Genomic DNA, 71,652 nt, shown 5'->3' with positions numbered 1-71,652 from the left:
CAAGTTTGAAAGCACTTCAACTATCCAGAGCAGAGCATTGGCAGAATTTATAGCAGAATGGACGCCAACACCAGATGAAGAAATTCCAGAAACGAGCATCCCCGACAAGGAAGCAAGCAAAGAGTGGCTGATGTACTTTGATGGTGCCTTTTCGCTGCAAGGCGCCGGTGCTGGTGTGCTGCTTATCGCACCCACCGGAGAGCACCTCAAGTACGTAGTCCAGATGCACTTTCCCAAGGAGCAAGCAACAAACAATACTGCAGAGTATGAGTGATTGCTTGCCGGTCTCAGGATCGCGGCAGACCTTGGGATCAAGAAGCTCATTGTCAGGGGTGACTCACAGCTTGTCGTCCGCCAAGTAAACAAGAATTATCAGACTCCATTGATGGAAGCTTACGTTGACGAAGTGAGAAAGCTAGAAGAGCGCTTTGACGGCCTACAAATGGAGCATGTTCCAAGAGCTCACAACGCCATTGCTGATGGCCTGTCAAAGTGTGCCGCACTTAAGTTACCTGTGGAACCAGGGACCTTTGTGCTCAAGCTGACTCAGCCGTCCGTAACGCCATCAACTGGACAAAGCAAGAAGAGGAAGTTGATTTCAGGTGACTATTTGCCGGCAGAGCTTCCTGAAGCCGCCGCCAAGAAGGTCCCTAAGATCAACGCCGAAGGCGCTGAGGAGCAGTCTGCTCCGGCAAGCCCAAGGGTTTGTTCCGTTGAAGCAGAAGCTCCCGGGAAGTTCTGCTCCGGCAAGCTTGTCGGGGAACGTCAAGCTCCGGCAGAGGTGCAGCTCCTTGCCGTAGAAGCGGATGTTCCCGCAGCAGCTGAGAACAACACTAAGAGCGCTGAGGGGCATGATGCTCCGGCAAGCCCTAGGGTTTGTTCCGTTGAAGCAGAAGCTCCCGGCAAGTTTCGCCCCGGCAAGCTTGCCGGGGAACGTCAAGCTCCGGCAAAGCCGCAGGTTCTTGCCGTGGAAGCAGATGTTCCCGCAGCAGCAGAGTTGCCTTTAGTCCTTGTTGTCGAGCCACAAGCTCCAACATGGGCGCAACAGATTGTCCGTTTCCTTCAGACAGGAGAACTTCCCGAAGAGCAAGAAGAAGCGGAAAGAGTAGCCCGGCAGTCAAGTATGTACCAGTTTGTCGACAAGACACTGTACAGAAGAAGACTCAACGGTGTGAAATTGAAGTGTATTCACCGGGAAGACGGACAAAAGCTGTTGGCAGAGATACACGGAGGCATATGTGGTCACCACATTGGCGCAAGAGCACTTGTCGGCAAAGCATTCCGGCAAGGTTTCTTCTGGCCAACGGCCCTCCAGGATGCAACTGCACAAGTAACCAAGTGTGAAGCGTGCCAGTTCCATTCCAAGCAGATACACCAGCCAGCTCAAGCTCTCCAGACGATCCCTTTATCCTGGCCATTTTCGGTCTAGGGGCTCGACATCCTCGGCCCCTTTCCCCGAGCTGTCGGGGGCTTTGAGTACTTGTATGTCGCAATCGACAAGTTCACAAAGTGGCCGGAAGTGGAACCAGTGAGGAAGGTGACCGCACAGTCAGCCGTCAAGTTCTTCAGGTCGATTGTTTGCCGCTTCGGGATCCCCAACAGGATAATCACCGACAGCGGTACACAATCAAGAGCCGCACCTTCATGCAATACGTCCAAGATCTTGGCGCCAAGATCTGCTTCCCTTCTGTTGCTCACCGAGAAGCAACGGTCAAGCGGAGAGGGCAAATGCTGAAGTGCTGCGCGGGCTCAAGACCAGAACTTTCGACAGGCTGCACAAGTGCAGAAGGAACTGGATCGAGGAGCTACCAGTGGCTCTTTGGTCGATCAGAACGACGCCAAATCGAGCCACTGGACAGACACCCTTTGCTCTAGTCTATGAAGCAGAGGCAGTTACCCCCACGGAACTCGTATACGGGTCACCTCGAGTGCTCGCTTATGATGAGCTCGAGCAAGAGCGGCTGCGACAAGATGACGCGCTGCTCCTTGAGGAAGACCGTCTCCAGGCTGCTGTGCGAGCTGCTCGCTACCAGCAAGCTCTGCGCCGCTACCATAGCCGCAGAGTCAACGCCAGGAGTCTCGAGGAAGGCGACCTTGTTCTTCGGCGCGTTCAGTCCGCCAAGAATTCCAACAAGTTGATGCCGAAGTGGGAAGGCTCTTACCGGGTGAAGCGAGTCACAAGGCCTGGCGCTGTCCGCCTTGAGACCGAAGATGGCGTACCAGTGAGCAACTCCTGGAACATCGAGCATCTTCGTAAGTTTTACCCCTAAGGCGCGGTTGTCGGACCCTGTCCGGCAACCACCCTTTTGTACAAGTCTTGCCGCTGTTGCATGTAATCCTTTGTACAAAGCCAGGCGCAGACCCTGAGCACAAGTAAATGAAGCGCTGACACCCCGGGGTTATAGCATGCATGCTAGGTCGAGTCTCGTCCATGGTTAGGGTTGATAGTGCCTAACAGCAGCTAACCCCTAGCTTAGAGGTCGAGTGTCCGTCCCTTTGCATTCCTTTCGTTCGCAGGGCTCGCATATCCTGGCCAGTCCGCTTGAGGACGAAAAGGAGAAGAAGGGCGCGCCGGCACCTGGGCCCCGGCAAGCCAGTATTGCTGGGGGCTGCGAGTGCCAAGATTCGTCCACGGCAAGCCAGAGTTGCCGGGGGCTGCAATATCAGATAAGTCTTTCGTCCCTCATCATGCATCCTCTTATGGACTGGGGAATGCGAAACCGCGTTTCTTCCGAAAACTGTCGTGCTCCCTCAACTCTAGGCCCTGGGGCCAGTTCCCGGGGCCAAGTTTGGTCGTAGTCGCGGCTGCAAAGGGATGAAACGAGGAGGCCGCACCCACCTCGTTCCTGCCTCCGTCAAAGGCGTGAGAAAGGTCAAGCGACGTGGGAAGGCGGCAGGGCCTGTTGCCGGGAGATGAACTGTCTGTCCGAGGGATACCAAGGATTTGCTCCTTGGCGTGGGTTCAACCCGCGAGACAAATAACCCGGCAAACATCCCCTTTTCATTAAAAAACATCCCGCTCAGGTACAGTCCATAGAGGGTGAAAAACATGAAAGAGAGGATTACAAGTTTTAGATGCAGCTAAGGGCCGAAGGCTTACAAATTAAAAAGATAAGATGCCCGTAATCCCTTTCCTGTCCCTCTCTTCAGGAGGTAGGTCAAGGAGGCGAAAAGGGCAAAAGGGGCGCCTAGGCGAGCTACGGGTGCCAGAAGACACCAAGGGAACATCCCGGGGGCCGTCCGAAGGCTGGACGGTGATGGCGGCGCCGGAAGCAGGGCTCGAAGACGGGGCGGCAGGACGTCAGCACGCTGTCGAGGGCACCACGCCCTCGTACTCCGACCTGACGGCCTTGTCGCCAGCCCTCTTCCCCTTCCGCAGCCTCCCTACGCCAGCCGCCCAAGGAGACGGCCCCGGGGAGTTCAAGGAGCCGGCGACACGGATGATGGGGTCACCGGTGCCGCACGAGGCGGCGCCCGACACCTAGTCGGACCCGCCATCCCACCACCCGCTACCTTCATCATCGTTGTCGCTCTCCTCCTCATCACTCTCGCTCGAGGGGGAGCCTTCACTATCGGAGGAGCTGTCCACACAGCACTTCGCCCGAGTGCCGAAGCACCCGAAGACCTTGACGGAGAGGAGATCGCCCTCCATCAACTTAAAATGGAGGGTAAACCCCTCCATCAGGCTGTGGATACGGGCGAACGTCTTCCACCCTCGATCAAGATACATCACATTAGGGGCTGGGAATACAACGCGGACTCGCGTGCCGCTGATCCCACAACCCCTCATGTGCAGTCTCAGTGTCTCGGGCGGGTCCAACTCCATCACGCTCGCGAACGGAGCTGGAAGCCGGAGGCGACGACGAGGCGCCCGCCGCAGCCTGACGAAGAACTCGCAAGGGTCGTCCCCTATATGGACCGCCGTGGGGGGAGGAACCGCCGGCGGAGGCGAAGCTGGCGCGCCGCCCCGTCCGCCTCTTCCCCGAGCGCCTCGACCTCGTCCTCGACCTCGTCCACGACCTCGCCCCCTCCCTCTTCCCCTTATGGCTGGCTCTGCCACCACGGGCGCGGGAGAGGGAGAGGTGCGCTGTCTGGCGGTGACCCTCGCCGCCACCGATGAAGGGCCAGGGTTCCCTTTCTCCATGGCAAATGGGAGAAAGGGGAGCAGAAGCTGAAGAAAGGAGGAGATGGGAGAGTGCGGGTTTCTGGGCTCCCCTCCCGCTCTTTATAAAGGAGCGAGGTGGGGGTTCGGCCGCCCCGCTCAGCGAATCAAGGCACGGGAAGAGCAGGGAGTCGGGGCCGACCCGCTGTCTCTCCTCGCGACGGCCCAGATTCCCACGTCCACCATCCGCGACCCCAAGCGCATGGGAGCTGCGTGGCAGGGACGCAGAACCAAGGCGACGGATGAGGCGGCCTCGCCCCACCCCGTGATCGCGGGGAGTGGACGCCTCGAAAACCGCGCACCGGCCCCGTCCAGTAAATGCACCACGCCCCCACGCCTACCTCCGTTTAGGTAGGAGGGCGTGAACTGTCCCCTTCATCATGGCTTGACGCATGCTCGCGGGGCTTAGCCCCGCGCACACCGCCCACGTCACCCACAACGCCGCGTTTGACGCGTGCCGTTCTGGGTGTGCGCGGTGGAAGCGGAGAGACACGCGGCGTGACCTAGGCCGCGCGTGCCCGTGCACTGTTTTGGGCCTGGCCCAACAGCGCTCGGCACCGTGTCTGGCCCAGGCCCAGGGGCTCCTGTCGGTGTACTAGAGTAGGGGTACCCTAGTATCCCGAACTTGTGCACGGGCAGTCGCAGCATCCCGCGGCAAGGTTTGCCGGGTGACCGCCAAGGTCCTCCGCGGCTACTTTGAAGACCATTCAAGAACAAAGTACTCAAACCGAGGCCCCGGCAAGAGGAGCTTGCCGGGAAGGCCAACCAAGGCCCCGGCAAGAGAAGCTGGCCGGGAAGAAGGCAAGACCCCGGCAAGAGGAGCTTGCCGGGAAGGCCACTCAAGGCATCTCAAGGAACTTGCCGCGGCACGCCACGCGGTCCGGCAAGGCCCGGTGAGCGACAAGCTCCCGAACACGACAAGACGACGACCGCGACAAGGAGCTTGCCGCGGGAAACCCCCACTTCGTGCCCGCGCTCCAGCACACCTGCCAACGTGTCGCTCTAGGACTCTCCCAAGCACACGTGGCAGGAGTCGGTGCAACTAGGGGTGCGCGGTGGCAAGCAGGCGCTGACAAGATAACCGTCGTGGCAAGCAGGCGCTGACAAGATAACCATCGTGGAAACGGTGGCGTCCCTAGCGGTCCATTTCGGTACTTTCTAGGCGACACAGACGGGCAATTAATGCCCTTGTCCCCTGCCGCCAGGGTTAGGTATGATACACTGTAAAGGTAGTTGTACCAACCACCACTCTTCCGTTTTTGCCCTTTACCTCCGTTGCCACCTGTGGGTAACCCCTTGAGCATATAAAAGGAGGCCCGTGAGCAACGTAGAGGGGGGTTAGCCAGTTCGAACCCTCACGCTCGGTCTTGCCAGCCGCCGGTGTGCACTGTAGCACTCCGCGCTCCCGAGCTAGAAATCAATACCAAACCACAAAGCAGGAGTAGGGTTTTACGCATCCGTGCGGCCCGAACCTAGGTAAATCGCTCGCGTGCTCCGCCTCGATCTGCTCTTTGCGCAACCTCCGCCCCCGCCGAACCGAAAGGGACCCGGTCCGCCGGTCCCATAGGTGCCCGTGGATCAGCAACCCCGGCAGTCACGCACAAGCCACCTCTGTGCAAAGCACGTCGGGAGAACCGGTCTCGTGTAAGCGTACGCGTAATGTCGGCAGTATGACTTATATCGCCTAGAACTCACTTGTGTTCTACTCGTGCATATAACATCAACAAATAAAACCTAGGCTCGGATGCCACTGTTGGGTTTCGTAGTAATTTCAAAAAAATTCCTACGCACACGCAAGATCATGTGATGCACAGCAACGAGAGGGGAGAGTGTTGTCTACGTACCCAACGCAGACCGACTGCGGAAGCGCTGACACGACGTAGAGGAAGTAGTCGTACGTCTTCACGATCCAACCGATCAAGCACCGAAACTACGGCACCTCCGAGTTCGAGCACACGTTCAGCTCGATGACGATCCCCGGACTCCGATCCAGCAAAGTGTCGGGGAAGAGTTCCGTCAGTACGACGGCGTGGTGACGATCTTGATGCACTACAGCAGCAGGGCTTCGCCTAAACTCCGCTACAGTATTATCGAGGAATATGGTGGCTGGGGGCACCGCACACGGCTAAGGAATAGATCACGTGGATCAACTTGTGTGTTCTTGGGGTGCCTCTGCCTCAGTATATAAAGGACTAGAGGGGGGAGGCTGGCCAGCCAAGCTTGGCGTGCCGGGAGAGTCCTACTCCCTCTGGGAGTAGGATTCCCCCCCCCCCCAATCCTAGTTGGAATAGGATTCGCGGAGGGGGAAAAGAGAGAGAGGGGGCCGGCCACCTCTCCTAGTCCTAATAGGACTAGGGGAAGGGGGAGGTGCACAGCCCATGTAGGGCTGCCTCTTCTCTTTTCCACTAAGGCCCATCATGGCCCATTTAGCTCCCGGGGGGTTCCGGTAACCTTCCCAGTACTCCGGTAAAATCCCGATTTCACCCGGAACACTTCCGATATCCAAACATAGGCTTCCAATATATCAATCTTTACATCTCGACCATTTCGAGACTCCTCGTCATGTCCGTGATCACATCCGGGACTCCGAACAACCTTCGGTATCAAAATGCATAAACTCATAATATAACTATCATCGTAAACTTAAGCGTGCGGACCCTACGGGTTCGAGAACAATGTAGACATGACTGAGACACGTCTCCGGTCAATAACCAATAGCGGGACCTGGATGCCCATATTGGCTCCTACATATTCTACGAAAATCTTTATCGGTCAGACCGCATAACAACATACGTTGTTCCCTTTGTCATCGGTATGTTACTTGCCCGAGATTCGATCGTCGGTATCCAATACCTAGTTCAATCTCGTTACCGGCAAGTCTCTTTACTCGTTCCGTAATACATCATCTCACAACTAACATATTAGTTGTAATGCTTGCAAGGCTTATGTGATGTGCATTACCGAGAGGGCCAAGAGATACCTCTCCGACAATCGGAGTGACAAAACCTAATCTCGAAATACCCCAACCCAACATGTACCATTGGAGAAACCTGTAGTACTCCTTTATAATCACCCAGTTACGTTGTGACGTTTGGTAGTACCCAAAGTGTTCCTCCGGTAAACGGGAGTTGCATAATCTCATAGTTATAGGAACATGTATAAGTCATGAAGAAAGCAATAGCAACATAGTAAATGATCGGGTGCTAAGCTAATGGAATGGGTCATGTCAATCAGATCATTCACTTAATGATGTGATCCCGTTAATCAAATAACAACTCATTGTTCATGGTTAGGAAACATAACCATCTTTGATTAACGAGCTAGTCAAGTAGAGGCATGCTAGTGACACTTTGTTTGTCTATGTATTCACACATGTATTATGTTTCCGGTTAATACAATTCTAGCATGAATAATAAACATTTATCATGATATAAGGAAATAAATAATAACTTTATTATTGCCTCTAGGGCATATTTCCTTCAGATGAGCCTTCGGAGAGTTTGAGCTTGGATTTGAAATCCTCAAGAGCTTGCATGTCTACCACAGGTAGTTCCCTTGCAGATGCATTATAATTAGCTTGTCTTTTGTTTGAACCCCGAGCTCCCCCTAGCTGAGATCTCCCTTTATCCCACCAAGGTGGATAACCATGCAACTCAAAACACTCACCCTTGGTGTGTCCTTTTCTCTTGCAATGGTCACAAAGCAATTTGCTTTTATCCACCTTACCAAAAGAATTTGTAGCATGACAAGGTTGTATGGATAATGCAGCACGAGCATCTGCATGCTCCTGACCATCCTCCTTCGGTTGTGCCAAACGAGTCTCCTCCTCAATCATGCTAGAAATAATATCATCAAGACTAGGCCACTCAGGAATTGCAAATATCAATTGACGACAGAGGTTTAGTTCATGGTCTAGGCCATCAAGAAATAGCTTGCTCACAAATGACTCAAACCACAAGTGATGAATTGCCAAGTCATCCTTGTGAACAGGTTCAAAAGGGTGATGATAGTGTAAGTCTCTGTATAATTTTTTTACTTCACCTACATACTCTGTTATAGATATTGAGCGCTGCTTCAAATTAGTTAAATCATGCATGATATGGGTGGCTTGCATTTTATTTGTTTCCCTACAAATTGTTTCTTCAAAGATGACCAGACCTCACAAACAGTGCCCATGCCTTCCACTTGTTCTCTAATTTCGGTTCCATACTTCCCAACATCCATACTAGTACTTTATCATTGATTTGTTTCCTGCATGCACCACCTTTCTCCAAACTTTCTTGATTGCCAACAAGTAAATAATCATAGTCATTGGTGCTCAAAATCAATTTGGCATGGCGTGCCCAACTGATGTAGTCACCACGTCCTGATAGTCGGACTGAATTTGGCTCAAGTGTATTCTTAACTGGCTCAGGAGCAGCCTTTGATTTCTGCTGGTGCTCAAGCAGTTTGCTAAATATTTCATTAATCTTATTAACACTAGAATCCCCTAATTTTTCTTTACTTGGACCTCCCATGGTTTAGTGAGCAAGAATATATTCCAACACTAGTACTTGGTTCTTCTTCTCAAACACATGCAACACCTAGAGGAACCAACTAGTACAGGTCAACAATGTGCCAAAGAGAGGAACCAACCAGTTTTCCGTTTCGACAATTTTTTAAAATCACAAAATTCCAAAGGGAAAATGGAGTTTTTGGGCGTTTTAGACGTTTTTAGAGGTTTTTAGCGTTTAGTGCTAGGGGTTAGATTTCAGAGTTTAGGGTTAGGTTTTATGGTTTAAACCCTTAGTTTTTACTGTTTAGCATAGAGTTTCTGACGTTTTAAGTCCCGGGTTTAGGGTTTAGGACAATTTTTGAAATGACAAAATTGTAAAAGGAAAAAAAGATATGCTCTAATTTATGTTTTCTTGAATTTTGGTTAAATATTGTCAAACCGGTCAAACAACTGATTGAAGAAATATAGAGTGTTTCTAAATAATTACGCAATACTATTAGTGTTACTAAATAAGTATCTCAATTTTTTTGAATTTTGGCCAAATCTGGTCAAACTGTGGTCAAACTATGGTCAAACTACTTATTCAAGAAATATTAGTGTTACTACATAATTACTGTTTTTTAGAATAATAGTTTGAAACTCAAACGATGAAATGTGTGACTTCATGCTCAAGCTAAACTACTGAGGGTTAATAGGATTGACAGCTTACATTTGTCAGGAAAACAACAAGTGCAAACTTGGAATGTAGGGGGAATAGAACTCTCAAGTTAAGCGTGCTCAGGCTGGGGGAGTGAGAGGATGGGTGACCGGACGGGAAGTCAGGCGATTTGGAATGAGTGATCCACACTTGAGCAGTTAAGAAAGGTGATTAGAGACTAAATTATCAAATAATTCTGGAAAATTAAAAATCAAAAAAAAATCAAAATTATTTTTCCAAAATTTTCAACAAAAAAACCTTTATTACCGGTTGGTAAAACCAACCGGTACTAAAGGTCCCCCATACCAGGGCGCGAGCTCACGGCACGTGGTGGCACTTTAGCGCAGGTTCGTGTCGAACCGGTACTAAAGGGCGGGGGGCCTTTAGTGACCACCCTTTAGTGTCGGTTATGGAACCGGCACTAAAGGCCCTTACAAACCGGCGCTAAAGCTCCGTTTGCTACTAGTGAATGGGGATTGCCTAAACCCATAGCTTCAAAGGAATTCACTAGGTTCACCTAAAATATTTTCAGTAAATCCAAATTGCTTTCAAAAATGCTCATCATTTATGGAAAATGCTGTAAACAGTACCAGAGGTGATGCACATTTTTCCATGACACATTTGGGTTCTGAATTAAATCATACATTTTTCCATGACCCCCCTTTCCTTCTCTTCTCTCCCTCTCCTTCCTTTCCCCTTCCTCCTCCTAGTTGGACTAGGAAAGGGGGAGTCCTACTCCTACTAGGAGGAGGACTCCTCCCCTCCTTGGCACACCTCCAAGGGCCGGCCGGCCTCCCCCCTTGCTCCTTTATATACGAGGGCAGGGGCACCCTAGAACACACAAGTTGATCATTGATCCCTTAGCCGTGTGCGGTGCCCTCTCCACCATAATCCACCTCGGTCATATCGTGATAGTGCTTAGGCTAAGCCCTGCGCCGGTAGCTTCATCATCACCGTCATCACGCCGTCGTGCTTACGAAACTCTCCCTCGACACTTAGCTAGATCAGGAGTTCGTGGGACATCACCGAGCCGAACGTGTGCAGATCGCGGAGGTGCCATACTTTCGGTACTAGGATCGGTCGGATCGTGAAGACGTACGACTACATCAACCGCGTTGTCATAATGCTTCTGCTTATGGTCTACGTGGGTACGTGTACAACACTCTTCCCCTCTCATTGCTATGCATCACCATGATAGATCTTGCGTGTGCGTAGGATTGTTTTTTGAAATTACTACGTTCCCCAACATGTACAACCCTAGGCCCCTCTGGTGTCTATATAAACTGGAGGGTCTAGTCCGTAGAGGCTATCAGAATTCATATAGGCTAGATGTCGGTGTACTAGAGTAGGGGTACCCTTAGTATCCCGAACTTGTGCACGGGCAGTCGCAGTGTCCCGCGGCAAGGCTTGCCGGGTGACCGCCAAGGTCCTCCCTGGTTCCTTTGGAGCCGTTCAAGAACAAAGTATCCAAGTCAAGACCCCGGCAAGAGGAGCTTGCCGGGAAGGCCACCCAAGGCATCTCAAGGAACTTGCCGCGGGGCGCCACGCGTCCCGGCAAGGCCCGGTGAGCGACAAGCTCCCGGACGCGACAAGACAACGACCGCGGCAAGCCACCAATCCGTGCCCGCGCTCCAGCACATCCACCAACGTGTCGCTCTAGGACCCTTCCCAGCGTACGTGGTGGGAGGCTGTGCAGCCAGCGGTGACCGGTGGCAAGCGGCGCTGACAAGATTGCTGCCGTGGCGAGCGGTGGCGTCCCTGACGGTCCCTTTTACACTGTTTAGGCAACGCAGACAGGCATTTAAGGCCCTTGTCCCCTGCCGTCAGGGTTAGGTATGATACACTGTAGCAGGTAGCTGTACCAACCGCAGCACCTTTCCCTTTTTGCCCTTGTCTATGTTGCCACCTGTCGGTGACCCCTTGAGCATATAAAAGGAGGCCCATGCGCAACATAGAGGGGGGTTAGCTGGTTTGAACACTCACGCTCGGTCTCGTTAGCTGCTGGTGTGTACTGTAGCACTCAGCGCTCCCGAGCAAGAACTCAATACAAACTACAAAGCAGGAGTAGGATTTTATGCATCCGTGCGGCCCGAACTTGGGTAAACTGCTCGTGTGCTTCGCCTCGATCCGCTCTTTGCACGACCTCCGCCCCCGCCGAACCGAAAGGGACTCGGCCCGCTGGTCCCATAGGTGCCCGTGGATCAGTACCCAGGCATCTTTGGCGCGCCAGGTAGGGGGCGTCGAGGTTGTGTGAACCAGATCCGGTGTTCACGCGGGCTAGATCTTCATCATCTTCATCAACATGCCACCGAAGAAGAAGGCTTCGGAGGTGGCTGCTCCGTTCGCCCCACTACCACCGGAGCAAATGGCTGATGGGGCGGACGCCGGCAGAAGAACGAGCGTCGACGAGGGAGCTCACGGTGCTGCCAGGTCCAAGGACAAGGCTGCGCTGCCCATCGGCGGTGTAGCCGGCTCCCACAACGACCGGGCGCACTCCAAGGCCTCGGTGTCCGTACATGCACCGCGCCCATCTTAGGAGGCGCGAGACCGGCAGCGTCATGGCACTCACGGTACCATGCGTTTGCTGGACCAAGATCGAGCTGGTGGATCTCGGAGTGCTCAAGACCACCATGCACGCGACCATGCTGGCACGAGCGAGGCACAATCACCTGGACAGGATACTGCTCCTTCTAACGTAGTTAGAAGTCCGAGCATATCCCGCTCCTCGCACCGTTCGCCACCACCACCCGCCACTGCAGCAGAAGCTTTGGCGCGAGCTCAACTGCTCCTAGACTACCCTCCAACAGCAGACAAGATCGACGACTGGAGGGCCACCATCCAGAGTCTCATCGGCTTCGCCAACGACGACACTCAGCGGCAACCGAGCACGTCGCAGCCGCGGCAAGTCAGCCAGGCATGAGCCGGTGGCGACAAGACCGGTGGGGGAGCAACCTCTGTGCACTCTCCACCCCGAAGGCCAAGATCGCCGACTCGCCGGATCCACCTCGACAGCGACTCCACCGCGTCATCAGATCCGCGAGCTCGCCGCGATCAGCGCCAAGTTCTTCATGAACGACAGCAAGAAGACGCTCGTACTCGCATCGAGCGCCGAAGAGAAGCGCGACGTCAAGCAGACCAGCGCGCTGGGCCCTCTGTCGACATGCATGTGCCAGGGGAACCAGGCGACTTGCCGAACGCGGTAGGTTGCCCTGCGTTCACCCGTGAGCTGCCGCAAGTCCAGTGGCCCAGTATGAAGAATATCAAACCAGACGTACCGGAGAAGTACGATGGCAAGTCGCATCCGTCAGAGTTCCTCAGCATCTACACCATCGCGGTGCAGGCTGCCGGGGGGCGGGACGACAAGATCCTTGCCAGCTACTTCCCGCTGGTGCTCAAACCCAACGTCAGGTCCTGGCTCATGCACTTGCCGGACAACTCCATATCCTCCTGGGTAGATCTATGCTATCAGTTTGTCGGCGCCTTTACAGGCGGCCACAAACCTCATGGCCAAGAGAGCGACCTTCATCTGCTCGCCCAGAAGGAAGGAGAGCCCCTGCGCAAGTACATTCAGAGATTCAGCCGTGTACAGCACAACATCCCAGATGTCCACCCTGCCGCGGTCATCAGCGCGTTCCATCAGAACGTGCGTAACCGCAGGATGCGGGAGGAGATGGCGATGTGCAAGATCAGAGACGTCAGTGAGCTGTATGCCCTGGCCGACAAGTGTGCACGTGCTGAAGAAGGGAGGAAACTCCCCGGAGAGAATATAGGAGCAGGAGGATCTGACAGTGAGGATGCAGCCCCGGCAAAGAAAAACCGGCGGCGGAACAGGAAGAAGAAAGGTAAAGATGTGCTAGTCGTTGAGCAGTCCGGCAAAGAAGGTGCCGCCCAGAAAGCCAAAGTTGGTAGCTCCGGCAAGGAGATTGCCGCATGCACCAACTGCCAGGCTATGGCTGTCGCCGACAAGCAGGAAGGCACCGACAAGCAGTACTGCAAGATTCACCGCACCAAGGGCCATGACCTCCAGAGCTGCAAGAAGGTCGAGCAGCTTGTCCAGCAACAAAAGGCTGAGTACGAGCGACGAGACAAGGAGAGGTCCCAAGGAGGCGTTGGAGAATCTGGCAAGAAGCGCGCCGGCCGGGGAGGACACCGCGGCAAGGCCAAACAGCGGCAAGGAGACAGACCTCCCCGCGGCCGCGACAAGGATGAAGACGACGACGACGACGAAGACATGGATGATGTTGAGACCAGCGAACAGGAGTTCCAGAAAGCCACAGAGGTCCTGTGTGTTGACGGCGGTGCTTCTCTGCATACTTCGCACCGCCAACTCAAGCAGTGGGTGCGGGAAGTCAATGCAGCAGAACCACCTGTCGAGTCACGCAAGCTTCTGAAATGGTCCAGCACGCCTATCATCTTTGATATTGAGGACCACCCTGACCGCACAACTGCAGTTGGGTGCTTGCCGATGTTGGTTTCACCAACTATCCGCAACCTCAAGGTCACTAAGATGTTAGTTGACGGCGGGGCCGGCTTGAACCTGATCTCCTCCGCTGTACTCCAGAAGCTCCAGATCCCTGACAGCGAGCTTGAAGAGACCGGCACATTCCAAGGAATTAACCCGGGAAGGAGCAAGTCGAAGGGAAAGGTCACGTTGCCAGTAACATTTGGCAGCGAGCTCAACTTCAGGACTGAGAGGGTCACTTTTGACGTTGCCGATATTCCATTGCCTTACAATGGGATACTTGGCCGCCCAGCACTCGCCAAGTTCATGGCAGCCTCTCACTACGCGTACAACATGCTGAAGATGCCAGGCCCGATAAGCGTCATCTCTGTCCCTGGCGACAAGAAGGATGCTCTTATCTGCGCCGACAAGATCTACCGGGAAGCCGCAGCCGCAACAGACCGCAAGTAACTTGCCGCTGAAGCTCCCGGGGGGAAGAAGAAGACCAAGTCCGGCAAGAGTTCTGATGCCCACTCCGGCAAGCGCACCTCTTCGGAGTGCTGCGCTGCCGTCGAGGACGCACCATCGAGCTCCACCGGCAAGTGTAAGAAGACAATGGCAGCTCCGCCAGAGACGAAGAAGGTGTCCGCCAAGGAACCAACAGTGCCACTCTCGACCCTAAATAGGAAAGCGCACTCATTTCTTTCCTGCGGGCGAATGTCGACGTGTTTGCATGGCAACCGTCTGACATCCCCGGTGTTCCCAGGAAAGTAATTGAGCACCACCTCGCCGTTTGTCCACATGCGCAGCCCGTCAAGCATAAGGTCAGGAAGCAAGCAGTGGAGCGCCAAGAATTTATTGCAGAAGAGATCAAGAAGATGGAAGCAGCAGGCCTTGTCAGAGGAGTGCCCCATCCTACGTGGTTGGCCAATCCTGTTGTCATGCGCAAGGCGAATGGAAAATGGAGACTTTGTATCGATTTTACCGATGTTAACAAAGCTTGTCCCAAAGACCCATTTCCTTTGCCGCGCATTGACCAGATTGTTGACTCCACAGCCGGATGTGATTTGCTTTCATTTCTTGACGCATACTCAGGATACCATCAAATCTTCATGGCAGAAGAGGATGAGGAGAAGACCGCATTTATTACTCCATGTGGCACGTACTGTTTCATACGGATGCCTTTCAGATTAAAAAATGCTGGTTCAACATTTGCAAGAGTAGTCCATGTCGCTCTGGAGCCACAAATACACAGAAATGTGCAAGCCTACATGGATGATATAGTGGTCAAGAGCAAGGACAAGGCAACTCTGATTCAAAATTTAGACGAGACCTTTGCAAATCTACGCAAGATCAGCCTCAAGCTCAACCCAGAGAAGTGTGTGTTTGGAGTCCCCTCCAGCAAGCTTCTCGGGTTCTTCGTGTCTCAGCGGGGAATTGAAGCCAATCCCGACAAGATCAAGGCCATTGAGCAGATTGAAGCACCAAAGCGCGTCAAGGATGTACAAAGACTTGCCGGTTGCGTGGCTGCTCTCAGCAGGTTTATCTCTAGGTCTGCTGAGTGCGCCCTGCCATTTTTCAAATTATTGAAAAAGGAAGGTCCAATGAAATGGACTCCGGAAGCGGAGGCTGCGCTGCAAGACTTGAAGAGATACCTGTCCTCCCCTCCAATACTTGTCGCACCTAATCGACAAGAGAAGTTGCTGTTGTACATAGCGGCAACCAATCAAGTGGTTAGTGCTGCGTTAGTGCACAGAGGGAGGAAGATGACGAGTCAGCAACCACGGCAAGCGCATCCAGCGACAAGCAGGGGGCTACCCCGGCAAGCTCTGGTCCCGACAAAGATGGATCTGCGCAGATGCACGAGGAGACACAGAAGAAAATGGTGCAGCGCCCAGTTTACTTTGTCAGTTCCCTTCTACAGGGGGCTAGGTCAAGGTACTCTGGCGTGCAGAAATTGCTTTTCGGCCTTCTCATGGACTCGAGAAAGCTGCGCCATTACTTCCAAGCACATGAGATCACAGTTGTCACTCGCTTTCCGCTGAAGAGGATACTACAGAATCCAGAAGCGACAGGCAGGATTGTTGAGTGGGCACTGGAACTGTCAAGCTTTGGGCGGCCTAATCTACACGATCGCCCTCGATCCTCTTGATCCCGCTCACCTTGTCCACAATGGGTGCGACAAGGGCCTTGAGCGCCTCCAGATCAGCATCCGGCGGCAGGGTCTTGAGGACGTTGGTGAGGTTGAGGCCTGGATTGCGGAAGGCCACCTTCACCAACACTTTCTGAAGAGCTCCCGCGCAGATCTTGCGCGACTCGTCGGCCAGCTGCTTTGGGACCCTCTCCCGGAGTCGCTGGAGGGCCGTCGCCACGCCCTTGAAGAACAAGACGAGCTTGGCGCTGGGTTGGAGGTTCTCGTCGGAGGGATACCCGAGATCCTCCATCCCCAGCTACGCCAACTCCTTGTCAATGTCTGTCGCAGCATTCACAAGACTCTCCGTCCAGTGCTCCACAGTCTCCCAGAAAGCGTTTTGGGTGGCGGCGACACTTTCCAGCAGCGCCTTGTCGGCCTTGATCTCCTCCTTCAAGGCCGCCTCCTACTTCTTGGCGCCGTCCAGCGTCTTGGTCAAAGCAGTCAACTTCGACTCAAGATTTGCATTGGAGTCCTTGGTGGCGCTGAGCTCTTTGCCCTTCTCGGCAAGATTGACCTCCAGCTGCGCCACCTTCATCTCCAACTCCTTCTTGGCGGCCTCGGCGGCGGCGGCAGCGTCCTCTGCTTGCTTGAGGGCTCTGCCGAGTTTTTCCTCGCTAGCGGCAAGCTCCTCCTCATGGGCGTCAAGATTGACCTTCCGCTGCGCCAGCTCGCCCTCCTCCGTGGATAGCTTCACAGCGGCAAGCCGCTGCTGCTCTTCGACTTCGGCCTTCTCGAGGAGGAAGGCCTTCTGCGCTTCGTCGAGTTGCTCCCGCTCCTCTGCCAAGGACCGACGAGCTTCCTGGTGGAAGCCCCGGAGCTCCTCCGCGCGCTTCTTGATGTCTACTCCCGCCTTCGCGACAAGCGCCTCGCGGGAGTCCAGCTTGGCTTGCCGCGCGCGGTAGAGCGACAGCAACTTCCACAGCAGCCGCTCTTCCTCAGGCTCGTTGCTGCTGCTGCTCGGCGCGTCAACCAGCGTCAGCCCCACGGAGGCAAGCACTTCCTCGTCGAAGATCTCTCCCTCGACCAGCGCCCTGGAGCTTAACGCCCAGGGGAGGTTGATGAAGACGCCTTCGCCGGCCTTCAGGTAGACGCCTGGCTGGGGCTCTTCGGAGCCTGGCGCTGCGGCAGCGGCGGACGGGTCGGCGGTCGGTGTAGCGCCTGGCGCTCCTGCGGCCTCAGGGCCGTCAGTGCGATCGCCGGACCCCTTGCCAGTTGCTGCGGCGGCAGCCTTGGCGGCCTCTGCGCCGGCGGGATCGCCAGCACCGGCCGCTTCTTCGGCGGCAACCTCGGTCTCCATCGGCTCTGCAGCAGATGGGTCTGGCAGCCGGAAAAGGGAGAAGAGTCAAGCAAAAATCCAACAAACAGAAGATCAAAAGAAGAAGAACCCAAGGGAAGCCTTGCAGCGAAAGGATTACCTGTACCGGGTTCTGCAGTCGTGGTCTCCGCCGTCGGGGGGCCGCTGGTGCTATCCCTTGCCGGAGACTTCTCCCTTACCGGGAAGCCCTCCCTTGCCGGAGAGTTCTCCCTTGTCGGGGGATTCTCCCTTGGCTCCTGGTGGGGCTGCTCTGCTCCTACACAAATCAACAATCAAATATCAGCAAAAACAGAGTATTCATGTGCACCTCACAAGCGGGAAGCAAACCATATACTTACGCTGGGGGCTGCTCTGGAGAAAAGTTGCCGGGTCCGGCAAGGTTGTCTCGGGTGCACACCCCGCTGTCGCCGTGGGTTCATCCTCGATGATAATCACCGGGGCCTTGGCTCTCTTCGCTGCTCTCTGGGCCAGAGTCCTGAAAAGGAACAAGTTCAGAGTAAAGCAAGTGAGACACAAGACAAAACAGCAAGAATTGAAGAACAGCAAGTACAGCAAGAGAAGCTTACTCTTATTCTTCTTCCTCGTCGGAGCTGAACGCGGAGAAGTCAAAGTCCGGCGCGCGCCTGGTGTGAGGAGGCGGAGGAGAAGCTTCCCTTGGCCGCTTGGCAGGAGCAGTGGCGGTGGTCTGAGACGACCCCGCTCCAGCTGTCGTCGCGGCATGAGAAGCGGCAGGAGCAGAAGCGGTGGTCCGGGAGGGCCCCGCTCCAGTTGTCGTCTGTTGACCCGCTTGCCGCTCCGCTACGTCACCGGCCTTGCGGAGACGCCTTCTTGGTGGGGATGGAGGCTCTGCTTGCGGCGAGCTGTCTGAAGACGAAGTGGAAGACGAGTTGATCTCCAGCGAGCCGCTCGTATCCTTGGCGGGCTCGCTCGACTCAACGTTCTGCCCGGCAAGCTCTTTCTCACCGGCAGGCTCCTGTCGCTCGGCACGGCTTCCCGCCTCTGCTGCATCTGCCTCCTCCACGGTGAATCCAAACTCGCCCGCGGCCGCGGCTACCGCCGCCTCTTCCAGCCTGGTGGCGATCAGTGCCATCTCTGCATCGGTGGTGTCGCGGGTGAGGCCGTCCTTCTCGTCGGCGCGGATCGCCACTTCTACCAAGTCATCGAAGAATTGCTGCACAACGTCGTCTGCAGGCTCCTGCCAAGTTGGCACAATTCCATGCGAGTCCCACTCCGGCATCATTGCACGGATGCGGTCGAGCGAGAAATTGTTGCACAACGGAACGACGCCCCACGGCAACCTAAAAACTTTGGGATGTTGGGGGTCATACTTGAAGAGCTCCTGGAGCATCGCGTTTAGCTCCAGAACTGTGAAGTTGTAGTTGAGGCCCGGCCGCAGCCTCATGATGTCCGCCACATTCTTGAACTCCCAAGTGGGTCTCCCCCGTTCCTGCAGGGGGGCGATGCGGCGGCGAAGAAAGTCCGCGCCAACAGCGCCTATGGTGAGCCCGGCAAGCCTGAGGCGCAGGATCCTGGTGACGGCAATCTTCAGCCTGTCGTCTTCCGGGGCCACGTCACTCCAATCGCTGCCGCGAGCTACTGGGGTTTGGCGCCGGGTGGTGAATGGCTGCGGATTCTCCTCCTCAATCCAGCACCAATCTGCTCTCCACTCCTCCCACTTGCCGCGGAACTCTCCCTGCAGATAGGTTTCTTTCTTGCCGGCCCTTGAGATCCAAGCGATTCCGCCGAATAGAGGCTCTCCTCTGTCTACTCTGGGTATGAAGAAGTGGCGAAAGAGGACTATGTTGGGATGGACTCCGACAAAGTTTTCGCAGAGATGTGCGAAAACTGCCATGGTCAGAACGGCATTGGGGGTGAAGTCAAGGAGGTGGAATCCATAGGTATTCATGATGTCGCAGAAAAATTCAGAAAAAGGCGGGCAGAGCCCGCAGTAGAAGAACAGAGGGAAGAAGGGGTATCCATTTGGGGCCTTCTTCCAAGCGGCGGCGGGGAGTACCTTCATGCGCGGATGTGCTCGCGTCTCCGCCGACCAGAAGAGGTAATAGTTCTCCCTCAGCTCCTTCGCAACAAGCTTGGGGGGAAGACCGCCCGCTCCTTCCGCAGCGCCGCAAGCCGCTGCGCCTCGGTCGACTTCACGACCTTCCCCTTGTCGGCTTTTGGAGCCATGATGGAAGTGGTGGAGGAGATTGATGGCGTTGGTGGCGCTGGTGGCAATGGGGGCGGAGCGCTGCTCTCTTTCGGCTTTGGGGAGGCGAGGGAGCGGCGGAGATTTCTGAGATTGGAAGCAGCAACGGGCGAATGTGCGAACTGCCCCTGTTTCCCCTGCTTATAAAGAGGGAGGGGGCGGACATTCCGCATTTCCGAATAAAATAACCACCCACGATCTCTCCCACGATGCCGCATTCAATGCGTGCCGTTCGGGGAGGGCGCGGTGGATACGGAGAAAGATACGGCGTAACCTAGGCCGCGCGTGCCCGTGCCCTGTTTTGGGCCTGGCCCAACAGCGCTCGGCACCGTGTATGGCCCAGGCCCGGGGGCTCCTGTCGGTGTACTAGAGTAGGGGTACCCTTACTATCCCGAACTTGTGCACGAGCAGTCGTAGCGTCCCGCGGCAAGGCTTGCCGGGTGACCGCCAAGGTCCTCCGTGGTTCCTTTGGAGCCGTTCAAGAACAAAGTATCCAAGTCAAGACCCCGGCAAGAGGAGCTTGCCGGGAAGGCCACCCAAGGCATCTCAAGGAACTTGCCGCGGCGCGCCACGCGTCCCGGCAAGGCCCAGTGAGCGACAAGCTCCCGGACGCGACAAGACAACGACCGCGGCAAGGCGCTTGCCGCGGCAAGCCACCACTCCGTGCCCGCGCTCCAGCACATCCACCAACGTGTCGCTCTGGGACCCTTCCCAGCGTACGTGGCGGGAGGCTGTGCAGCCAGCAGTGAGCGGTGGCAAGCGGCGCTGACAAGATTGCCGCCGTGGCGAGCGGTGGCGTCCCTGACGGTCCCTTTTACACTGTTTAGGCGACGCAGACAGGCATTTAAGGCCCTTGTCCCCTGCCGTCAGGGTTAGGTATGACACTGTAGCAGGTAGCTTTACCAACCGCACCACCTTTCCCTTTTTGCCCTTGTCTACGTTGCCACCTGTCGGTGACCCCTTGAGCATATAAAAGGAGGCCCATGCGCAACAGAGAGGGGGGTTAGCTGGTTCGAACACTCACGCTCGGTCTCGTTAGCTGCTGGTGTGTACTGTAGAACTCAGCGCTCCCGAGCAAGAACTCAATACAAACTACAAAGCAGGAGTAGGGTTTTACGCATCCGTGCGGCCCGAACCTGGGTAAACTGCTCGTGTGCTTCGCCTTGATCCGCTCTTTGTACGACCTCCGCCCCCGCCGAACCGAAAGGGACTTGGCCCGCCGGTCCCATAGGTGCCCGTGGATCAGTACCCCGGCACTAGACATCTAGGGTTTAGCCATTACGATCTCGAGGTAGATCGACTCTTGTAACCCCTATACTCATTAAATACAATCAAGCAGGACATAGGGTTTTACCTCCATTAAGAGGGCCCGAACCTGGGTAAACGTTGTGTCTCCTGTATCCCTTGTTACCTTCGATCCTCAGACGCACAGTTCGGGACCCCCTACACGAGATTAGCCGGTTTTGACACCGACACTCCTGTCATGTGGTTAGTAGCTCCAGTATCAATTATCCATTATTTTGACTAGGCTTGGTGTGATTCCATACCTTGGGTGATGGCATTAAAGATAGAATGAACTTTGGAGGAACCTTGGGATGAAGATGAGCCTTCAGAGAGTTTGAGCTTGGATTTGAAATCCTCAACAGCTTGCATGTCTACCACAGGTAGTTCCCCTGCAGATGCATTGTAATTAGCTTGTCTTTTGTTTGAACCCCGAGCTCCCCCTAGCTGAGAACTCCCTTTATCCCACCAAGGTGGATAACCATGCAACTCAAAACACTCACCCTTGGTGTGTCCTTTTCTCTTGCAATGGTCACAAAGCAATTTGCTTTTATCCTCCTTACCAAAAGAATTTGTAGCATGACAAGGTTGTATGGATAATGCAGCATGAGCATCTGCATGCTCCTGACCATCCTCCTTCGGTTGTGCCAAACGAGTCTCCTTGTCGGAATAAATGGCCATGGGTAGCCTAGCCGGCTTCCCCTGGCAATTCTGCAAAAATTACGAGCCCGCCCGGCTCTCAAGAATCCAAGACACGGGGCCACCTTCCCCCCGCCGGCTACGATCTAGGCCGGCTTTGGGAAGGCGGTCCGACTTCAACCTTCGTGAGGGGGCCGACTCCAAGAAGCCGGCTACGAGAAAGCCGACTCCTTCAAGCCGGCTCCCCATAAAGCAGTCAAGACCGTACCCACAAAGTTTGCACCCACCTAACAGTGGTGCGACGGGGCGTGGCTACAGGAGAGCCTGCCACCCCCGAATCCCAGAGCACGCTTGGCACAGTGCGCCGTACGAGGTAGGCACGACCCGTCCGGCGCTGCACTGTAGCCACGTTGACCCTGGCGTCACCCACGACGGGCCGCCAGCGCGGCCCACAGGCGGTGGGCCCCTTCGCGCGGAGGGACGGCCGAAGGCGGCCACGCTTCCGACCAGCCGGCCCGAGACGGAGCCAGCTCCCCGCGGCCGGCTTGCCGCCTCCCTCGAAGAAGACGCCCCATTAAGGAGACAGGACGCGGTAAGGCTACAGCGATCGCCCGGCAGGCGGCGGTACTGTAGCCGTGCTTACCACGATGAAGCTCACGTCAGCAAGATTAAGCCACAGTGACCAAGGAGTTGGCAGCCAGCGGGACCCACCAGCCGGCGGGCCCCAGCAGTCGGCGCAGAAGCCGGCGAGTGCAGTCACAGACGGCCGGGCCCCGCGCCCAGCCGGATTACCATTGTACCCCCAGGGGGTAGGCCTATATAAACCCCCCGAGGCACCCATGCAAAGGGTTCGACCCCCTGCTAGTTCGAGAGACCATACAAGGAGAAGAAGCAGGCTAGCCGTGCCCTTTCTTCCTCCTCCTCCCCCAAAACAGCTCAAGGAGCGTTGTGTAGCTACTCGATTCATCTAGTGAGCATGCGGAGACCCCGCAGAGCAGCAGTAGGGGTGTTATCTCCTCAGAGAGCCCCGAAGCTGGGTAAGATCCGCCGGCGTGCATGTCTACGCCTCATCCCACTTCCAGGCACCGGCGATGTCTTACTGGTTCCCACACAGATAAGCCACCCGTTGGCATATGTCGCGCCCACCACCCGACATTTGGCGCCCACCGTGGGGCCAGGCGCACCGTCGTCCGGAGACCTGTTCTGGACGGGAACCCTCTTCCTCCCCAGCGAGCGTAGCCAGCCCGGCACGCCCGATGGCGCTTGCCACGACGCGCTGCAAGGCGTCACCAGCATCTGCGCGGCAAGCAGCCTCGCCGATCTCCCCGACGAGCTCGCCTCCAATGCGGGCACTGACCACCTCGCCAACCTCCTCGGCCAGCTCCATGTCTCCAGCGAGCCCGCTGCGGACCTGGAGTCGGTTGGCTCCACCGACCCGATGCCTGTCGACTCCGACACGGCCTCCTACGATGCCTTCCCCACCAACGTCGTGATCTACGACGACCCGCTTCCTCGAGCCGACGGCCACGATGCTGTCGCCGCCGAAGTGATGGTTGTCGGCCACAGCGGCCCGGCCAACGAGAGCGCCCGCGACGCCTCGCGCGCGGCGGCCCACGACCTGTCCGCTCCTCTCCCGGCCGACGCCGACGACGAAGCCCTGGAAGCACGCCGCCTCGCCCTCCTCGCAGAGGGCCGGAGGCTGGCCTCCGTAAGACGCCTCACTGAAGCCTACCAGCGCGAGGCTGACCGCGCCGCCTTCGGCACGCCGGCCCCGAGCGGGCCAAGCCGGGCCGGCCTTGTCAAGCAATGCGGCGCCTTCATCGCCGACGCGCTGGGAGTCGACCGCCCGGTCTATGCCACTCCGCTCGAGAACTTGCGTGCCGCCCAGGCGGCCGTAGACGAGCTGGACGGCCTGGAGCCCGAAGACCTTCCCCACATGACCCGGCGCATCCAGCAGTTGATCGACGCCGCCACGCAGCGGCACGAAGCCAACGCTCGCACGGAAAGCCTTCCCCCGTGCCGAGAGCACGGCGCGACGTCCCGGACGCCGACTACGAGCGATACCCGCGCGCGACGCGAGAAGGAGCCGGCTGCCAGCCGCCGCCGGACCCGGATCTCCATCGAGCGGGACGCGGACGGTTATCCCCGAGCCATGGAGTGGCGGGGCGACCCGCCTCCGCCTCCGCCCCGTGGAGAGAGATATCCCGCCTCACCGCCAGTGGCGCACCCGACTCTCAGCGGCCGACTGGGCCGCCGCGAAGGAATCGGCGAGAACGACGCCCGCCATCGGCTCGACCGCCTGGCACGATCCCTGGCATTGGAAGAAGAAGACGATGTCGGCCCGCCTTGCTTTGGCCCCCGCATCCGCGACGAGTCCTTTCCCAAAGGGTTCTCGCTCCCAAGAGACACGCCCAAGTACAACGGCTCCGTGAAGCCGGAAGATTGGTTGATCGACTACTCCACCGCAGTTAGCATAGCCAACGGCAACCGGCGAGTCGCCGTGAAGTACGTGCCCCTCATGCTGCAAGGCATGGCGCGGACTTGGCTCAACAGCCTCAAGCCACGTAGCATCAACAGTTGGCTAGACTTCACAGAAGCCTTCATCCGCAACTTCACCAGCACCTACAAGCGGGCTCCCAAGCCCAGACAGCTCTCCTTGTGCGTGCAAGGCCCCGCCGAGTCCACTCGCGATTACCTCATGCGTTGGGCCGAGCTCCGCAACTCCTGTGAAGGGGTGCACGAGGTAGAAGCCATAGAGTACTTCACAGCCGGATACCGAGAAGGCACCCTCCTCAAGCACAAGCTCCTCTGCGACGAGCCGGCTACTCTCGACGAGCTTCTGGACATAGCGGACAAGTACGCCACCGCCGAATCCTCAATGAAGACCGAGCTTCGGATAGACGCGTCCGGGAAGGTGCTCAACCCGGCGCCCAAGACGCCGGCTGGAGAGCCCGGCCGACACCCCAACTCGAACGACCACAAGCGCAAGGGCCCGGCGCCGCCTCCCGCTAGCCGGCAGGTGGCCACGGTCGAAGATGCGCCGCCTGAAGAACGACCGGCGCCCAAGAAGCCCAAGGGCGGCAGGCCGGCTTGGCAGCCCGCCTTCTCCTACGAGCAAACCCTCGACGCCCCTTGCAAGTTCCACAGCGGCGCGAAGCCGTCCAACCACACGACCCGGAAGTGCAACTGGCTCACCCGAATCTCTAAGGGTGAGGGGCTCCTGCCGCCTCCGCCTGCCGGCCCGCCGCCTCCGGCCGCTCGGCCCGCAGTCGGAGCCGTGCACGACGAGTTCCCTAATGAGCAAGCAACCTACGTCATCTTCACCAGCCAGCCCGAAGACCGGCGCAGCAAACGCCGAGAGCACCAGGAAGTCAGTGTGGTCGCTGCCAACCCCGCTGAACACATGCATTGGTCAGAAAAGCCCATCAGCTGGAGCCGGGCCGACCACCCAGAGGTGATGCCGTCTCTCGGCTCTTATGCTTTGGTCCTGGAAGCCACCCTTGCAACGGACAGATGCGCCGCCCGCTTCTCTCGTGTATTGATAGACGGCGGGAGCAGCATCAACATCTTGTATCGTGACACCCTGGAGAAGTTGAACGTCAAGACAAAACAGCTCATGCCCACTCGGACAGTGTTCCACGGGATCGTACCCGGCCTGTCCTGCGCCCCCATTGGCAAAATCAAGATTGATGTACTTTTTGGGGACAAGGAGCATTTCCGCCGGGAAGCGATCTGGTTTGAGGTGGTGGACCTGGAGAGCCCTTACCATGCATTGCTGGGCCGACCTGCCTTGGCCAAATTCATGGTGGTTCCCCACTATGCATACCTCAAGATGAAGATACCAAGCACCAAAGGCGTCATCACCGTAGCCGGCGACTATAAGAAGTCCTCCGAGTGCGCCGCGGCCAGCAGTCGGCTGGCCGAGTCCCTTGTGATCGCTGAAGAGAAGAAGATGCTGGACCGAGTCGTGGCCATGGCCGGCAAGCAGTCGGCCGTGTCTCCCGACCCCAAGCAGCATGACACTCAAGGGTCTTTTCAGCCGGCCAAGGAGACGAAGAAGATACCTCTCGACCCCGAGTGTCCGGAGAGGTCTGCCGTCATCGGGGCAAACCTAAACAGCAAATAGGAAGGCGAGCTCGCCGATTTCCTCCGTGAGAATCGGGACATCTTCGCATGGTCCCCCAAGTACATGCCGGGTGTTCCGAGGAAATTCGCCGAGCACAAGTTACATGTTCGAGAAGACGCAAAGCCAGTCAGACAGCCCCTCCGCCGACTGTCGGAGGAGAAACGCAGGATTGTAGGGGAGGAAATAGCCCGGCTCCTGGCGGCCGGCTTCATCATGGAAGTTTTCTTTCCAGAGTGGCTCGCCAACCCGGTCCTTGTGCTGAAGAAGAATAACAAGTGGCGCATGTGTATAGACTACACAAGTCTCAACAAAGCCTGCCCCAAAGATCCTTTCGCCCTGCCAAGGATAGACCAAGTGATAGACTCCACAGCCGGATGCGAGCTGTTGAGTTTTTTGGATGCTTACTCTGGATATCACCAGATAAAGCTAGACCCAGATGACCGCCTGAAGACCGCCTTCATCACGCCGTTCGGAGCCTTCTGCTACCTGACTATGACATTCGGCTTGAGAAATGCCAGTGCCACCTTTCAGCGTTGCATGCAGAAGTGCCTCCTCAAGCAGCTCGGCAGGAATGCCCACGTTTACGTGGACGACGTCGTGGTGAAGACGGAGAAGCGTGGCGCCTTGCTGGAAGACATCAAGGAAACATTTGAGAACCTGCACCGGTTCCAAATCAAGCTCAACCCCGAGAAATGCGTGTTCGGGGTGCCAGCCGGCCAGCTCCTAGGCTTCCTGGTCTCCGAACACGGCATCGAATGCAACCCAGCGAAGATCAAGGCCATCGAGAGAATGGCGATCCCCACCAAGCTTCGAGACATTCAGAAGTTCACCGGGTGCTTAGCCTCCTTGAACCGCTTCATGAGCCGGCTCGGAGAAAAGGCCCTCCCCCTCTACCGCCTCATGAAGAAGAGCACTCACTTCGAGTGGAACGACCAGGCCGACCAAGCTTTCCACGAGTTGAAGAAGATGCTGGCCACGCCGCCTGTCCTCGCAGCGCCGACTGAGAAAGAGCCCATGCTCCTTTACATCGCTGCAACCAGCCGGGTGGTCAGCACCGTCATCGTAGTCCAGCGCCCGGAAGAAGGCCGAGCCCAGCCGGTCCAGAGGCCGGTGTATTATTTGAGCGAGGTGCTGTCCGCCTCAAAGCAGAACTACCCGCACTACCAAAAGATGTGTTACGGCGTGTACTTCACCACCAAGAAGCTGAAGCCCTACTTTCAAGAGCATCCCGTCACGGTCGTATGCACTGCCCCGCTAGCCGAGATCATAGGCAGCCGGGATGCATCCGGCCGGGTCGCGAAATGGGCAATCGAGCTGGCCCCTTACACAATCTTCTACCAGCCCCGCACCGCCATCAAGTCCCAAGCGCTAGCCGACTTCCTCGTCGACTGGGCCGAGACCCAGTACCTGCCGCCGGCTCCGGACTCCACCCATTGGCGCATGCACTTCGACGGGTCCAAGATGCGTACCGTCTTGGGAGCCGGCTCGACGTCTCCGCCGTCGTCGTCTTCGTCCTCTTCGCCCTCGTCGCTGGAGGCGATCTCCTCCGCCGAGTCCTCGCCCACCGCCGGGTTCAGCACGAACCACTCCTCCGGCTGCGCGACACCATCATCATCGATTTCGGGTGCGAAAACGCTGATGTCGGTGCACTCGGCGATCGTTGAAGCTCCCTGGGCGATAGCCGGCCTCACCTCCTCCAGCTCCGCGTCGGCCTCCATCCGCCAAGTACGCAGCTGGTCCAAGCTCAGTCCTGGGTACCAAGCCCGTACGAATTCCAACGCCCGCCAGGCTCCGAGGCGGGCCGCTGACGCCTTCCAAGCCTCGAAGCGTCCGACTGCGACTTCCAGCCAGTCGGCAGTTCGGCTCGGGGTGCGGGGGATCGTCTCGCCAGGCCAGAGGGCGGCCAGCACTTGCGCCTCGGCACGTTGGAGCCGGCGGAGCATCCGGTGGGCCGGCTGCAGCCGCGCCTGGACAGCCAGAAGCTGCTCCTCAAGGGTCCGGTTTGCGTCCGGCGCAATGTCGGCCCCCGCTTGACGGCGCGCTTCGCGATGAGCCTCGATGGTTTGGGCAGCGAAGACGGAGTAGCCCGGGAAGTAATCTGCAAGAAACAACAAGCAGCAGTCCAAGATAAGTCAAAAAAAAACCCAGACGGCAAGGGACGGGGGAAGGCCGTGGAAAGCAGCTTACCGTTGATCAAGTCTTCAATCCGGCCGTAGCCTTCCTCCAGGCCTCGCCGGGTCTCGGACCAGGTCGCCGCCGCTATCTCATACTCCGCCAGCACGGCGGCTTCGCTCTCCTTCGCCGCCTCAAGGGCCGTTTTGTGGCTCTCCTCTTGGTCGGCCAGCTTCTTGGCCAGGCGATCCCATTCCTGGGCCAAGGCAGTGCACTCGGCCTCTTTGGCGAAAAGGGCGGCCTTCGCTTCGCCAAGCTCCTTCCTCAAGTCGGCGTTGGCCCCTGAAGACAAAGAAGAAGAAAAATCAATAAGAAAGGAGTCATCAAGAAAGATTCGACCCGACTACGCGGTAGTCGGCCCGAATCTCGGGGACTACACCCAGTGGGTGCGCTGGCGCGCCCCCACAGGAGACAAACAAACCAAGTACTTACTTCGGCTGTCGGCCAGGTCGTTGGTCCGCCGGCTCAGCTCTCGAGCCTGGGAGTCGAAGGCGGCAACACGAAGGTTGTGGTATTCCTGAAAGATTAGAAAGAAACCAAAGTAAGGTGGCCGTCGAGACTAGGGTTTCGCCATTACGATCTCGAGGTAGATCGACTCTTGTAACCCCTATACTCATTAAATACAATCAAGCAGGACGTAGGGTTTTACCTCCATTAAGAGGGCCCGAACCTGGGTAAACGTTGTGTCTCTTGTATCCCTTGTTACCTTTGATCCTCAGACGCACAGTTCGGGACCCCCTACACGAGATCGGCCGGTTTTGACACCGACACTCCTGTCATGTGGTTAGTAGCTCCAGTATCAATTATCCATGATTTTGACTAGGCTTGGTGTGATTCCATACCTTGGGTGATGGCATTAAAGATAGAATCAACTTTGGAGGAACATTGGGATGAAGATGAGCCTTCGGAGAGTTTGAGCTTGGATTTGAAATCCTCAAGAGCTTGCATGTCTACCACATGTAGTTGCCCTGCAGATGCATTATAATTAGCTTGTCTTTTGTTTGAACCCCGAGCTCCCCCTAGCTGAGATCTCCCTTTATCCCACCAAGGTGGATAACCATGCAACTCAAAACACTCACCCTTGGTGTGTCCTTTTCTCTTGCAATGGTCACAAAGCAATTTGCTTTTATCCACCTTACCAAAAGAATTTGTAGCATGACAAGGTTGTATGGATAATGCAGCACGAGCATCTGCATGCTCCTGACCATCCTCCTTCGGTTGTGCCAAACGAGTCTCCTCCTCAATCATGCTAGAAATAATATCATCAAGACTAGGCCACTCAGGCATTGCAAATATCAATTGATGACAGAGGTTTAGTTCATGGTCTAGGCCATCAAGAAATAGCTTGCTCACAAATGACTCAAACCACACATGATGAATTGCCAAGTCATCCTTGTGAATAGGTTCAAAAGGGTGATCATAATGTAAGTCTCTGTATAATTTTTTTACTTCACCTGCATACTCTGTTATAGATCTTGAGCGCTGCTTCAAATTAGTTAACTCATGCATGATATGGGTGGCTCGCATTTTATTTGTTTCCCTACAAATTGTTTCTTCAAAGATGACCAGACCTCACAAACAGTGCCCATGCCTTCCACTTGTTCTCTAATTTTGGTTCCATACATCCCAGCATCCATACTAGTACTTTATCATTGATTTGTTTCCTGCATGCACCGCCTTTCTCCAAACTTTCTGCATTGCCAACAAGTAAATAATCATAGTCATTGGTGCTCAAAATCAATTTGGCATGGCGTGCCCAACTGATGTAGTCACCAGGTCCTGATAGTCGGACTGAATTTGGCTCAAGTGTATTTTTATCTGGCTCAGGAGCAGCCTTTGATTGCTGCTGGTGCTCAAGCAGTTTGCTAAATATTTCATACATCTTATTAACACTAGAATCCCCTGTTTTTTCTTTACATGGATCTCCCATGGTTCAGTGAGCAAGAATATATTCCAACACTAGTACTTGGTTCTTCTTCTCAAACACATGCAACACACAGAGGAACCAACTAGTACAGGTCAACAATGTGCCAAAGAGAGGAACCAACTAGTTTTCCGTTTCGACAATTTTTTTAAATCACAAAATTCCAAAGGGAAAATGGAGTTTTTGGGTGTTTTAGACGTTTTTTAGACGTTTTTAGTGTTTAGTGCTAGGGTTTAGATTTCAGAGTTTAGGGTTAGGTTTTATGGTTTAAACCCTTAGTTTTTACTGTTTAGCATAGAGTTTCCGGCGTTTTAAGTCCCGGGTTTAGGGTTTAGGACAATTTTTGAAATGAAAAAATTGTAAAAGGAAAAAAAGATATGCTCTAATTTATGTTTTTTTGAATTTTGGTTAAATCTTGTCAAACCGGTCAAACAACTGATTCAAGAAATATAGAGTGTTACTAAATAATTACGCAATACTATTAGTGTTACTAAATAAGTATCTCAGTTTTTTTGAATTTTGGCCAAATCTGGTCAAACTGTGGTCAAACTATGGTCAAACTACTTATTCAAGAAATATTAGTGTTACTACATAATTACTGTTTTTTAGAATAATAGTTTCAAACTCAAACGATGAAATGTGTGACTTCATGCTCAAGCTAAACTACTGAGGGTTAATAGGATTGACAGCTTACATTTGTCAGGAAAACAACAAGTGCAGACTTGGAATGTAGGTGGAATAGAACTCCGAAGTTAAGCGTGCTCAGGAAGGGGGAGTGAGAGGATGGGTGACCGGCCGGGAAAAGTCAAGCGATTTGGAATGAGTGATCCACACTTGAGAAGTTAAGAGAGGTGATTAGAGACTAAATTATCAAATAATTCAGGAAAATTAAAAATAAAAAAAAAATTAAAAAAAACCTTTAGTACCGGTTGGTAACACCAACCGGTACTAAAGCTCCCCCATACCAGGGCGCGAGCTCACGCCACGTGGTGGCACTTTAGCGCCGGTTCATGCCGAACCGGTACTAAAGGGGGGGGCCTTTAGTGACCACCCTTTAGTGCCGGTTATGGAACCGGCACTAAAGGCCCTTACGAACCGGCGCTAAAGCTCCGTTTTCTACTAGTGAATGGGGATTGCCTAAGCCCAGAGCATCAAAGGAATTCACTAGGTTCACCTAAAATATTTTCAGTAAATCCAAATTGCTTTCAAAAAGGCTCATCATTTATGGAAAATGCTGTAAACAGTACCAGAGGTGATGCACATTTTTCCATGACACATTTGGGTTCTGAATTAAATCATACATTTTTCCATGACCCCCCTTTCCTTCTCTTCTCTCCCTCTCCTTCCTTCCCCCTTCCTCCTCCTAGTTGGACTAGGAAAGGGGGAGTCCTACTCCTACTAGGAGGAGGACTCCTCCCCTCCTTGGCACGCCTCCAAGGGCCGGCCGGCCTCCCCCCTTGCTCCTTTATATATGAGGGCAGGGGCACCCTAGAACACACAAGTTGATCATTGATCCCTTAGCCGTGTGCGGTGCCCTCTCCACCATAATCCACCTCGGTCATATCGTCATAGTGCTTAGGCGAAGCCTGCGTCGGTAGCTTCATCATCACCGTCATCACGCCGTCGTGCTTACGAAACTCTCCCTCGACACTTAGCTAGATCAGGAGTTCGTGGGACATCACCGAGCCGAACGTGTGCAGATCGCGGAGGTGCCGTACTTCCAGTACTAGGATCGGTCGGATCGTGAAGACGTACGACTACATCAACCGCGTTGTCATAATGCTTCTGCTTATGGTCTACGTGGGTACGTGTACAACACTCTTCCCCTCTCATTGCTATGCATCACCATGATAGATCTTGCGTGTGCGTAGGATTGTTTTTTGAAATTACTACGTTCCCCAACATGTACAACACTAGGCCCCTCTGGTGTCTATATAAACAGGAGGGTCTAGTCCGTAGAGGCTATCAGAATTCATATAGGCTAGACATCTAGGGTTTAGCCATTATGATCTCGAGGTAGATCGACTCTTGTAACCCCTATACTCATTAAATACAATCAAGCGGGACGTAGGGTTTTACCTCCATTAAGAGGGCCCGAACCTGGGTAAACGTTGTGTCTCCTGTATCCCTTGTTACCTTCGATCCTCAGACGCACAGTTCGGGACCCCCTACACGAGATCGGCCGGTTTTGACACCGACACTCCTGTCATGTGGTTAGTAGCTCCAGTATCAATTATCCATGATTTTGACTAGGCTTGGGGTGATTCCATACCTTGGGTGATGGCATTAAAGATAGAATCAACTTTGGAGGAACCTTAGGATGAAGATGAGCCTTCGGAGAGTTTGAGCTTGGATTTGAAATCCTCAAGAGCTTGCATGTCTACCACAGGTAGTTCCCCTCCGGATGCATTGTAATTAGCTTGTCTTTTGTTTGAACCCCGAGCTCCCCCTAGCTGAGATCTCCCTTTATCCCACCAAGGTGGATAACCATGCAACTCAAAACACTCACCCTTGGTGTGTCCTTTTCTCTTGCGATGGTCACAAAGCAATTTTCTTTTATCCACCTTACCAAAAGAATTTGTAGCATGACAAGGTTGTATGGTAATGCAGCACGAGCATCTGCATGCTCCTGACCATCCTCCTTCGGTTGTGCCCAACGAGTCTCCTCCTCAATCATGCAAGAAATAATATCATCAAGACTAGGCCACTCAGGCATTGCAAATATCAATTGACGATAGAGGTTTAGTTCATGGTCTAGGCCATCAAGAAATAGCTTGCTCACAAATGACTCATACCACACATGATGAATTGCCAAGTCATCCTTGTGAACAGGTTCAAAAGGGTGATGATAATGTAAGTCTCTGTATAATTTTTTACTTCACCTGCATACTCTGTTATAGGTCTTGAGCGTTGCTTCAAATTAGTTAACTCATGCATGATATGGGTGGCTTGCATTTTATTTGTTTCCCTACAAATTGTTTCTTCAAAGATGACCAGACCTCACAAACAGTGCACATGCCTTCCACTTGTTCTCTAATTTTGGTTCCATACTTCCCAACATCCATACCGGTACTTTATCATTGATTTGTTTCCTGCATGCACCGCCTTTCTCCAAACTTTCTTGATTGCCAACAAGTAAATAATCATAGTCATTAGTGCTCAAAATCAATTTGGCATGGCGTGCCCAACTGATGTAGTCACCAGGTCCTGATAGTTGGACTGAATTTGGCTCAAGTGTATTCTTAACTGGCTTAGGAGCAGCCTTTGATTGCTGCTGGTGCTCAAGCAGTTTGCTAAATATTTCATACATCTTATTAACACTAGAATCCCCTGTTTTTTCTTTACTTGGATATCCCATGGTTCAGTGAGCAAGAATATATTCCAACACTAGTACTTGGTTCTTATTCTCAAACACATGCAACACACAGAGGAACCAACTAGTACAGGTCAACAATGTGCCAAAGAGAGGAACCAACCAGTTTTCCGTTTCGACAATTTTCTAAAATCACAAAATTCCAAAGGGAAAATGGAGTTTTTGGGCGTTTTAGACGTTTTTTAGACGTTTTTAGTGTTTAGTGCTAGGGTTTAGATTTCAGAGTTTAGGGTTAGGTTTTATGGTTTAAACCCTTAGTTTTTACTGTTTAGCATAGAGTTTCCGACGTTTTAAGTCCCGGGTTTAGGGTTTAGGACTATTTTTGAAATGACAAAATTGTAAAAGGAAAAAAGATATGCTCTAATTTATGTTTTTTTGAATTTTGGTTAAATCTTGTCAAACCGGTCAAACAACTGATTCAAGAAATACAGAGTGTTACTAAATAATTACGCAATACTACTAGTGTTACTAAATAAGTATCTCAGTTTTTTTGAATTTTGGCCAAATCTGGTCAAACTTTGGTCAAACTATGGTCAAACTACTTATTCAAGAAATATTAGTGTTACTACATAATTACTGTTTTTTAGAATAATAGTTTCAAACTCAAACAATGAAATGCCTGACTTCATGCTCAAGCTAAACTACTGAGGGTTAATAGGATTGACAGCTTACATTTGTCAGGAAAACAACAAGTGCAGACTTGGAATGTAGGGGGAATAGAACTCCGAAGTTAAGCGTGCTCAGGCTGGGGGAGTGAGAGGATGGGTGACCGGCCGGGAAGTCAGGCGATTTGGAATGAGTGATCCACACTTGAGAAGTTAAGAGAGGTGATTAGAGACTAAATTATCAAATAATTCAGGAAAATTAAAAATCAAAAAAATAATCAAAAAAAATTCCAAAATTTTCAAAAAAAAATTCAAAAAAAACCTTTAGTACCGGTTGGTAACACCAACCGGTACTAAAGGTCCCCCATACCAGGGCGCGAGCTCACGCCACGTGGTGGCACTTTAGCGCCGGTTCGTGCCGAACCGGTACTAAAGGGGGGGCCTTTAGTGACCACCCTTTAGTGCCGGTTATGGAACCGGCACTAAAGGCCCTTACGAACCGGCGCTAAAGCTCCGTTTTCTACTAGTGAATGGGGATTGCCTAAACCCATAGCATCAAAGGAATTCACTAGGTTCACCTAAAATATTTTCAGTAAATCCAAATTGATTTCAAAAATGCTCATCATTTATTGAAAATGCTGTAAACAGTACCAGAGGTGATGCACATTTTTCCATGACACATTTGGGTTTTGAATTAAATCATACATTTTTCCATGACCCCCCTTTCCTTCTCTTCTCTCCCTCTCCTTCCTTCCCCCTTCCTCCTCCTAGTTGGACTAGGAAAGGGGGAGTCCTACTCCTACTAGGAGGACGACTCCTCCCCTCCTTGGCACGCCTCCAAGGGCCGGCCGGCCTCCCCCCTTGCTCCTTTATATACGAGGGCAGGGGCACCCTAGAACACACAAGTTATCATTGATCCCATAGCCGTGTGCGGTGCCCTCTCCACCATAATCCACCTCGGTCATATCGACATAGTGCTTAGGCGAAGCCCTGCGCCGGTAGCTTCATCATCACCATCATCACGCCGTCGTGCTTACGAAACTCTCCCTCGACACTTAGCTAGATCAGGAGTTCGTGGGACATCACCGAGCCGAACGTGTGCAGATCACGGAGGTGCCGTACTTCCGGTACTAGGATTGGTCGGATCGTGAAGACGTACGACTACATCAACCCCGTTGTCATAATGCTTCTGCTTATGGTCTACGTGGGTACGTGTACAACACTCTTCCCCTCTCATTGCTATGCATCACCATGATAGATCTTGCGTGTGCGTAGGATTGTTTTTTGAAATTACTACGTTCCCCAACATGTACAACCCTAGGCCCCTCTGGTGTCTATATAAATTGGAGGGTCTAGTCCGTAGAGGCTATCAGAATTCATATAGGCTAGACATCTAGGGTTTAGCCATTATGATCTCGAGGTAGATCGACTCTTGTAACCCCTATACTCATTAAATAAAATCAAGCAGGACGTAGGGTTTTACCTCCATTAAGAGGGCCCGAACCTGGGTAAACGTTGTGTCTCCTGTATCCCTTGTTACCTTCGATCCTCAGACGCACAGTTCGGGACCCCCTACACGAGATCGGCCGGTTTTGACACCGACACTCCTGTCATGTGGTTAGTAGCTCCAGTATCAATTATCCATGATTTTGACTAGGCTTGGTGTGATTCCATACCTTGGGTGATGCATTAAAGATAGAATCAACTTTGGAGGAACCTTGGGAACAAGATGAGCCTTCGGAGAGTTTGAGCTTGGATTTGAAATCCTCAAGAGCTTGCATGTCTACCACAGGTAGTTCCCCTGCAGATGCATTGTAATTAGCTTGTCTTTTGTTTGAACCCCGAGCTCCCCCTAGCTGAGATCTCCCTTTATCCCACCAAGGTGGATAACCATGCAACTCAAAACACTCACCCTTGGTGTGTCCTTTTCTCTTGCAATGGTCACAAAGCAATTTGCTTTTATCCACCTTACCAAAGAATTTGTAGCATGACAAGGTTGTATGGATAATGCAGCACAAGCATCTGCATGCTCCTGACCATCCTCCTTCGGTTGTGCCAAACGAGTCTCTTCCTCAATCATGCTAGAAATAATATCATCAAGACTAGGCCACTCAGGCATTGCAAATATCAATTGATGACAGAGGTTTAGTTCATGGTCTAGGCCATCAAGAAATAGCTTGCTCACAAATGACTCAAACCACACATGATGAATTTCCAAGTCATCCTTGTGAACAGGTTCAAAAGGGTGATGATAATGTAAGTCTCTGTATAATTTTTTTACTTCACCTGCATACTCTGTTATAGATCTTGAGCGCTGCTTCAAATTAGTTAACTCATGCATGATATGGGTGGCTTGCATTTTATTTGTTTCCCTACAAATTGTTTCTTCAAAGATGACCAGACCTCACAAACAGTGCCCATGCCTTCCACTTGTTCTCTAATTTTGGTTCCATACTTCCCAACATCCATACTAGTACTTTATCATTGATTTGTTTCCTGCATGCACCGCCTTTCTCCAAACATTCTTCATTGCCAACAAGTAAATAATCATAGTCATTGGTGCTCAAAATCAATTTGGCATGGCGTGCCCAACTGATGTAGTCACCAGGTCCTGATAGTCAGACTGAATTTGGCTCAAGTGTATTCTTAACTGGCTCGGGAGCAGCCTTTGATTGCTGCTGGTGCTCAAGCAGTTTGCTAAATATTTCATACATCTTATTAACACTAGAATCCCCTGTTTTTTCTTTACTTGGATCTCCCATGGTTCAGTGAGCAAGAATATATTCCAACACTAGTACTTGGTTCTTATTCTCAAACACATGCAACACACAGAGGAACCAACTAGTACAGGTCAACAATGTGCCAAAGAGAGGAACCAACCAGTTTTCCGTTTTGACAATTTTCTAAAATCACAAAATTCCAAAGGGAAAATGGAGTTTTTGGGCGTTTTAGACATTTTTTAGACGTTTTTAGCGTTTAGTGCTAGGGTTTAGATTTCAGAGTTTAGGGTTAGGTTTTATGGTTTAAACCCTTAGTTTTTACTGTTTAGCATAGAGTTTCTGACGTTTTAAGTCCCGGGTTTAGGGTTTAGGACAATTTTTGAAATGAAAAAATTGTAAAAGGAAAAAAAGATATGCTCTAATTTATGTTTTTTTGAATTTTGGTTAAATCTTGTCAAACCGGTCAAACAACTGATTCAATAAATATAGAGTGTTACTAAATAATTACGCAATACTATTAGTGTTACTAAATAAGTATCTCAGTTTTTTTGAATTTTGGCCAAATCTGGTCAAACTGTGGTCAAACTATGGTCAAACTTCTTATTCAAGAAATATTAGTGTTACTACATAATTACTGTTTTTTAGAATAATAGTTTCAAACTCAAACGATGAAATGTGTGACTTCATGCTCAAGCTAAACTACTGAGGGTTAATAGGATTGACAGCTTACATTTGTCAGGAAAACAACAAGTGCAGACTTGGAATGTAGGGGGAATAGAACTACGAAGTTAAGCGTGCTCAGGCTGGGGGAGTGAGAGGATGGGTGACCGGCTGGGAAGTCAGGCGATTTGGAATGAGTGATCCACACTTGAGCAGTTAAGAGAGGTGATTAGAGACTAAATTATCAAATAATTCAGGAAAATTAAAAATCGAAAAAAAAATTCAAAAAAATTCCAAAATTTTCAAAAAAAAGAACCTTTAGTACCGGTTGGTAACACCAACCGGTACTAAAGGTCCCCCATACTAGGGCGCGAGCTCATGCCACGTGGTGGCACTTTAGCGCCGGTTCGTGCCGAACCGGTACTAAAGGGGGGGGCCTTTAGTAACCACCCTTTAGTGCCGGTTATGGAACCGGCACTAAAGGCCCTTACGAACCGGTGCTAAAGCTCCGTTTTCTACTAGTGAATGGGGATTGCCTAAACCCATAGCATCAAAGGAATTCACTAGGTTCACCTAAAATATTTTCAGTAAATCCAAATTGCTTTCAAAAATGCTCATCATTTATGGAAAATGCTGTAAACAGTACCAGAGGTGATGCACATTTTTCCATGACACATTTGGGTTCTGAACTAAATCATACATTTTTCCATGACCCCCCTTTCCTTCTCTTCTCTCCCTCTCCTTCCTTCCCCCTTCCTCCTCCTAGTTGGACTAGGAAAGGGGGACTCCTACTCCTACTAGGAGGAGGACTCGTCCCCTCCTTGGCACGCCTCCAAGGGCCGGCCGGCCTCCCCCCTTGCTCCTTTATATACGAGGGCAGGGGCAGCCTAGAACACACAAGTTGATCATTGATCCCTTAGCCATGTGCAGTGCCCTCTCCACCATAATCCACCTCGGTCATATTGTCATAGTGCTTAGGCGAAGCCCTGCACTGGTAGCTTCATCATCACCATCATCACGCCATCGTGCTTACAAAACTCTCCCTCGACACTTAGCTAGATCAGGAGTTCATGGGACATCACCGAGCCGAACGTGTGCAGATCGCGGAGGTGCCGTACTTCCGGTACTAGGATCGGTCGGATCGTCAAGACGTACGACTACATCAACCGCGTTGTCATAATGCTTCTGCTTATGGTCTACGTGGGTACGTGTACAACACTCTTCCCCTCTCATTGCTATGCATCACCATGATAGATCTTGCGTGTGCGTAGGATTGTTTTTTGAAATTACTACGTTCCCCAACATGTACAACCCTAGGCCCCTCTGGTGTCTATATAAACTGGAGGGTCTAGTCCGTAGAGGCTATCAGAATTCATATAGGCTAGACATCTAGGGTTTAGCCATTATGATCTCGAGGTAGATCGACTCTTGTAACCGCTATACTCATTAAATACAATCTAGCAGGACGTAGGGTTTTACCTCCATTAAGAGGGCCCGAACCTGGGTAAACGTTGTGTCTCCTGTATCCCTTGTTACCTTCGATCCTCAGACGCACAGTTCGGGACCCCCTACACGAGATCGGCCGGTTTTGACACCGACACTCCTGTCATGTGGTTAGTAGCTCCAGTGTCAATTATCCATGATTTTGACTAGGCTTGGTGTGATTCCATACCTTGGGTGATGGCATTAAAGATAGAATCAACTTTGGAGGAACCTTGGGATGAAGATGAGCCTTCGGAGAGTTTGAGCTTGGATTTGAAATCCTAAAGAGCTTGCATGTCTACCAGAGGTAGTTCCCCTGCAGATGCATTGTAATTAGCTTATCTTTTGTTTGAACCCCGAGCTCCCCCTAGCTGATATCTCCCTTTATCCCACCAAGGTGGATAACCATGCAACTCAAAACACTCACCCTTGGTGTGTCCTTTTCTCTTGCAATGGTCACAAAGCAATTTGCTTTTATCCACCTTACCAAAAGAATTTGTAGCATGACAAGGTTGTATGGATAATGCAGCACGAGCATCTGCATGCTCCTGACCATCCTCCTTCGGTTGTGCCAAACGAGTCTCCTCCTCAATCATGCTAGAAATAATATCATCAAGACTAGGCCACTCGGGCATTGCAAATATCAATTGACGACAGAGGTTTAGTTCATGGTCTAAGCCATCAAGAAATAGCTTGCTCACAAATGACTCAAACCACACATGATGAATTGCCAAGTCATCCTTGTGAACAGGTTCAAAAGGGTGATGATAATGTAAGTCTCTGAATAATTTTATTACTTCACCTGCATACTCTGTTATAGATCTTGAGCGCTGCTTCAAATTGGTTAACTCATGCATGATATGGGTGGCTTGCATTTTATTTGTTTCCCTACAAATTGTTTCTTCAAAGATGACCAGACCTCACAAACAGTGTCCATGCCTTCCACTTGTTCTCTAATTTTGGTTCCATACTTCCCAACATCCATACTAGTACTTTATCATTGATTTGTTTCCTGCATGCACCGCCTTTCTCCAAACTTTCTTCATTGCCAACAAGTAAATAATCATAGTCATTGGTGCTCAAAATCAATTTGGCATGGCGTGCCCAACTGATGTAGTCACCAGGTCCTGATAGTCGGACTGAATTTGGCTCAAGTGTATTCTTAACTGGCTCAGGAGCAGCCTTTGATTGCTGCTGGTGCTCAAGCAGTTTGCTAAATATTTCATACATCTTATTAACACTAGAATCCCCTGTTTTTTCTTTACTTGGATCTCCCATGGTTCAGTGAGCAAGAATATATTCCAACACTAGTACTTGGTTCTTCTTCTCAAACACATGCAACACACAGAGGAACCAACTAGTACAGGTCAACAATGTGCCAAAGAGAGGAACCAACCAGTTTTCTGTTTCGACAATTTTTTAAAATCACAAAATTCCAAAGGGAAAATGGAGTTTTTGGGCGTTTTAGACGTTTTTTAGACGTTTTTAGAGTTTAGTGCTAGGGTTTAGATTTTAGAGTTTAGGGTTAGGTTTTATGGTTTAAACCCTTAGTTTTTACTGTTTAGCATAGAGTTTCCGACGTTTTAAGTCCCGGGTTTAGGGTTTAGGACAATTTTTGAAATGACAAAATTGTAAAAGGAAAAAAAGATATGCTCTAATTTATGTTTTTTTGAATTTTGGTTAAATCTTGTCAAACCGGTCAAACAACTGATTCAAGAAATATAGTGTTACTAAATAATTACGCAATACTATTAGTGTTACTAAATAAGTATCTCAGTTTTTTTTGAATTTTGGCCAAATCTGGTCAAACTGTGGTCAAACTATGGTCAAACTACTTATTCAAGAAATATTAGTGTTACTACATAATTACTATTTATTAGAATAATAGTTTCAAACTCAAACGATGAAATGTGTGACTTCATGCTCAATCTAAACTACTAAGGGTTAATAGGATTGACAGCTTACATTTGTTAGGAAAACAACAAGTGCAGACTTGGAATGTAGGGGGAATAGAACTCCGAAGTTAAGTGTGCTTAGGCTGGGGGAGTGAGAGGATGGGTGACCGGCCGGGAAGTCAGGCGATTTGGAATGAGTGATCCACACTTGAGCAGTTAAGAGAGGTGATTAGAGACTAAATTATCAACTAATTCGGGAAAATTAAAAATCAAAAAAAAATTCCAAAATTTTCAAAAAAAAAGAACCTTTAGTACCGGTACTAAAGGTCCCCCATACCAGGGCGCGAGCTCACGCAACGTGGTGGCACTTTAGCGCCGGTTCGTGCCGAACCGGTACTAAAGGGGGGGCCTTTAGTGACCATCCTTTAGTGCCGGTTATGGAACCGGCACTAAAGGCCCTTACGAACCGGCGCTAAAGCTCTGTTTTCTACTAGTGAATGGGGATTGCCTAAACCCATAGCATCAAAGGAATTCACTAGGTTCACCTAAAATATTTTCAGTAAATCCAAATTGCTTTCAAAAATGCTCATCATTTATGGAAAATGCTGTAAACAGTACCAGAGGTGATGCACATTTTTCCATGACACATTTGGGTTCTGAATTAAATCATACATTTTCCCATGAGCCCCCTTTCCTTCTCTTCTCTCCCTCTCCTTCCTTCCCCCTTCCTCCTCCTAGTTGGACTAGGAAAGGGGGACTCCTACTCCTACTAGGAGGAGGACGCCTCCCCTCCTTGGCACGCCTCCAAGGGCCGGCCGGCCTCCTCCCTTGCTCCTTTATATACGAGGGCAGGGGCACCCTAGAACACACAAGTTGATCATTGATCCCTTAGCCATGTGCGGTGCCCTCTCCACCATAATCCACCTCGGTCATATCATCATAGTGCTTAGGCGAAGCCCTGCGCCGGTAGCTTCATCATCACCGTCATCACGCCGTCGTGCTTATGAAACTCTCCCTCGACACTTAGCTAGATCAGGAGTTCGTGGGACATCACCGAGCCGAACGTGTGCAGATCGCGGAGGTGCCGTACTTCCAGTACTAGGATCGGTCGGATCGTGAAGACGTACGACTACATCAACCGCATTTTCATAATGCTTCTGCTTATGGTCTACGTGGGTACGTGTACAACACTCTTCCCCTCTCATTGCTATGCATCACCATGATAGATCTGAAATGTGCGTAGGATTGTTTTTTGAAATTACTACGTTCTCCAACATGTACAACCCTAGGCCCCTCTGGTGTCTATATAAACTGGAGGGTCTAGTCCATAGAGGCTATCAGAATTCATATAGGCTAGACATCTAGGGTTTAGCCATTACGATCTCGAGGTAGATCGACTCTTGTAACCCCTATACGCATTAAATACAATCGAGCAGGACGTGGGGTCTTACCTCCATTAAGAGGGCCCGAACCTGGGTAAACGTTGTGTCTCATGTATCCCTTGTTACCGTCGATCCTCAGACGCACAGTTCGGGACCCCCTACACGAGATCGGCCGGTTTTGACACCGACACTCCTGTCATGTGGTTAGTAGCTCCGGTATCAATTATCCATGATTTTGACTAGGCTTGGTGTGATTCCATACCTTGGGTGATGGCATTAAAGATAGAATCAACTTTGGAGGAACCTTGGGATGAAGATGAGCCTTCGTAGAGTTTGAGCTTGGATTTGAAATCCTCAAGAGCTTGCATGTCTACCACAGGTAGTTCCCCTGCAGATGCATTGTTATTAGCTTGTCTTTTGTTTGAACCCCGAGCTCCCCCTAGCTGAGATCTCCCTTTATCCCACCAAGGTGGATAACCATGCAACTCAAAACACTCACCCTTGGTGTGTCCTTTTCTTTTACAATGGTCACAAAGCAATTTGCTTTTATCCACCTTACCAAAAGAATTTGTAGCATGACAAGGTTGTATGGATAATGCAGCACGAGCATCTGCATGCTCCTGACCATCCTCCTTCGGTTGTGCCAAACGAGTCTCCTCCTCAATCATGCTAGAAATAATATCATCAAGACTAGGCCACTCAGGCATTGCAAATATCAATTGACGACAGAGGTTTAGTTCATGGTCTAGGCCATCAAGAAATAGCTTGCTCACAAATGACTCAAACCACACATGATGAATTGCCAAGTCATCCTTGTGAACAGGTTCAAAAGGGTGATGATAATGTAAGTCTCTGAATAATTTTATTACTTCACCTGCATACTCTGTTATAGATCTTGAGCGCTGCTTCAAATTGGTTAACTCATGCATGATATGGGTGGCTTGCATTTTATTTGTTTCCCTACAAATTGTTTCTTCAAAGATGACCAGACCTCACAAACAGTGCCCATGCCTTCCACTTGTTCTCTAATTTTGGTTCCATACTTCCCAACATCCATACTAGTACTTTATCATTGATTTGTTTCCTGCATGCACCGCCTTTCTCCAAACTTTCTTCATTGCCAACAAGTAAATAATCATAGTCATTGGTGCTCAAAATCAATTTGGCATGGCGTGCCCAACTGATGTAGTCACCAGGTCCTGATAGTCGGACTGAATTTGGCTCAAGTGTATTCTTAACTGGCTCAGGAGCAGCCTTTGATTGCTGCTGGTGCTCAAGCAGTTTCCTAAATATTTCATACATCTTATTAACACTAGAATCCTCTGTTTTCTCTTTACTTGGATCTCCCATGGTTCAGTGAGCAAGAATATATTCCAACAGTAGTACTTGGTTCTTCTTTCTCAAACACATGCAACACACAGATGAACCAACTAGTACAGGTCAACAATGTGCCAAAGAGAGGAACCAACCAATATTCCGTTTCGACAATTTTTTAAAACCACAAAATTCCAAAGGGAAAATGGAGTTTTTGGGCGTTTTAGACGTTTTTAGCGTTTAGTCCTAGGGTTTAGATTTCAGAGTTTAGGGTTAGGTTTTATGGTTTAAACCCTTAGTTTTTACTGTTTAGCATAGAGTTTCCGACGTTTTAATTCCCGGGTTTAGGGTTTAGGACAATTTTTGAAATGACAAAATTGTAAAAGGAAAAAAAGATATACTCTAACTTATGTTTTTTTGAATTTTGGTTAAATCTTGTCAAACCGGTCAAACAACTGATTCAAGAAATACAGAGTGTTACTAAATAATTACGCAATACTATTAGTGTTACCAGGTCAACAATGTGCCAAAGAGTACGGCAATTACTTCAGATTGCAACACCAACAAATAGTATTATTTAATCTGGCCAGCTGACCACCAAAGCAGCTCCAGGAAACACCGATTCTTCTTCTGAAGCAATAAAACACACAGATGCTCAGGGGGTCCGAGAGTCAAGTTGGGGACGAACTAGACCTGCTCACAGCGCCGGATGGCAGGAGAGAAAAAAGTAGCTTGTAGCGGGCGAGGGAGTCCAGACGCCCAAGCTCTATTCAACTCAACTGGTAGCTGCAGGAGCCTCCCCGATTGTACTTGATTCAGACAGAATTGAGGTCACTTCCTAACACCTACAACAAAGACAGCAGCAGAAGCACCTCCAACAATAGGATAGGAGCGACACAATAATCAATAACAACCCATGCATCATTCAAAAAGGGTCTACCAAGGATGATCGACATACTGTCGTCCTCGGGTATATCAAGAATAACAATGTCCGTTAAGATAGTAACATTTGCAACTATGACAGGCACATCCTCACAAATATCGATGGGTATAGCAGTCAATTTATCAGCTATTTGAAAAGAGATTTTAGTTGGTGTCAACTTATTCAAATCAAGTCTTCGATACAAAGAGAAAGGCATAACACTAACACCGGCTCCCAAATCAGATAAAGCACTTTTAACATAGTTTATTTTAATGGAGCATGGTATAGTTGGTATTCCTGGGTCTCCTAGTTTCTTGGGTATTCCACTCTTAAATGTGTAATTTGCAAGCATGGTAGAAATTTCAGCTTCTGGTATCTTTCTTTTATTTGTAACAATATCTTTCATATACTTATCATAAGGAGACATTTTCAGAATATCAGTCAAACGAAGACGCAAAAAGACAGGTCTAAGCATTTGAACAAAGCGCTCAAATTCTTCATCATCCTTATTCTTTGAAGATTTAGGAGGAAAGGGCATGGGTTTCTGAACCCATGGTTCTCTTTCTTTACCATGTTTCCTAGCGATAAACTCTATTTTATCATATCTTTTATTCTTAGGTTGTGGGTTATCAAGATCAATAGCAGATTCTATCTCCACATCATCATCATTATTAGGTTGAGCATCAACATGAACATCATCATTATCATTGTTACTAGGTTCATGTTCGTCACCGGATTGTGTTTCAACATGAGAGATAGAAATATCATTTGGATTATCAGGTGTGTCTACAGTAGGTTCACTAGAAGCATGCAAAGTCCTATCATCTTTCCTTTTCTTTTTTAGAAGGACTAGGTGCATCAGTATTAATTCTCTGAGAGTCTTGTTTAATTCTTTTAGGATGGCCTTCAGGATACAAAGGTTCTTGAGTCATTTTACCACCCCTAGTCATAACTCTAACAGCATGATCATTCATCTTATTGTTCATCTCATTAAGTCAATCATTTTGTTCCTTGAGAACTTGTTCTACTTGAGTTTTTATCATAGAAGCATGTTTACTAACACACTTGAGATCATTAATAGTTCTGAACATATGGTCACTCAAGCGTTCAATCATATAAGCATTTCGTTTCAATTGTCTACTAACATATGCATTGAAGTTTCCTTGTTTAACAATAAAGTTATCAAATTCATTCAAGCATTGACTAGCAGACTTAGTATAAGGAATATCACCTTCATCAAATCTAAGAGAGAATTTACCTCTACTACCCGTGTCGGGATATCGAGACCATGTATTTCTTCAATAGGTGGTAAATTCTTGACATCTTCAGCTTTAATACCTTTTTCTTTCATAGATTTCTTTGCCTCTTGCATATCTTCAGGAGTGAGAAATAGAATACCTCTCTTCTTCGGAGTAGGTTTAGGCGGTCGTTCAGGAAGAGTCCAATCATTATCATTCCTCAATATATTATTCAATAGTTCTTCTGCTTGTTCAATAGTTTGTTCCCTGAAAACACAACCAACACAACTATCTAGGTGGTCCCTAGAAGCATCAATTAGTCCATTATAAAAGATATCAAGTATTTCATTTTCTTGAGAGGATGGTCAGTCAAAGCATTAAGTAGTTAGAGAAGCCTCCCCCAGGCTTGTGGGTGACTCTCTTCTTCAATTTGCACAAAGTTAAATATTTCCTGTAAAGCAGCTTATTTCTTATGAGCAGGAAAATATTTATCAGAGAAGTAATATATCATATCCTGGGGACCACGCACACAACCAAGATAAAGAGAATTAAACCATATCTTAGCATCACCCTTTAATGAGAAAAGAAACAACTTAAGAATATAGTAGTAGCAAATTTTTTCCTCATGAGAAAATAAGGTTGCTATATCATCCAGTTTAGTAAGATGTGCCACAACAATTTCAGATCCATAGCCATGAAAAGGATCAGATTCAACCAAAGTAATTAACTCAGGATCAACAGAGAATTCATAATCCTTATCGGTTACAAAGATAAGTGAAGTAGCAAACTTTGGATCATATTTCATTCTAGCATTCAAAGATTTTTCTTTCAACTTGACAAAGAATTTCTTAAGATCATCTCTATCCTTACAAGCAAGAAAGTCTCTAGCTACCTCTCCATCCATAACATAACCCTCAGGTATATCAGGCAATTCATATCTAGGAAAGCTAGATCTAATATGTGTTTCATAGTTTTCAGTTTCAAAGACTTCATCAGTTTCAGTATTCTCAATATCTTTAGCTCTAGCAAGTTGTTCATCAAGAAATTCACCTAATGGCACATCATCATCAAGCATAGTACTAGCATCATCATAAGTGTTGGGGAACGTAGCAATAATTCAAAAAAATTCCTACGTGTCACCAAGATCAATCTAGGAGATACTAGCAACGAGAGAGACAGAGTGCATCTTCATACCTTTGAAGATCGCTAAGCGGAAGCGTTACAAAACGCAGTTGGTGGAGTCATACAGGCAGCGATTTAGACCACGGTCGATTCCGATCTAAGCGCCGAACAACGGCGCCTCCGCATTCAAGACACGTGCAGCCCGGTGACATCTCCCGTGCCTTGATCTAGCAAGGAGGAGGGAGAGGTTGGGGAAGAAAACTCCAGCAGCAGCACGACGGCGTGGTGGTGGTGGAGCAGCGTGGTTCTCCAGGAGGGCTTCGCCAAGCACTACGAAAGACAAGGAGGTGGGGAGGTAGGGCTGCGCTGAGAGAGAGAGAGACCTTCGTCTATGGCAGCCCCAAAAACCCCACTATATATAGGAGGAGGGGAGGGGGCTGCGCCCCCTCTAGGGTTCCCACCCTAGGGGGGCAGCAGCCCTAGATGGGATTGAGGGGGCAGCCTAGGGGGAGAGAGGGGGGAGGTACGCGCCCTAGGGTGGGCCTTAGGCCCATCTGCGCATAGGGTTTCCCCCTCTTCCCTTGTGATGCGCCTTGGGCCTTGGTGGGAGGTGCACCAGCCCACTCAGGGGCTGGTCCCTTCCCACTCTTGGCCCATGCAAGCCTCCGGGGCTGGTGGCCCCTCCCGGTGGACCCCCAAAACCCTTCCAGTGGTCCCGGTACATTACCGGCGATGCCCGGAACACTTACGGTGTCCAAATCCTCACTTCCTATATATAATCCTTTACCTCCGGAACTCCTCGTGATGTCTGGGATCTCATCCCGGACTCCAAACAACATTTGGTAACCACGTACATACTTTCCCTATAACCCTAGCGTCATCGAACCTTAAGTGTAGACCCTACATGTTCGGGAACCATGCAGACATGACCGAGACATCTCTGCGGCCAATAATCAACAGCGGGATCTTGATACCCATGTTGGCTCCCACATGTTCCACGATGATCTCATCGGATGAACCACGATGTCAGGGATTCAATCAACCCCGTACACAATTCCCTTTGTCCATCGGTATGTTACTTGCCCGAGATTCGATCGTCGGTATCTCTATACCTCGTTCAATCTCATTAGTGGCAAGTCTCTTTACTCATTCCGTAACGCATGATCCCGTGGCTAACTCCTTAGTCACATTGAGCTCGTTATGATGATGCATTACCGAGTGGGCCCAGAGATACCTCTCCGTCATACGGAGTGACAAATCCCAGTCTCGATTCGTGCCAACCCAACTGATACTTTCGGAGATACATGTAGTGCACCTTTATAGCCACCCAGTTACGTTGTGACGTTTGGTACACCTAAAGCATTCCTACGGTATCCGGGAGTTGCACAATCTCATGGTCTAAGGAAATGATACTTGACATTAGAAGAGCTTTAGCAAATGAACTACACGATCTTGTGCTACACTTAGGATTGGGTCTTGTCCATCACATCATTCTCCTAATGATGTGATCCCGTTATCAATGACATCCAATGTCCATGGTCAGGAAACCATGACCATCTATTGATCAACGAGCTAGTCAACTAGAGGCCTACTAGGGACATATTACGATGTATGTATTCACACATGTATTACGGTTTCCGGTTAATACAATTATAGCATGAACAATAGACAATTATCATGAACACGGAAATATAATAACAACCACTTTATTATTGCCTCTAGGGCATATTTCCAACAATAAGCATCATTCATAGCAGAAGTAGCATCATCTATTACTTGCGACATATCAAGATTAATAGCAGGTGGTGGTGTTGTAAGCTTACTTAAAACAGATGGTGAATCAAGTGCAGAGTGTGATGGCTGTTCGATACCTTCCCTCGTCTTAGAGGGAATGATCTTGGGTCTGGTATCTATCAGATTCTTCATAGTGATCAACAGATATTAAATCCCAAGTGACTCAGCAAATAGAGCTATGCTCCCCGACAACGGCGCGAGAAAAAGGTCTTGATAACCCACAAGTATAGGGGATCGCAACAGTTTTCGAGGGTAGAGTATTCAACCCAAATTTATTGATTCGACACAAGGGGAGCCAAAGAATATTCGCGAGTATTAGCAGTTGAGTTGTCAATTAAACCACACTCTAAAGACTTAATATCTGCAGCAAAGTATTTAGTAGCAAAGTAGTATGGAAGTAACGGTAACAGTGGTAGTAGTAACAGTGACAGTTTTGTAGTGAGTGTAGCAGCAACACGGCAAACGCTACTTAGCAAAGATCAATATGTGGAAAGCTCGTAGGCATTGGATCAATGATGATAATTGTGTTGGATGATATTCATCATGTAGCAGTTATAACCTAGAGAGACGCAGAACTATGTCCAATTCATCAATGTAATATAGGCATGTATTCCATATATATTCATACGTGCTTATGGAAAAGAACTTGCATGACATATTTTGTCATACCCTCCCATGGCAGCGGGGTCCATAAGGAAACTAAGGGATATTAAGTCCTCCTTTTAATAGAGAACAGGAACAAGACATTAACACTTAGTGAATACATGAACTCGTCAAACTACGGTAATCACTGGAAAAAATCCCAATTATTGTCACCTTGGGGTATGCGGATCATAACTCGTAATAGGCGTGTATAACTTGCAAGATAGGATAAAAACACAAATATATTCATGAAAACATAATAGGTTCAGATCTGAAATCATGGCACTCAAGCCCTAGTGACAAGCATTATGCATAGCAAAGTCATAGCATCATCAATCTCAGAACATAGTGGATACTAGGCATCGATCCCTAACAAAACTAACTCGATTACATGATAGATCTCATCCAACCCATCACCGTCTAGCAAGCCTACGAAGAAATTACTCACTCCCAGCTATGAGCGTCATGAAATTGGCGACGGAGGAAGGTTAATGATGATGTCGACGTCGAATTCCACCCTCCGGAGCCCCGAACGGACTCTAGGTCAGCCCTCCCGATGAAGAACAGGAGGTGGCAGTGGCTCCGTATCGTAAAACACGATGAATCCTTCTCTCTGTTTATTTCTCCGCGAATAGGTATATGTGGAGTTGGAATTAGGGGGGGCTGGGCGCGCCCCCCTAAGCTTGTGGCTCCTGGGTGCCCCCCTCTGGTATATTTTTTTGCCAGTACTTTTTATTTATTCCGCAAAAATTCTCCGTACATTTTTAGGTCAATCTGAGAACTTTGATTTCTGCACAAAAACAACACCATGGCAATTCTGCTGAAAATAGCGTCAATCCAGGTTAGTTCCATTCAAATCATGCAAATTAGAGTCCTAAACAAGGGCAAATGAGTTTGGAAAAGTAGATATGATGGAGACGTATCATGGCACCACCTCCTTGCCCTTGTCCATCTGCATTATGAACAACACGCATATCAATGGTCAACATACATTCATATCAGCCTAACGCTCCTATATTAACCCACCCCACTAACTCAGCACTGCACTCAAACCCCCTCTATTTCACCACCTTTCCTCTTCCACCTCTCCTCGGCATGAAATCCAACTCCAACTCCAACTCCAACCCCAACTCTTTCCCCTGAGGCATTGGATGGAGGGCATTCTTCCTTGGGTGCTCGCTCGGTGACCGCAAGAAGTTCGAGCACACCATGGAAGTGTGCTCGAACTTCAGCAACATCGATGACATGCACAAGGACGCTGATGCTGTGATAAAGAAGGCTACGCCGGACGAGACACTGGTTCTGAACCCAGCCAAAGGCGCGATGTCGGTGGACATCCTGCGCTGGGCCATGAATCAGGCAGATTCCGGCGACGCTCGACAGCGGGCAAGATGCCAAGTACAGTCAGTACAAGGCACCTCAAGACCAGCGTGCCTCGGCATACTAGAGTAGTACGTTCGGGTCGTCGGAGTCCGACAACGACGTGGTGCAGATGGTGTCCAGGGCGCTGGCGGCAGGCGAGTGTGCAAGACCCATCGTTCTTGACGAAGACGATGAGGACAAAGCCGATGAGGAAGAAAATAAGATGACTACACCCCCACCCCCACCCCCCCCGCCGCTCGACGCGACTCCAGGGTCGCCGCGGCTAGGCAATCCGATTCCCGCCCCCGATGTAATCGAAAAATAACATATGAGTCTAGTAGCCGTAGATGCAGAATTGATTCATGTCAATCCTCCCCCCCCCCCGATGTGTTCAATCCCCTCCTAACTCTTCAATCGCGTGCTCTAATCGAATCTAGCCCGGGTCGAAAGCAGTGAATGTACAGAGAGGACAGGGTCTTACCACCATGGCCGATGCGCTCCGATGGAGGTCTGCAGTCGCTCTGGTGATTGCCGCCACCGTCTTGGATCAATTCGCAGTAGAGCTCAGGTGGTCGCCGCCGCCGGTGTGAGTGGGGAAGAGGGGAGAGAGCGGAGAAGAGGGGGAGGTGAGGGTAATTTTTGAAGACGTGTGTGGAAACAACACGACGTCTCGGGACCGCACCCACGCGTGCAACCGCCCAGGCCCACATGCCTAGGGTTGCATCGCTCGGGCCTGGCTGAGGACTGTAATGTTCGTGTTGTGCAGGCCCAACAGTGAATGCGGGTAACCGAACGGGCCTTTTTCTTCCGGCGCTGGCCTGGCCGAGGTATATGCAGCCTATCAAACATGTCCAATGTGTAGAGAAGAAGATCCTCCCCTGGAGCCCATGGCATGGTATTGGCCACAAGAGAAGAAAGCAGGATGGAGGGAGGGGTCGAAAGAAGGCTGCCTCCCACTTTGTTGTCACCAACGACACATGCATAACCAAAGTGAGTGTGTCCTCCATAGAAAAAAGAAATAGATTTCCTTTTGAGACACACACTAGAAAAAATAGATGAGGAATGCATGCTTTAACAAGTTGTTTTCGTTACCCCTCAAAAAAGAAGAAGAAGAAGAAGAAGAAGTTGTTTTTTTTTGAGTAAAAGGGAAGGGAAGTTGTGTGTTGTTGGGTTGGAGTGGTGGGCTTAGCTACCCGCAAAAGAGAAAAAAAAAGGAGTGGTGGGCTTAGCTACCTGCAAAAGAAAAAAAAGAGTGGTGGGCTTAGCTTGGCTGGGCTGGCTGGGTAGGTTGGGCCGGGCCTAAGAAAAGGAAGTTTATGGGTGGGGAAAGGAAAGGAAGTTTCTGTGCGTGTGGCACTGAAACCCACGCCAAGCGCGTGCCCTGCTCTGCTCTGCTCTCCTCTCCTATTATATCCTTCTCCTTGTCCTTGTCCTTGGGACAGCACAGCACAGCACAGCACCGCTCCTCATCTGAATTTCCCCTTTCCTCTTTCTTCTTCTTCTTCTTCTTGTTGAGGCTGCTTGAAGAAGGTGCCGGAGATGTCGTCGTCGTCCTTGTCCAAGGCCAGATTCGAGGTCTGTCTCTACTCTCCTTCCTCTCCGCCTCTCTCAATTCCTCTATTCTACTTCTTCATCATCATCTCTTGCAACCTCAATTGCTAATAATACACTACATACATACGACAAGTAATTGCTCTCTTCTCTTCTCTTCTCTTCTCTTCTCTTTTGATTTGCCGTGCGTGCAGGGTAAAGGAGGAGGAGGAGGAGGCGGATCCGGGAGATCCATATCGCTGGCCGCCTCCAGGGCCAAGCTCGCCGCCGCCAAGAAAGCCGCTACTACAGCTAGAGGCCGGGGCAAGGCCAAGGCCAAGGCCAAGAAGGTCTTCTCCCTCACCGGCCAGAAGTTCGACACCCCAGAGGAGGTACAATTTCTTCTTTCATCATACTTATCATACTTGTATGCTTCCAGTTCAAGCATCTGATTTGGGAACCCTTTTTTGCAATGGAATTTGGCTTTGCTTGGCTGCCAGAGGGAGCCCCTGAGGATCTTCTACGAATCGCTCTCCAAGCAGATCCCATCCAGCGACATGGCCGAATTCTGGTACGTCTCTGCCTCTGCTCTCCTCTGCTCTGCTCCACCAATTAATCGCCACTTACTGCTGCTTGCCCACAAGTTACTAGTAGAGTAGGCTGCAATCCCAACCCAGTTACTAGTAGAGTACTAGTCTCTGATTGATCCATTGATTTCTCTGAATGTCACTCAAATCCTTCCTTAGCTCTTCCCTCCCTGCACACATCACGAATAGCTACCTAATTACTACACTAGTATTCACAAACAACTTCACTCTCAAACTCTGAATTATCCCTCCCTGATGATTCACACACACACACACACACACACACACTTCAAAAATGTACCCTCTTCGAAATTTACTACGTATACTGCTGCCGAGTACTACTACTCCACTCCACCAATATTTTACTAAAGCAACAACAGTGACACCTGTATGTATGTATGTATGTATGTATGTATGTATGTATGTATGTATGTATGTATGTATGTATGTGATTCTTACCTGACAGACACAACATACACATATTGCAGGTTAATGGAGCATGGGCTGTTATCTCCGGAGAGAGCCAAGAAAGCCTATGACAGAAAGCTCAAACGGCAGCAGCAGATCAAATCAGGGACCCCCATCAAGTCGCCAAATTCCACCACTGTCACCAAACACAAACCTGCAGAGAGCTGGAAGAAACCGGTACCACTGGTTTCTTCTTCTTCCACAGCGCGTCACAACACAGATCATTCCGCCGCCAAGGCCAAGAGAAGAGTTGAGTATAGCAGCGACGATGACCACGACGACAAAGAATTCGTTGTCAAGCTCAAGAGACCCAATTTCAACTCCAACTCCAATTCCAATTCCGGGGGTGGCTGAACAACTCCTCAACATTGATGAATGGGCCCGTCTGTCTGTTTGTTTCTTTCCAGCTAAGCACATATCCTACTACATGGATCAAGCAATACCATCTCAGATTCAGACTCAGATCACTAACTCGACTTTTATTTATTTTGTTTTTCACCCTACAAGTACAACAATGAATTGGCTCTTCTGACTACATACATATATATGCCTGTCTGTGTATTTGAGTTCAGAGACAAGATAGACATTTACTACCTTTTTGTTGTAAGCAATGCCTGGTGAAAATAATGAATGAATAAATGAACACATTTAGTAAGTTCGTATGTGTATATTGTGTCTGTTTGTTCCCGTTGACGAAGAGGGAGTTTTTTTTTGGTTGATAAAGGGTGTTTTTGTTAACTCTCTCATAATGTAGCACCAACCTGATAGAAAGCATAACGAGTGACATGCGGCCTCTGCATGATTACGATGCGCACAAGCATAACCTGATAAGAAATAAAAAAGACATATAGAAAACAATAAAGCCCTATGAGACCGAAACTATGCCTATGTCGAAGAGGATAGTGGCCACTTGTTTTTAGGCAGAAATGGGACGCCTGCCTACAACGGCCCCATGGAGTTCCGGACAGAGATGGGGGCTGGTCTTCGAGTGTCCATAAAAGGCTGTGGGGCCAATCAAGGCCGGGACAACAAACTGCGTAGGGAGAGTATTGTCGCGGAGCTCGCACAGCTAGATTCCGAGCAGGAGTGCGCTCATCGCTATGCCCTGGAGGGCCAAGTGGAGGCCCTTCTCCGGGCGGAGGAGGAATATTGGCGTAGACGAGGGGGTCTCAAGTGGAAGCTGAAAGGGATGCGAACACTAAATATTTCCATGCTTATGCTAATGGCCAGCGTCGGAAATGTGCCATATTGCGTCTGCAGTCAAAGCAGGGGCTCTTACTCCGACAATCGGACATCATGCGCCACGTCTACGAGTTCTATATGCAGCTGACGGGCTCGAGTGAGCAGCCATTAGCAAGACTTCACGCGGATTTATGGGATCCGGTGCTCACGGTCTCTGACCTTGAAAACGAGGAGCTGGGCCTGGCCTTCCTCCCCCAAGAAATCGATGCCGCCCTCCTCGGCATAAAGTCTGACACGGCCCCAGGCCCTGATGGCTGCTCGTTGCCATGTTTAAGCGGTTTTGGTCCACGCTCAAGGGGCCGATATTCTCTCTGTGCAACGGTTTCATGCGCGGGGAGGTTGGCATCTCCCGTCTGAACTTTGGAATTCTCTCGTTAATTCCAAAAGTGCAGGGCGCAGATAACATTAGGCAGTTTAGACCCATTGCATTTATTAACGCCCCTTTCAAATTTTGTTCCAAAGCGTGTTCGACTCGTTTAACCCCGGTAGCGCACCGCATTATTAGTAGGACCCAATCAACATTTATCCGCGGTCGTAACATTTTGGAGGGGGCCCTCTGAGGGAGTCCTGGACTAAGGGGTCCTCGGGCGTCCGGCCTGTTAGCCATGGGCCGGACTGATGGGCTGTGAAGATACAAAGACCGAAGACTGCACCCGTGTCCGGATGAGACTCTCCTTGGCGTGGAAGGCAAGCTTGGCGACTAAATATGAAGATTCTTTTCTTTGTAACCGACCTTGTGTAACCCTAGATCCTCCCGGTGTTTATATAAACTGGAGGACTTAGTCCGGAGGGGACACTCATTATCATAGCCATACAAGCTAGACCTCTAGGGTTTAGCCATTACGATCTCGTGGTAGATCAAATCTTGTAATACTCATATTCATCAAGATCAATCAAGCAGGACGTAGGGTATTACCTCCATAGAGAGGGCCCGAACCTGGGTAAAACATTGTGTCCCCTGTCTCCTGTTACCATCGACCTTAGACGCACAGTTCGGGCCCCCCTACCTGAGATCCGCCAGTTTTGACACCGACATTGGTGCTTTCATTGAGAGTTCCACCGTGCCGTCATCAAGAGGTTTGGTGGCTCCTTCAACCATCTACAACGATGCTGCCCAAGGGGGAGCCTTCCTCCCCGGACAGATCTTCGTGTTCAACGGTTTCGCTAGCGGGCCAACTCGCTTGGCCATCTGGAGCAGATCGAAAGCTACGCCTCTGGCCATCAGGTCAGATTTGGGAGCTTGAACTACGTTGCGGACATCCGTGGAGACTTGATCTTCGCCGGATTCGAGACCGCGGCTACCACTCCTGGTCACCCCGAGGGACATGACCTAAATCTGTCATCGGACCGCATCCAGGAGACAGCTCCCATAACCGCTCTAACCTTAGATTCAGAGCAGACTGCGCCATCCAAGGATGGGAGGATCGACCCCTACCACGGAGGCCATAGATTCCACGGTGTTGGAGCCGCACATAGACTCGATCTCACACGACACATGTACCATCGGAACTCCGGACTCGTCTCCGGCTGTAAGTTCCAAACCATGCGAGCCCGTGGACGCCGAACTTAATCGTTTATCGATCTTCGCATTCAGCACCGCAGACATCTTCCAGCACTCGCCTTTGAGCGACATGCTAAACTCATTGAAAAACCTGTCCTTGGCGGGCGACTCACACCCAAACTATGTTCGGTTGGAACTAGGGGCTGATGATGGATAATCTCGCTTACCGCCCGCCACCCACTCCATAGCCACTGTCGAGGACTCAACCGACATGCTCTATTACGGCTCCGAAGACTTCGACGGTATAGACGACGATGCCGAAGAAGAGCAGGGCCGAAACCCGCCACTCACCGGACGCGGGACGGTCACTTCTTCATACGATGTATACATGGTGGATACACCTAAAGAAACTAACGACGACGACAAAGAAGATCCAGTTGAGGATAGACCTCTTGAGACACAGCCCAGACGCCGGCATCAGCGGCACCGCTCTAAGTCACGCCGTGCAAAAGAAAGTAATACTGACACCGGAGACAACACCCCGGACGATGCCGAAGACAGTGAAGCCCCTGTTGGGGCAACATCCGAACAGAACGAACTAGAGGACGAGCACGATAGCCCGCATGAACAGGCCATACATGAAGACTCGGAGGACAGTAATTACCTTCCGCTCTCCGAGGACGAAGAGAGCCTCGGTGACGAGGATTTCATCGTGCCCGAGGAACCTCTTGAGCGGGAGCGCCTTAAACGCCGGCTGTTAGCCATGGCAAGGAGCCTGAATAAGAAACAGCAGCAGCTTCAAGCTGACCAAGACCTGCTCAAGGATAGATGGATAGACATCCTAGTGGCCGAAGAATACGACCCCAAGCACACAACCAAGGGTTACCCTAAGCACAGGTTGCTACCTCAGTTCGATGAGGGTGCCGGCACTTGTACCACGTGGTCGGGACAATGTGGCTAACCGACCACTATGCAGTCGGGATAAAGCGGCAACTCAATCTGAACAACAACCCGCCTCACCCCAAAGAAAAAACAGAGACAAAATAGCTCGGGGTCATACATACGACCCTCGGCAGAACCTGGACGGTAGAGCATGATGATGACCCACAAGTATAGGGGATCTATCGTAGTCCTTTCGATAAGTAAGAGTGTCGAACCCAACGAGGAGCAGAAGGAAATGAAAAGCGGTTTTCAGCAAGGTATTCTCTGCAAGTGCTGAAATTGTAGGTAATAGATAGTTTTGTGACAAGATAATTTGTAACGAGCAACAAGTAACAAAAGTGAATAAAGTGCAGCAAGGTGGCCCAATCCTTTTTGTTGCAAAGGACAAGCCTGGACAAACTCTTATATAGAGAAAAGCGCTCCCGAGGACACATGGGAATTATCATCAAGCTAGTTTTCATCACGTTCATATGATTCGCGTTCGGTACTTTGATAATTTGATATGTGGGTGGACCGGTGCTTGGGTGCTGTCCTTACTTGGACAAACATCCCACTTATAAAAACCTCTATTGCAAGCATCTGCAACTACAACAAAAGTATTAAGGTAAACCTAACCATAGCATGAAACATATGGATCCAAATCAACCCCTTACGAAGCAACGGATAAACTAGGGTTTAAGCTTCTGTCACTCTAGCAACCCATCATCTACTTATTACTTCCCAATGCCTTCCTCTAGGCCCAAATAATGGTGAAGTGTCATCTAATCGACGTTCACATAACACCACTAGAGGAGAGACAACATACATCTCATCAAAATATCGAATGAATACCAAATTCACATGACTACATAGCAAGACTTCTCCCATGTCCTCAGGAACAAACGTGTAACACCCCGGATGTAACTTTCCCTATTTGCACTCCAACTCTTGCCGTTTCCGGCGTTAAGTTATTTTATTTCCTCGGGTTCGGGTTTTTGTCTCCGTGTGTTGTTGTCATTGTCATGCATCTCATATCATGTCATCATGTGCATTGCATTTGCATACGTGTTCGTCTCATGCATTCGAGCATTTTCCCCGTTGTCCGTTTTGCATTCCGGCGCTCCGTTCTCCTCCGGTGGTCATTTCTAGCTTTCTTTCGTGTGTGGGGATTAAACATTTCCGGATTGGACCGAGACTTGCCAAGCGGCCTTGGTTCACTACCGGTAGACCGCCTGTCAAGTTTCGTATCATTTGGACTTCGTTTGATACTCCAACGGTTAACTGAGGGACCGAAAAGGCCTCGTGTGTTGCAGCCTCGTATCACGATCGCGTGGCCGAAAAACGCACCTCATTTGGACTCTCCTAGCTCCCTCTATGTCTCTTTAAAGAACCCCCGAAATCCGGATCTTCTCCTCCCCCGAAACCCTAGCTCCATTCGTCTTCGCGCGCCGCCGGACAAAAAGTCGCGCCGACGGACATTGTCCGCGCAGCCGCCCGCGCCTACCAGGGGGCGCCACGTGGCGGGCGTCGCCGCCCCGCGCCGCCGGCCCGGCGAGCCGGCGGGAGGCCCCCCGAGCCCGCTTCCTCCGCCGCCAGGCTGCGCCGCCTCTCTCGCCCACTCCGGCGGCCGGAGCACCGCGCCGCTTCCCCGCCGCCTCGCTCCGCCGTCGCCGCCGGCCGCAGCCACCGCCGCCGCCTCGCCCCGCCGTCGCCGCCTCGCCCGACCGCCGCCGCCGCCCGGAGCGCCGCGAGCCGTCCCGGCCGCCGTGGGCCCCTGCGCCGCCGCCCCGGCCGCCGGCGACCTCGCCTCCGCCGGCCGCCGTCTTCGTCCCCGCCGTCCTCAGCTTCCACGCGCCGGTGAGCAGTGCGATCCAGATCTGGATCGGGGTTGCTACAGTAAACCCTAATCCGGGGTAGTTTTTTTCAGCAAGTCCCGGATATTTTTAGTTCATATGCCCATGTTCGAGGCTCCGTAACTTTGTATCCGTAGCTCCGATTCAAGCATATAGCATATCAAAATGTTCATCTCAGAGAGTACATCATTTAATTCCATTGCATAATTTTCATTTGAGCTCATCTTGATGCCCGAAATGCTGTTAGAAGAGGGCTACTTGAGTTAATTGTCAGATCTGCTACTCCGTTTAGCACTTTTGTCATTTATGCCATGATTATTGTGTGCATGCTATGCCCATGAGTTCTACATATGTTTTGTTAAGGGTTTTGTCATCTCTACAGAGATGCAACCCATGTATTTTTAGGATGTGTGTTGTGACTTGTGCAAGCTTGCAAAGTGGTGCACTTGCTAATTCTGTTTTCAGGGACTTAGTGATTTCACTAAGTCCTGGGATTGTTTATCTCATGATGCCATATGTTCTTGTTGTTTCCTAGTGATCCGTGCCTCTTTTGAGGATGATCAGTAAGGATGTTTTATTAATATTGTAGTGCTCTATCCATCCATGTCTTTGTTTGCAATTATGGAGCACCCTAGCTTGAGTCAATCGAGCTCTACTTTTGCTTCGTTGCGAATCTGGGCAGATCGTCAACTTTTTTGCGATTATGCCGACGTTTTTGTAATTGATCCGTGCATGCTATGCTATTGTTCTTGCTATGTCTAGCTTGCATTTTGTGCCTTCTTAAGGGATGTATGCTTGTCTTGGCATGACTTGCACCGTGGTGAGTGCATCGAGCTCGTAAACATGCCTTCGTGAGTTATGTTTCAGCATGTCCCAGTTTTCACTAAGTCTGAAAACTGATTATGTTTTTGCTATGTTCGTGTGCTTGTTAGTATATTTTGTGATCCCTTTTGGCTCAAGGTCACTAAGGGACTTTTGTTAAGCTTGTTGAGTAGCTCCATGCAATGTCTTTCTTTGTCATGTTCAGGTCATGTAGCATGTTGTTTCGTTGCTCCGAAGAGGGCTATATGATCTGAAATTCCAGACAAGTGTTGATTTCACTAAGTCGGAGATCTGTTTGCCATTTGCATTTTTTCCATGCTTGTTTGAACCTGTTAATTGATGATTTGGCCGTATCTCAGTGCTAGACTTTTGTTAAGCATCTTGTGTGCAACCCTGCCATGTATTTTGTTGTCATGTTTGGGTGCTGTAGCATGTTCATTTCATTGCATTTAGATGCCTACTTGCTGTAAATCGCAGACCGGTGTCATTTTTGAATCGCTTGCCATTTCCAAACCGTAACTCAGATTCCGGCGTTCTTTATATCTTTTTCAAGCGATTTAATCTCATCTTTCCAGTGGCACCCTTGGAATTCCAAGTTGAGGCCAGGTTCATGCATTTCCTGTCATATCTTGCATTTTGCATCCCGCATCGCATCCCGCATAGCATATCATCATTTCATCATATTGCTTGTTCTTGCACGTGGTTGATTGTATCCTTGTTGCTTGTTTGTATTGTTCGGGTAGAGCCAGGAGACGAGTTCGCTAACGAGGAGCCCGTTGAGTTTGCTTTCGAGGATCCAGTCAACTCTGACAACTGTGCAGGCAAGATGATCATACCCTCGAAATCACTACTATCTTTGCTATGCTAGTTTTCTCGCTCTTTTGCTATGCCATTGCTACGGTGCCTACCACTTGCTTGCAAGCCTCCCAAATTGCCATGTCAAACCTCTAACCCACCATTGTCCTAGCAAACCGTTGTTTGGCTATGTTACCGCTTTGCTCAGCCCCTCTTATAGCGTTGCTAGTTGCAGGTGAAGATTGGAGACCGTTCCTTGTTGGAACATCTTTTATTTACTTGTTGGGATATCATTATATTGCCATGTTATCTTAATGCATCTATATACTTGGTAAAGGGTGGAAGGCTCGGCCTCTCGCCTAGTGTTTTGTTCCACTCTTGCCGCCCTAGTTTCCCTCATATCGGTGTTATGTTCCCGGATTTTGCGTTCCTTAGGCGGTTGGGTTATAATGGGAACCCCTTGACAGTCCGCCTTGAATAAAACTCCTCCAGCAATGCCCAACCTTGGTTTTGCCATTTGCCACCTAGCCTTTTCCCTTGGGTTTCGCGGACTCAAGGGTCATCTTATTTTAACCCCCCTGGGCCAGTGCTCCTCTGAGTGTTGGTCCAACCTAGAGCACCGTGCGGGGCTGTCCCTTGGCAACTTGGGTTACGTTGGCTCCCGTATGCTTAGCTTATCCGGTGTGCCCTGAGAACGAGATATGTGCAGCTCCTATCGGGATTTGTTGGCACAGCGGGCGGTGTTGCTGGACTTGTTTTACCATTGACGAAGTTGTCTTGAGTAACCGAGATACCGAGTCTGATTGGAACGTCTTGGGAGGAGGTCTATTCCTTCGTTGACCGTGAGAGCTTGTCATGGGCTAAGTTGGGACTCCCCTGCAGGGATTGAACTTTCGAAAGCCGTGCCCGCGGTTATGGGCAGATGGGAATTTGTTAATGTCCGGTTGTAGATAACTTGAACCTTAATTACTTTAAAATGCATCAACTGAGTGTGTTGCCGTGATGGCCTCTTCTTGGCGGAGTCCGGGAAGTGGACACGGTGTTGGAGTAATGTTTTGCGCAGGTTGCTCTCTAGTTTCTCGCTCGCGCCTTGCCTCCTCTTCTCGCTCTCTTCTGCGTATAAGTTAGCCACCATACTTGCTAGTCGCTTGCTGCAGCTCCACTCATATTTTACCTTGCCTTACCTATAAGCTTAAATAGTCTTGATCGCGAGGGTGCGAGATTGCTGAGTCCCTGTGGCTCACAGATTACTATTACACCAGATGCAGGGTTTGATGATTCCGCTCCAGGAGACGCGTGTGAGCTCAAGTGGGAGTTCGACGAAGACTCTCAACGTTACTATGTTTCCTTTCCCGATGATCAGTAGTGGTGCCCAGTTGGGGGTGATTGGGACCGTGTCACATGTTGGGTTCTCTTTTATTTTGGCGCCGTAGTCGGGCCATGAGTGTTTGGATGATGTAATGTTATTTATGTACTTGATTGACGTGGCGAGTGTAAGCCAACTATGTTATCTCCCCTTTATTACTTATGTTACAAGGGATGTTGTGAAGATTGCCTAACTTGCGACATATGCCTTCAATGCGATTATGTCTCTAAGTCGTGCCTCGACACGTGGGAGCTATAGTCGCATCGAGGGTGTTACAAAATGTAACTACTCACAAAGCATATTCATGTTCATAATCAGAGAGGTATTAATGTGCATATAGGATCTGAACATATGATCTTCCACCAAGTAAACCAACTAGCATCAACTACAAGGAGGAATCAACACTACTAGCAACCCACAGGTACCAATCTTAGACTTAGCGAAAATAATTGGATACAAGAGATGAACTAGGGTTTGAGAGGAGATGGTGCTGGTGAAGATGTTGATGGAGATTGACCCCCTCCAGATGAGAGGATCGTTGGTGATGACGATGGCGATGATTTCCCCCTCCCGGAGGGAAGTGTCCCCGGCACAACAGCTCCACTGGAGCCCTAGATTGGTTCCACCAAGGTTCCGCCTCGTGGCGGTGGAGTCTCGTCTCGAAAGCTTGCTTATGATTTTTTCCTCGACGAAAGACTCCATATAGTAGAAGATGGGCATCGGAGGGCCACCAGGGGGACCATGAGGCAGGGGGTGCGCCTAGGGGGGTAGGGCGCGCCCCCACACTCGTGGCTGGTGAGTGGCCCCCTCTGGTACTTCTTGCGCTCACTATTTTTTATATATTCTGAAAATAACTTCCATGAAGTTTCAGGGCTTTTGGAGCTGTGCAGAATAGGTCTCTAATATTTGCTCCTTTTTCCAGCCCAGAATCCCAGCTGCCGGCATTCTCCCTCTTTATGTAAACCTTGTAAAATAAGAGAGTGAGGGAGTCCTGGATTAGGGGGTCTTCGGACAGCCGGACTATATCCTTTGGCCGAACTGTTGGACTATGAAGATACAAGATTGAAGACTTCGTCCCGTGTCCGGATGGGACTCTCCCGGGCGTGGAAGGCAAGCTTGGCAATACGGATATGTAGATCTCCTCCCTTGTAACCGACTCTGTGTAACCCTAGCCCCCTCCGGTGTCTATATAAACCGGAGGGTTTAGTCCGTAGGACAACAACAATCATACCATAGGCTAGCTTCTAGGGTTTAGCCTCTACGATCTCGTGGTAGATCAACTCTTGTAATACTCATATCATCAAGATCAATCAAGCAGGAAGTAGGGTATTACCTCCATCGAGAGGCCCCGAACTTGGGTAAACATCGTGTCCCCCGCCTCCTGTTACCATCCGCCTTAGACGCACAGTTCGGGACCCCCTACCCAAGATCCGCCGGTTTTGACACCGACATTGGTGCTTTCATTGAGTGTTCCACTGTGCCGTCACCGTAAGGCTTGATGGCTCCTTCGATCATCGGCAACGATGCGGTCCAGGGTGAGGTTTTCCTCCCCGGACAGATCTTCGTATTCGGCGGCTTCGCACTGCGGGCCAACTCGCTTGGCCATCTGGAGCAGATCGAGAGCTACGCCCCTGGCCATCAGGCCAGATTCGGAAACTTAAACTACACTGTCGGCATCCACGGAGACTTGATCTTCTACGGATTCGAGCTCATGTCAGGTGCGCCGCACCATCACGACGAGCATGACGTAACTCTGCCGTCGGACATTGTTCGGGAGATCACACCTGCAACTACTCCGGCCCTCAATCCGGAGCAAATTGCGCCATCCCAGGGCGGGGGGATAGACCCCTCCATGGAGGCCGCACTCTCAGTGGTGATGGAGCCGGATACTGACTTCACCCCTTACGAGAGCTGAGGGAGTCCTGGATTAGAGGGTGTCCGGATAGCCGGACTATACCTTCGGCCGGACTCCTGGACTATGAAGATACAAGATTGAAGACTTCGTCCCGTGTCCGGAAGGGACTTTCCTTGAAGTGGAAGGCAAGCTTGGCGATACAGATATGTAGATCTCCTACCATTGTAACCGACTCTGTGTAACCCTAGCCCTCTCTGGTGTCTATATAAACCGGAGGGTTTTAGTCCATAGGACGAACAACAATCATACCATAGGCTAGCTTGTAGGGTTTAGCCTCCTTGATCTCGTGGTAGATCTACTCTTGTACTACCCATATCATCAATATTAATCAAGCAGGACGTAGGGTTTTACCTCCATCAAGAGGGCCTGAACCTGGGTAAAACATCGTGTCCCCTGCCTCCTGTTACCATCCACCTAGAGGCACAGTTCGGGACCCCCTACCCAAGATCCGCCGGTTTTGACACTGACATTGGTGCTTTCATTGAGAGTTCCTCTGTGTCGTCACTTTTAGGCCCGATGGCTTCTCCGATCATCAACAGCGATGCGATCCAGGGTGAGACTTTTCTCCCCGGACAGATCTTCGTATTCGGCGGCTTTGCACTGCGGGCCAATTCGCTTGGTCATCTGGAGCAGATCGAAAGCTATGCCCCTAGCCATCAAGTCAGATTCGGAAGTTTGAACTACACGGCCGACCTCCGCAGAGACTTGATCTTCGACGGATTTGAGCCGCAGCCGAGCGCGCCGCACTGTCACGATGGGCATGATCTTGCTCTGCCGCCGAACAGTGCCCTGGAGGCCGCACCCGCATCAGCTTCGACCCTTAATTCGGAGCCAACTACGCCAATTGAGGATGGGTGGTTGGACACCGCCTCGGGGGCTGCAATCTCTACGGCGATCGAGCCGAACCCTAGCCCTATTCTCTGTGAAGCCCGTGAATCCAAGGAGCCGGACTCCTCTCCAGACTCCGAGCCCTCCGTGCCCCTACCGATCGAAACCGATTGGGCGCCGATCATGGAGTTCACTGCCGCAGACATCTTTCAGCACTCGCCCTTCGGCGATATTCTGAATTCACTAAAGTCTCTCTCTTTATCAGGAGAGCCCTGCCCGGACTATGGTCAACAAGGTTGGGGTGCGGATGATGAAGAAATTCAAAGCCCACCCACCATCCACTTACGTAGCCACTCTCGATAATTTAAACAACGTGCTCGACTTCGACTCCGAAGACATCGACGGTATGGACGACGATGTAGGAGATGAACATGAACCAACGCCTATAAGGCACTGGACAGCCACCTCATCCCATGATGTATGCATGGTGGACACACCCAAAGGAAGCAACGACGAGGAACACAGGGATGCAACGAGGGATCGTTCACCCGAAAAGCAATCAAAGCGGCGATGTAAGCGCCGCTCCAAGCCCCGCCTCGACAGAGACAGCAGCCATACAGACCCAGCCATAGAGCAGGACGAGCCGGCGGACGACGAACATGCCTTCGAGCAAGCGTCCGAACAGGGCAACTTGGATAAACAAACCGAACACCCCGTCCCGGGCGAAAACAACAGTCCGGACGACCTTTCGTCAGATAAACTCATGGAGCAGAAGAACCTCCACAAAAGGCTCGTCGCCACTGCGCGTAGCCTGAAAAAGCAGAAGCGGAAGCTCAAAACTGCGGAAGATGCACTCAGAATCAGATGGAGCAAAGTATGCAACACCGCAGACAAATATGGCGGCAGTCGCCGCACAAAAAGCTATCCAAAGCAAAAGCTACTGCCTGAATTTGATGAGGAGGCCTTAGAGCCTCCGCAGTCAAAAAATAGGAAAGCCACCCGGTCGGATAGACGACCGCATGGCCAGCATGGAGCAGCAAGCGGCGCCGCACACAAGCCGGCACGTGATCCACCAAAGGATCCGCATCAAAAAGACGGCCCAGCCAGATCTATCTACGGGCCAAGAAAGCAAGCTCTAGTAAGCAATGCAACACAACAAATATCCGAACATCACGGCACACCCAAATACAGGGGTGCCGCACACCCCCTATGTTTCATCGATGAGGTGCTGGACCATGAATTTCCAGCGGGATTCAAGCCCGTAAACATAGAGGCGTATGACGGAACAACAGACCCTGGGGTCTGGATCGAGGATTATATCCTCCACATACACATGGCCAGAGAAGATGACCTCCACGCCATAAAATACTTACCCCTCAAGCTTAAAGGACCAGCTCGGCATTGGCTCAAAAGCCTTCCCGAAAAAACCATTGGAAGTTGGGAAGAGCTTGAGGATGCTTTCCGGGAAAATTTTCAAGGGACTTATGTCCTCCCTCCGGATGCAGACGATCTCAGTCACATAACTCAACAGCCCGGAGAGTCAGCCCGGAAATTCTGGAACAAATTTCTTACTAAAAAGAATCAGATAGTCGACTGTCCGGACGCCGAAGCCCTAGCAGCTTTTAAGCATAATGTTCGAGACGAATGGCTCGCCAGACACCTCGGCCAAGAAAAGCCAAGAACAATGGCTGCATTAACATGCCTCATGACCCGCTTTTGCGCAGGAGAGGACAGCTGGTTGGCAAGATGTAGCACCAGCGACCCAAGTACATCCAAAGTTAGGGATGGAAACGGAAAACCCCGACGCAGCAAGGACCAGTGCCGGAATAAGGGAAACAGCCCAAAGAGCACGGCGGTCAATGCCGGATTCAAAAGCTCGCAGCAGAATCAGAGAAAGACGCCCCTCAAGGATAACAGGGACGAGCTATCCAATTTAAACAAAATCATGGACAAGATATGCCAAATACACAGTACTCCCGGGAAGCATGCGAACCATACCCAGAGAGATTGTTGGGTCTTCAAGCAATCCGGCAAACTCAACGCCGAACACAAGGGGCTCGACACACCAAGTGAGGACGACGACAAACCCCACAAGCAGAGCACCAGGAAACAAAAGGATTTCCAACAAGAAGTCAAAACAGTAAACTTACTTCACGTGACGAACAGAATGGCACCAACAGAGATACGCGCCATACGGCCTATCCCAAAGGAGTCTCGCCAATGGTTGTTAAAACCAATCACCTTCGACCATTAGGATTACTCTAGAAGTATCCGGAATGTAGGCTGGACTACCTTGGTATTAGATCCAATAATCGGCGGACTCCACTTTACAAATGTCCTGATGGACGGTGGCAGTGGTCTAAACCTGTTATACCAGGACACAATCCGCAACATGGGGATAGACCCAACAAAAATTCGCCATAGCAAAACCTCCTTTCAAGGGGTAACGCCAGGCCTGGATGGCCGTTGCATGGGTTCTCTCCGGCAAGAAGTTATGTTCGGCTCCCCCGATAACTTTCATTGCGAACAGCTAACTTTCCACATCGCCCCATTCTCAAGTAGCTATCAAGCACTGCTGGGACGCGAAGCTTTCGCCCGCTTTAACGCAATACCACATTATGCATCTCTTACACTGGTAGAAAAAGGGCCTATAGTCCCGGTTCATAAGGGCCTTTAGTCTCGGTTCCTGAACCGTGACTAAAGTGTCGGTACTAATGCCCTGTACCTTTAGTCCCGGTTCAATCCAGAACCGGGACTGATGGGCCTCCACGTGGGCAGTGCGCAGAGCCCAGGCAGGAGACCCTTTGGTCCCGGTTGGTGGCACCAACCGGGACCAATAGGCATCCACGCGTCAGCATTTCTGTGGCCGGGGTTTTTGTTTTTTTTGAAGGGGGGGGGGGTTGGGGGGTTTTGGGGGGTTAATTTAGGTGTTTCATATATTGTGTTAGCTAGCTATAATTAATAGAGAGAAGTGTCCTCTCTTACATCCATGCTTGGTCGACGCTACGTACTATACATACGTATAGAGAGGACTAGACACGCTAGTTATCTAGTAAGCAAACGAAGGAAACAGAAGATCGTCATGAACATATATGCATACAGAGAGAAGTGATATCGACCACCTCTCCTTCTCCGAGTGATTGGTCGAACAACAAGTTCTCGTATATCTATCCGACACTACCGGCTACATATATACAATAATTATCTCTTACAAATATAATCATACGGACTCATGGTCCACATAGTATTCTCCGTCTTCAGTGACCACTTGGTCAAGAAAGAATGCCGCCAATTCCTCTTGAATTGCTCGCATGCGAGCTGGTGCTAGGAGTTCATCCCGCTTCCGAAACATCTAATTTGAAGAAGGGGGTCAATACATATATATATATATATATGAATGAATGAAACTCAATACAAATGATGGTAATAAAATAAAATTGTGAATCTTGTTATTTACGTACTTCATATTGTTCGTCAGATTACCTGCCCCGCTCACAGGTCGTGTGGCGGATGGACTCGCAGATGTAGTATCCACAAAAATCATTCCCTTGTTCCTGCCACAACCACTTTACAAGAAATAGAGGTCAATCAAACTGATAAGCAAGAATGCTAAATGGTATTGATGAAACTAGCACTTAAATCACTAGGAGATGCGCGGAACATGCTACTATAGTACTTACTTTCGGGTGTCTAAATTCCAGCTCCTTCGGCAGTCCCGGAACTGTTTTGGTGAATTTTCTCCAAACCCTGCCGGACAAAGAAAACAATTACTTGATATCAGGAAATGAACAAAGTTGCTGATATGGTGGATAATGATCGATTTAACTTACTTCTTGAGGATTTCAGTCATGTCCGCATACTCCTGGGGATCTTTTGGTTTAGAGTCCAAGACGGTTACTACTCCCTGCTCAAGCCTAATCTCTAGGAGAATATAGTGGAAACTGCACACGCATGCATAGCTCATCAATTACATTACTATAACCTGGACTAATATATAAGGGAAACCGAATATGCACAAGACAGTAACACTCACTCGAAGTTGTAAGGAAAGAGTATTATATCTTTGTTTTCATTTTTTTGAATGATCGTAGCAAGTTGGCCTCGGTATCTGCGGCATGAAATTTAACCTGAGTTGCATCTATGAGATATGTGTTAATGAACCCAATATCACCGATTTGTCTTTTCTTCAATTCGGCGATCTTCATTCTGCATAATATAGTGAGGATAATTATAAATACATGCAATGAAAGAGATGAGCTATATAGAGAGACTTAATGACAGAAGTAGTAGTACTTACAGACAGTAGCAGGTGATCGTTGTTTTATTGAGGGCCAATTGATTGAAAAACTGATAGAACTCCTCAAATGGAATATGCAACAGTTCAATTCCAATGAGGTCATGCTCCGGTTTAACTCTCGCATACAAAGTAGTCCTCCCCCCAGACTCTCTGCAGATTTTCAAGTACCAATCATGTAATCTTCGCATCATCGTTGTTAAAGATTTTTCATCTTTGACGAGAGGCTTCCCGTACTCGTATCTATGTATCTGCACCTCCATGGTATCATAATGTACATCGTCGGGCAGGTAATCGTCAACATTGCCATAACCGGGCACCATCCTTGGATCGACGATGTCGCTAGGCACCTTGAGGGGGGGGGCATGATTGCTTCGCTTGTTCGCCGAGCTAGGCAATTTGTGTCCCATCTGCTCGTCGTTTTTTCAGCCTTTGATCACTGACTGTACTTCCCGACCGCTCCTCTTCGGCCCATGTCTTTGCAATAATGCGCTCATAGTTGCCTTTCGGCGGAGACTTGGGTGGTTTTGCCAGGGCAGCCAGAGTGCGCTTCACTTTCACCGGATCTACCTTCTCCTCCGGAGGTGGATGTCTTTTTGCTCTCAACCCTTGAAACCAGTCATCCACTTCGGTTCGCGTGATCTCGGCATTCTCCTCCGGGGTCCTCTCATATGGTAACTTCTCTGGAGTCTTCAGAGAAGGACCGAATCTGTATGTCCTCCCGCCTCTGGTTGTACTGCTAGACGCCGACCAAGCAGACGGAGCGGTTGTCTTCTTTACTTGCTTACGAGGCGGAGGAGAAGGACTACGACGCGCCGGAGCAGCTGGAGCGGCGGCAGGTCTCTTCCGCCCTTGCTAACGAGGCGGAGAAGGAGGAGGCTGGCTGCTCGGGCGCGTCGGCGCAGGCGGAGAAGGAGGTGGTGGAGGAGGCAGAGTGCCCTGACTCGCCGGAGGAGGAGGAGGAGGAGGAGGCATCCAGTTCGGAAGGTTGATGAGCTCCTTCCGCCATAGGCATGGAGTCTTCAGAGCAGATCCCAGCCGAGTCTCCCCTTTACCGGTAGGGTGGTCAAGCTGGAGGTCCTCAAATCCCTCCGTTATTTCATCCACCATCACCCTAGCATATCCTTCTGGAATCGGCCGGCAGTGAAAAGTTGCGCCGGGTTCAGTAGGATAAACAGAGCCAACAGCCGCCTTGACCTTCAAATTCATCCATTGCGTCATAAGGTGGCAATTTTGAGACTCCGTGATAGCATCCGCGGGATAGCTGGCAGGAGCCATCAAGGCATGCTCCGGCTGAAGCAGCTCGGTGGAAGCCACGCTGCTTCTGCGCTGAGATGGCGGGGTAGCTTCGGGGGAGGCTTCGGCAGTACGTTTGCTGCGATTTGCTTCTCGTTCCTCTATCGTGTCTACCCTTGCTTGCAGCGCCTGCATTTGGGTCTGCTGCACTTTTTTCCTCCTCTCATGGGATTTGTAACCGCCTGCATTCGGAAACCCAACCTTCCACGGAATGGAGCCTGGCGTGCCTCGTGTCCGTCCAGGGTGCTCACGATTCTCGAGGGCCATTGTGAGCTCGTCGTTCTCTCTGTCTGGAAGCTGCGCTACTTTGATATACTGCTTAAGCTTCCTGACTGGTATGTCCATTTGATCGTTCGTCCAAATGCACTTCCCTGTTACAGGGTCCAAGGTTCCGCCAGCCCCGAAGAACTAAGTCCGGCAACGGTTTGGCCAGCTAATTGTCTCTGGTTCGATCCCTTTATCAACCAGATCATTCTCAGTCTTGGCCCACTTAGGCCGGGCTACGAGGTAGCCACCTGACCCCGTGCGATGGTGAAGCTTCTTCTTCGCAGCATTTTGCTTGTTTGTCGCCGACATCTTCTTACTCTTTTCCGATGTCTTGTGGGCCACAAATGCGGGCCAGTGATTTCTGATCCTCTCATATCTGCCCTTGAATTCTGGTGTCTCATTATTTTCGACAAACTTATTCAGCTCTTTCTTCCACCTCCTGAATAGTTCTGCCATCCTCTTAAGAGCAAAAGACTTGATTAATTTCTCTTTAACTGGGTTCTCTGGATTATCCTCTGGCGGTAGGGTGAAATTTGACTTCAGCTCAGTCCAAAGATCATTTTTCTGCATATCATTGACATAAGACACCTCAGGGTCTTCTGTAGCCGTCTTAAACCATTGCTGGATGCTTATTAGGATCTTGTCCCTAACCAGAACCCCGCACTGAGCAACAAATGCGTTCTTTGTTCGGATGGGTTCAATCGGTTGGCCGTCGGGCGCGATTGCTATGATCTCAAACTTTTCATCCGAGCTGAACTTTTTCTTCGGGCCTCGTCTCTTTACCGAAGTTGTGCTCGATCTGGAGGGCTAGAAAAAAGAACAAAGACTTAATTAATATGCGTACATACCAAAACAATGAATGCATCAATCAGCTAGTCAGCACAGGCTTAACTAATATATATACCTGGTTGGACTCGGTTCAGTCACCGGAGCCGTCATCACGGTCTCCTTCTTGCACCGGCATTGGGTCACCGGAGCCGTCCTCATGTTCTTCTTCTTGCACCGGCATTAGGTCACCGTAGCCAGCTTGTTCACCCTCTCCTTCCAGACCATCGGTGTCGTTGAGAAACAACGAGACGACATCACTTCCTTCTGCGATTATGTCCCTCAACAATGCTTCTTTTGCTTCGTCTAGGGCGGTGTCCATAGTTTCTACAAATATTTACAACATGGCAATTATTATTCAAACATGACAGATGGATATATTAGTGCCAAACGTAGAACTAGCTACCTAATCATAGTAAGCTATCGGGAGGGGTATATATCGACAACGACGACACTACATCTATGTCCCTCGACGACCCTCGTTCCCGATAAAAAAAAGAGGAAGAAGAAGAAAAAAAGAGGAGAAGAAAGAATAGAGGAGAAGAACTCCTCTATTCTTTCTTCTCCTCTTTTTTTTCTTCTTCCTCTTCTTTTTTTATCCTCTTCTTCCTCTCATGTTCGAGAGGATCGCGGAGGGGTCGGGAGGTTGCGTAGTGTCAAAGGATTCAACAAAACCATGTCTTCATCATTAGGAGAAAGTAACATGTGCATGATGGTACGAAGCTCTTCAAAGTTGTTTTGGAACGGAGTCCCAGATAGGATAATTCGCTTTTTGTGTACAAATTTTAGCAAGAGCCTTCCGAATATCGCTATTTGGACGGCCTTTGCTGAATTCGTACCAAAAGGCGGATTATCGCTTTTTGGTACAAATTTCAGCAAGAGCCTTCCGAATATCGCTATTTGGAAGGCCTTTGCTGAATTTGTACCAAAAGGCGGATTATCCTATCCGAGACTCCATTCCAGAACAACTTTGCAGAACTTC

The 71,652-nt window shown here is 50.3% G+C and overlaps 1 protein-coding gene and 4 pseudogenes across 1 annotated transcript; 1 reads left to right on the top strand and 4 right to left on the bottom strand.

Annotated features, from left to right (window-relative positions):
• Positions 1–28,463: 28,463 nt before the first annotated feature.
• On the bottom strand, positions 28,464–29,655 carry LOC147993254 (uncharacterized; annotated as a pseudogene).
• Positions 29,656–35,264: 5,609 nt separating this feature from the next.
• LOC147993253 (uncharacterized) lies at positions 35,265–36,389 on the bottom strand (annotated as a pseudogene).
• Positions 36,390–38,787: 2,398 nt separating this feature from the next.
• On the bottom strand, positions 38,788–39,767 carry LOC147993252 (uncharacterized; annotated as a pseudogene).
• Positions 39,768–41,924: 2,157 nt separating this feature from the next.
• LOC147993251 (uncharacterized) lies at positions 41,925–43,116 on the bottom strand (annotated as a pseudogene).
• An 8,427-nt stretch (positions 43,117–51,543) lies between these two features.
• LOC125527875 (uncharacterized) lies at positions 51,544–53,400 on the top strand. Its single transcript, XM_048692378.2, has 4 exons — positions 51,544–51,735; positions 51,906–52,082; positions 52,191–52,261; positions 52,766–53,400. The coding sequence occupies exons 1-4, from the start codon at positions 51,700–51,702 to the stop codon at positions 53,097–53,099; spliced, it is 618 nt and encodes a 205-aa protein (XP_048548335.2). The 5' UTR covers positions 51,544–51,699; the 3' UTR covers positions 53,100–53,400.
• The last annotated feature ends 18,252 nt before the right edge of the window (positions 53,401–71,652 follow it).

Source organism: Triticum urartu, chromosome 1A (assembly GCF_056163025.1).
Source record: "Triticum urartu cultivar PI428250 chromosome 1A, HENAU_Tu73, whole genome shotgun sequence".
In the NCBI taxonomy this organism is placed as follows: Eukaryota; Viridiplantae; Streptophyta; class Magnoliopsida; order Poales; family Poaceae; genus Triticum; species Triticum urartu.
The sequence above is the reverse complement of the archived record's forward strand: the minus strand, read 5'-3'. Positions and strand labels throughout refer to the sequence as shown.

Coding starts and splice junctions, on each gene's coding strand:
- LOC125527875 (XM_048692378.2), top strand. CDS start 51,700: ATGTCGTCGTCGTCCTTGTCCAAGGCCAGATTCGAG. Junction 51,736..51,905: donor TGTCCAAGGCCAGATTCGAG/GTCTGTCTCTAC, acceptor CCGTGCGTGCAG/GGTAAAGGAGGAGGAGGAGG. Junction 52,262..52,765: donor AGCGACATGGCCGAATTCTG/GTACGTCTCTGC, acceptor CACATATTGCAG/GTTAATGGAGCATGGGCTGT.